We start from the raw sequence: 64,574 nt of genomic DNA on the forward strand, positions 1-64,574 counted from the left end.
CACACTGCACCCCTGCCTGATACACTTTCCTCCAGACATCCCCACGGCTCCTACCCTCTCACCCTTTGGGTTTTTGCTGGAAACTTCCTTGACCACATTCAGTGCCCGGCTCGGGCACTACTAGAGCCCGTGCTCCGCAACAAGAGAAGCCACTGCACTGAGAAGCCCACACACCGCAACGAAGAGTAGCCCCCGCTCGCCACAACTAGAGAAAACCCGCGCACACCAACCAGGACCCAATGCAGCCATAAATAAATAAATAAAATAAATAACATTTTAAAAAAAAGTTATATATGTATAACTGAATCACTTTGCTGTACAGCAGAAATTAACACAACTTTGTAAATCAACTATACTTCAATAAAATAAATGTTTAAACAAAAAAGAAATCAGAAAAAAAAAAATCAGGCCACTACCCTCACACTCCTGAGTGGGGATGTGAGATGGACCAGTGGCTGTGGGAAAGTCTGGCAGATCCTCAGATAGTTACACAGAGTTACCATGTGACCCGGAAGTTCCACTCTGAGGTGCATACCCAGCAGAAATGAACACATATGCCCACACAAAAACTTGTACAGCGTTACAAAGCCAAAAGGTGGAACAACCCATCAATGGACAAATGGATAAACGCAATATGGTCCATTCATATAATAGGATATTACTCCGCATGAAAAGGAGAGAAGCACTGACTCACACTACAACGTGGATGAACCCTGAAGACGTGATGTTCAGTGAGAGACACCAGACGCAAGAGGCCACACAGTACATGATGTGAAACGTCTAGAACAGGCAAATCCACAAAGAGTGGATTCATGGTTGTCAGGGGCTGGGGGAGGGGGCTGGAGGAGACTGGTAATGGGGACAGGGGGTTACTTTTTGGGGTGCTGAATGATATAAGCCAGTCACAGAAAGTGAAGTACTGTCTGATTCCACTCATATGAGGTCCCTAGAGAAGTCAAATTCATAGAGACAGGAAGTAGACGGTGGGGGCCAGGGGCTGGGGGGTTGACTACAAATGCAGACGGGGTTTCTTTCTGGGGTGATGAGAATGTTCCAGAATTAGATAGTGGTGATGGTTCCACAATGTTGTGAATATACTAGAAATGACTTAATTGTACACTTTGGTTAAAATGGTGAATTTATGTTATGTGGATTTTAACTCAATTAAAAACATTTTTTTTTCTAAGAAGAAATCAGGCGCTGGTTCCGGAAAGGCCTCTGGTTGGTAAGCAACTCAGCGTCCCCACTGGGGGACACAGGCACTTTGGTCACCACAGGGGAGCCTCGCTGGAGCCTTGAGACTTCCCCAGGATTCCACTGCTCCTCTGTAAAGTGGGGAAAGTGTGGAAAAGCGGTGAAACCCAGGCACAAACCTCAGAGCAAGTGGGACCACAGTGGGCAGCTCATCCTGCCCAGTTCTGCTCTTATTTTAACTGGCCTGAAGTCAGGAATGGGCTGAGGCCTTGCTCCATCTCTCCCCCTCGGTGGGCTCCAAGGGGAGGGAAGGTCGCCCTGAGCTGTTTTTCTGGAAACCCTCAAGTAAATAGCAAGCCGGTGGCCATCTTCACGACAAAGTTTCAGATACCAGCTGAAGGGAAACTGGGAACAGCTGAGGCTTCCCAAGGGCCACTCAGACTCACCAGGGTGGCCTGACACCCAGTGCTGCCAGGGGGCGGAAGTGAGGAGGGGGTTTCCTGAGAAGTGAGGCACCCAGTTGAGATAATGGGAGCTCCCAGCCAAGAAACGACTTCAGAAGTCGCCGGCCCCTCGTGACCAGGCTGAGAGGGAGAAGCACGTGAAGGCTATTGGGCAAGGAAGGAATGTAGCAACCTGGTCCCGGGGATCCTGTCCCCTTTGCCACCAAACTCGGCCGTCTAAGCCCTGGGTTGGCCTGGGTTGGGGCAGAGGGAGGGGGCTCGTTTTCTCCCCCAAAGGACCCCAGCCCCGAAAGTCCTGCCCCCAAAGCCTCTGCAGAAACGTTCACCGGGAGGGTCCAAGAAGGAGAGAGAGAAGTTCACGGGCAGCACAACACCCTCCTGGCGGCAGGTCAACGTCCAGCTACGGCTGGGGGTGGGGGCAGCCAGGCCGGTGTGGAATTCTGTGACTCAGATCCCGAGAATGGGGTGGGTCTGGGCAGTGGCCAAACGCCTGAGCCTCGAGTGGAAATGAGCTTGGAACCAAGCCAGCGGGAGCCCCATCCCGAACCGCACGCTGTGTCACGTTGCAAATGACAACAGATCCCTCTGGGCTGGCGCTTTCCTTGCTAAGCACACACCTGCGCGTCCTCCAGGAGAAAGGGGGGCGGGACCACAGGGTAAATTGCTAACGGCCCTCCCCAGGGCTCACGTGTCACTTATACAAGCAGCTAAGGCGGCGGTGTCCAAGGGCGGCGACACTCGGCTCTGTGCTGACGGCGCACCCTGCAGCAGGGACGCCGCCGTCCGGGGCTGTCGCCTTAGGTGACCCCCAGGCCCTCGCAGCGACACCGCAGCCCGAGTGGGGGGTTCTCCGACAACCAGCGTGGTTTTATTTACATTAAAAACAAAAACCACGGGCTTCCCTGGTGGCGCAGTGGTTGAGAGTCCGCCTGCCGATGGAGGGGACACAGGTTCGTGCCCCGGTCTGGGATGATCCCACGTGCCGCGGAGCGGCTGGGCCCGTGAGCCATGGCCGCTGAGCCTGCGCGTCCGGAGCCTGTGCTCCGCAACGGGAGAGGCCACAACAGTGAGAGGCCCGCGTACCGCAAAAAAAAACCCCAAAAAACAGTTTTCAATGAGCTGGAGCGAGTTTTCTGAGAGTTCGAGCCAGCCCACCCACCCCTCCCCCCCCCGCCACGGGTTTCCAGTAGTATCTCAAGTTGTCGGGCATCCCTCAGTGCAGATAACTGTTCGCAAGCCTTCTCCGCACCGCTGGCGTCTACGTTGCCACCCGCCCGCCGATGAGCATGCGCAGTCACAGTGACGAAAACCGCCGTCGGGCCCCGGCCCCGCCCAGCCGCCCCCCCCCCGCCGCCCCCCTCCGCCAACACACCCCGGCCCCGTATTGGCTGGCGCCGGCACGCGTCTGCAGAGCCGACGCATCCAACCAATGAGGGCGCTGGAAGGCGTGGCCTAGGGCAGGGAGGCAAGGCGCGCCGGCGCGCGTCCATTGGTCGGCTCGGCGAGGGGAGGAGCGCTGCCTCCCGGGGAGCCCCCGCTGCCGCCGCGATGAGTTTCAACCGCCTGTGTCGTCTGCTGAAGCCGACGCTTCTTTGCGGGGCCCTGGCCGTGCCCGGCCTGGCCAGCACTATGGTGAGCGCGGCGCCACTGGCCGTTGGGCGGGCGCGCGGCCTGCCTTACGGCGCGCGGGGCCGCGGCGACCTTGGACGCGGGGCGCCGGCCTCGGGCGCGCGGACAGCGCTCGGCGCCCCGTCCGCGGCCGTCGGGGCCGTGGGTAGCGCGCGGGCCGGGATCACGGTCCGAGTCTCGGTGGGGGGCGGGGGCCGCGTCCGGGGGAGCCAGGGACAGGGCTGGGCGGTCGGGACCCCCGGGTGGGCGCCCCAGACGCACAGAAGCTGCAGCGTCGGGGCAGCTGGGGGAGGCGTCGTTGGCCACTGGAGCCCCGCCTGCGGCCCGGAGAGCGGGGGTGTCCGACGGGGTGGAAATCCGGGATCACGCGCCACGGGGCGTCACTGCCCCTCCCCCGCCCTGCGCGCCCCGGGGTCCCGCGCGGTGGCGTCACAGAGGAGCGGCCCAGCGCCCTTGGCTACCGGCCCTTTGTCCCCTGGGCGCGGCGCTCGGTGGGCACAGGTGCGGCCGGAGACGGGCGGGCATGGGCCGCGCAGCCGCCCGCTCCCCGGGTCGTCGCAGGCAGCGGCGCCGGTTGCTGGCCGGGCGGCGGCGCCGAGCCCCCCGGAGGCGGAGGGCTCGAGCGTGCTGTCGCAGGAGGGCGCGCCCCCGGCTTCCACCGACTTCCAAGAGCCCTGGACAGGTGGGGCCCGCGGCCGGGGAAAGAGGTTGCGGCAGCGAGTCCCCAGACGCGGTGCGCGCGGGGCCCCCACACCCGCGGGCGGCGTCCCCACCCGCTGGCGTACCTGGCGGGGTTCCGAACACTTCCTGGGTCTCAGTGTCTACGGTCAAATGTGCCCTGCTGTGAAGGGGAGCGTGCGCCTTCGAGGAGATGGAGCCTCCCCTTTTACTTGCCCCAGGACTCCGGTTTTCCTCCCTCGGCGAGCTGGGCGAGCGGGCTGGGCGAGCGGGCCGGGCGGCCGCGGGCTCCAGGCCCCGAGGTCCGCCGGCCACTCGTCATGCCCTTGCCTTGCAGTGCGCGTCCCGCGACGACTGGCGCAGTGCTCGCTCCATGCACGAATTCTCAGCTAAGGACATCGACGGGCACATGGTTAACCTGGACAAGTACCGGTGGGTACCTGCCCACTTGGTGGAGGGAGCAGGGGGAAGGTCGCGGCCATGACCTGACCGCCTTGTCCTGCCTCCAGGGGCTACGTGTGCATCATCACCAATGTGGCCTCGCAATGAGGCAAGACGGAGGTAAACTACACTCAGCTGGTCGACCTGCACGCCCGATTCGCTGAGCGTGGTTTACGGATCCTGGCCTTCCCTTGCAACCAGTTCGGGAAGCAGGTGCGTCATGGCTGGCCCTGGATGTCCCTGTGTCCCTGTGTGCAGGCGTGGGAGCCAAAGGGGTACAGGCTCCTCCCTACTCACCCCAGCACCCCTGTCTGCACAGGAGCCAGGGAGTAACGCCGAGATCAAAGAGTTCGCTGCTGGCCATAACGTCAAATTCGACATGTTCAGCAAGATCTGTGTGAATGGGGATGATGCCCACCCACTGTGGAAGTGGATGAAAGTCCAGCCCAATGGGAGGGGCATGCTGGGAAAGTGAGTTGGGGGCCGAGGCGGGGAGTGGGGGGGGGGTCAGGATGGCTCCCCCGGGGCAATGGGGGGTCTGCAGCTGCCACGGGATTCCTCACGATCTCACGCTTCTTTTCTAGTGCCATCAAATGGAACTTCACCAAGGTAAGGCATGCTGGGGGCCTGGGGGACGGGGACAGACCCAGCCACAGCTGGGCTGCTTCGAGGGTCCCTGGCCCTGACCTAAATGGGGCGGTGCATGGGGACTGCTGGCTCGCCCCAGCCCCATGGTGGCCTCGGGTCCTGACACGGCCTCCCCCGCAGTTCCTCATTGACAAGAACGGCTGTGTGGTGAAGCGGTACGGTCCCATGGAAGAGCCCCTGGTAGGTGTCTGTTGGGGAGCCTGCCCGGGAGGGCCCTGGGAAGAGCTGCCCCTGACCCCCTTTCCCCCGCAGGTGATAGAGAAGGACCTGCCGTGCTACCTCTAGCTCCACAAGTGTGCTCCCCCGACCCGAGCCTGCCGCCTGTGCCCCTCGGAGCCTTCCACCCGGCGTCCATGATGGTCTGCCTGAAAACCAGCCCCTGGTGGGGCAGACCCGAGAACCCGGCGTGCACCCTTGCCGGAGGAAGGTTCCTCGGCCCGGCTCACGGCTCGGCAACCCCACCCCCTGCTGCCTTGTGGGAATAAAACACACAATACAAACTGACTTGCTTGTTGCTTTTGCTTACTTGCGGGGTGGGGGGTGTCTTGTCCCAGGCCCCTCTGGGCTCAGGTGCAGGTGTAGTCAGCTCCCCAGGCTGGGGAGCGGGGGATGTGGGAGGTGGAGTTCCCTCGGGGTTCAGAGGGCTGCACCTGCCCTGCTGCCCCAGCTGCTAATCTCCTCAGCCCAGCCAGGGCAGAGCTGATCCTGGCAGAGATGCCGCCTCCTGACTGGCCCGCTGCTCTAGGCCCGCGGGGGGGCCTTGGTCTCCTCCAGTGTACCCAGGTGGGAGGGTCAGGCGACCTGGGCCTTGTGGGCCTGCCTACTGGAGGCCCATTGCACCTGAGCTGGGCGTCGGGCCCAGCTGGGCACCAAGCCCGCCTCGCGGTGAGGACGCGGAGTCTGCACCAGGCCTGCCCACGGGCTTCACCTGGCAGAGGGAGCCCCCCCAGGAGGGCTGGTGGGCACAGCCTGCCTGCCTGCACCTCAGGAGAGCCATCCTGGTGAGAGTTGGGGGGGGGGCACAGCTGTAGAGTGGCTGAGCTGCTCTACCAGGGCCTGCTTCTACCAGGGCCTCCCGACTCCCACCCACCAGTCCGCCTCCTGGCTGGGGGCAGCCCCCTCCCACTTCCGGGCCAGAGGCCGGGCATGCTCCCGACAGCTTCCAGGAAGGGCCTGGCGTCCAGTCCTGCCTTCTCGACTGGGCCCAGCTCTTGGGCTCTCCTGTCCCTAGGCTGCCCTGCCTGCCTCAACCAACAAACACCCCGAGGAAGACCTGGAAAGAAACCAAGGCAGAGCCCGCAGTCCTGAACATGGGGTTCTGAACGAGCCCAGGCGGCTCACGTCTCGGTGGGCAGGAGGCAGCAGTGTCTGCTCCAAGACGCCTGGGGCCTGGTACGGCCAGTGCAGAGGCAGCTGGCCTGCTACCCTGGTGCCAGGACCATGCAGTGGACAAACAGCCTCCTGGGGCGGGTGTCTCCCCGAGCCTGGCCCCGGTCATCCAGAAGGCCAGGCGCTGTGGGTGGGGTGAGGCAGCAGAGGGAGCGCCAGCAGCCTCCCCGGACCACCGTACGGCCCCTCCCCGCCGTCCCTGCAGGCCAGAGCAGCAGACAGCCTGGGAAGTAGTGAAAAGGCACATATATTTAAAAAAGATCTCTTTACATATATACACTTGAATTCATTATAAATACACATAGAAACCAGGGGGCCACCCACCAGCTCCGCAGGAGATTCCAGGCCCTGGGAGAGGTGGCTGGGCAATAATTTAGGGCACAGAGAGCAGGGAGGGGGTTGCATATATTAATAGAAGATCTGCCCCACGGAGCCCCCCAGAGGCGGTGGGGCCCTGAGCACCTGGGGTTTCCTGAGTTTCCAGCTCTTGGGGCCACCCAGTTTTGTGGATTTCAGGGCTGACCGGGCCTGGTAAGGTGGGTGGGGTGGGAGCCCCAACCCCGGCCTGGAAGGGGGCAGCAGAGGACAGAGGCACAGAGGAGGCCCCCCACCCCCAGGCCCTGCCTGGCCCCTGAGTGTCCTGAGTGGGGCCTGCGCATGGCCACTGCCCACCAGGCAGGGCTTGGAGGGCACCCCCAGGGCCGGCAGCGTCTCGAGCGTCTGCCCAGGCACCGGTGGGAAGGCACTGCAGTGGAGGCCTCGGGAGGCCGGACGAAGGGCCCCTGTCCCGGCCTCGAAGGGCTCCTGGCCCCGCCTGCTCCTCTCAGTAGTCCGCAGGGCTGTTGGCCCTGCTCACCACCCGCTTCCCCGGTGTAGACAGGGCGCCTATTATAGATAAATAAGTTTCGTGCGGGAAGGATGCCCCGGGGCCTAGGAGTTGGGGAAGGGGGGGCTGAACTGGATGACGCTCTGCCGCTCGGGGCCCCCGCTGCCCTCCGGCGCGCCTGCTGCCCCCCCGCCGGCGCCCAGCAGGCCGGGGGGCTCAGGGGGCGGCGCGGCGTTGAGGGAGCGCAGCATATCCTCCAGCACCTCCTTGAAGTTGATGTCGCAACCCTGGTGCAGGAGCGCCGCGGGGTCAGCCGGGGCGTCGGGAACACCCAGCAGCAGGCCGCCGGGGCCGGGGGCCGGGGCCGGGAAGGCGAAGGGCGAGGGCGGCGGGAAGGCCTGGGCCGGCGGACTGTACGTGAGGTCCAGGACCTCGCCGGGGCCGCAGGGCAGCGCGAGCGGGCGTGGGGCGGGCGGCAGCGCGGGGAGACCCCGGGCACGTGCCTGCTTGCGCTTCACATCGGCGTCCATGAGCTGCAGCTCCTGCAGGACGCGGCGCACGCAGGCCTCAGGGATCTTGATGCCTGCGGGGTGGGGGCGGGGCCGGCGGTCAGGGCCCGAGGGGCGGGGCGCCCCCCTCCCGGCGGGACACCGCCCTCCCCCACCCCTCCTGCGCCCACTGCTCACCAACTTGCTTCTTCTTGTCCTTGGTCTTGAGGCGCACGATCTGCAGGTAGCTGCTGCTGGTGACGTCGGCCATGACGGCGGCGATGCGACCCCACACGCGCAGCAGGGCCCCGCACAGCATGTAGTGGTGTCGCAGCCTCAGGCCCTGCGCGCAGTCCTTGCCCTCCTGCACCAGCCGGCAGTGCCGGTTCCTGCGCGGGGACCACGGCTCAGACCAGCTGCGGCACGGGGCGTGGGCGAGCCCCTCCCAACACCCCCCCCCACTCCCCCCGGGCTGCCCTGGGCCCTCACCATGTGGTGTGGCTGCAGTGAGTCAGAGAGAAGGTGTAGCTGCTCTCCCAGTGCTCTCTGGCCTCCTCCGCTGTCACCTGTGGACACAGCCGGTTGAGCCCCTGGACCGCGGCCTGTCCATGCTCCCCAGCGCGCAGGTGGGGAACAGGAGGTCCGAAGGCCCCAGGCCCGCTCATCCTGCGCCTGGCGGCCAGGGCAGCGGAGCATGGAGGTGGAGGGCCAGCCTGGGGGCTGCAGAGGACGGGCGCGCCAGGGGCACAGTGGGGGCGCACTGCGGGGCCGTCGGGGCCTACCCGGTGAAACCTCCGGCACAGGCTGTCTAAGGTCTCCAGCTGGCTCTGCCGCCCGATGTTGGGCTTGTACACGGTGAAGAGCTTGCCGCGGTTCTGCTGGGCCAGCAGGCAGCTGGGCTTGTTGCCGCGGACCTGGGTGGGGGCGTGCGTGAGGCTGGGGCTGCGCCGCACGTGCTGGGCAGGGGTCCCCACGGTGTGCGGGCCCGTGCAGCCCGCTGCCCTCCCCTCCCGGCCCACCAGCCAGGGTCCTGCCCGTGGGGGTGCGCCGGAGGCTTGCTGGGGGGCCCACCTTGTAGGAGAGGTAGAAGCCATCGTGGGTGCCCATCAGCTCCAGCGACCGGGCATAGGCCTCCTCCCACTTCAGGCCGCGGTCCACGCTGATCTGCGGACACGCAGGCATCAGGGGGGGTGGGGGTAAGGGGAGGGGGCGGGGCGGGCGGGTGCAGCCGCTCACCTTGTAGAAGACCACCTGCCCATCCTGCGGGTGGCCGGGGGCCAGGAACACCTGCTGGCTCTCCTCGTAGATCTCGTCAATGCCAGGGGCCAGGTCTGGGGAGGGCAAGCGGGGTCAGCGGCGGGTCTGGGGGCCCGGGCCCGGGGGGAAGGGCATCCCCAGCGGGGCTCACCCAGGATGCCCATGTCGTATTTGCCCTCCTTCTTGTCGGCGGCGATGAGGTGGTCGAAGGTGTCGGAGAAGTACTGGAAGAGCGTGTTCTGCTTGTGCACCTCCAGCCCCAGGATGCGGTTGAGGAACTTGCTGATGGAGCAGTCTGCTGGCGACAGGGGGCCTCAGGCTGCGTCCAGCCGGCCCTCCCTGTCCACCCACCCAGGAGGTGCGGGGCCGGGGGCGTGGGACTCACCCTTCTCCACGTCCAGGCAGCCGGACCGGGACTCGCGCCCGCCGATGCCGACGGACAGCAGCCCCTGCTTCATGTCTGTGGGGAGGGAGAGTCTCGCACGCCTGCCCGCCCCAGCCCACGGGGGCTCCCCCTCGTGACCCGTGTCCCCCTGGGGTGTGTGGGGAGGGTCCACCAACTCACCACGGAAGAAGGCGGCGTCCCCTCCAGGGTAGCCCTGGGGCAGCGGCACCTTGCTCTCTGTCTGGCTTAGGATGGTGGTGAGGACGCAGCTGAGCGCCCGGGCGCCGTACTGTGGGGAGGGGTGAGGGCCGCGGGCCGCGTCAGAGGCTGGGGCACCCCAGGTCTCGGGGTCCTGGCACCCCGAGGACCCTCCTCTCCTGGGCTCTCCCACCTCGGGTACCTTGTTCTCAAAGTTGTACTTGCTCAGGTCACGGGACTCGGTGGCTCGGCGGTCCCCGTGGGTCAGAGCCCCCTGCCCGGGATGGGGGAAGCGGTCACACGTTGCCCACGTGGTGCTCCTCCCTGCGCCCTCCGCCCTCCCCAGGGAGCCTCCCCGCCCAGTCCCACACCCAGCCCGCCCCTCCGCCCACAGGCTCACCAGGCTCTCCAGCCTCTTGGCCACGATGGAGGCAAACCTGCGCTCCCCGGCCAGCTCTGAGATGAGGAAGATGTACTCAGGCGCGGAAACCTGGTTGGAGCGGTGGGTCCGGCCTGGAGGCAGAGAGGGCTTTTAGGGACCAGGCAGGCCCCGGGGTGGGGCGGCCTGGGGCGGGGCGGGGCTCACCAAACTGCTGGATGGCCCGGTCGGCGCTCCAGGGCAGCTCCAGTGTCATGTGCACCCGGCGCCGCTGGTTCGGTACCCGGCGGTCGGCTTGGAGGGAGATGCCGGAGCTGGAGGCCTCTGAGATGATGGCCACGAGCTAGAGGGACGTGGACGGGGACAGGTCTGTGGGGCGGCAGGGCGGGCAGCCTGCTCCTCCTCGCCCCGCACCCTGCGTGCCCTGGCTCAACCGGCTGCACCTGGGGGGACCCACACAGGAAGTTCAGACGTGTGTGTCCGTGAAGGTGTCTCCGAAGGCTTAGAATGGAATCTGGACCATCCCGGGTCACCCCTGGAGGGTCTGCCTGCCCTGTGGACATCAGCTCCCACGGGGCAGCCCAGAGAAGCGGTGGGCCAGGCACCAACACAGGGCGCGTGGGACTCGGGCTGAAGGCGGGGCTGGCCGGGGGGCGCTGTGAGGGCCCCACACAGGCACAGGAGCACAGCACACACACCCCCACACAGCTGGTGGTCCTCCAGCCAGCCGCTCGGGACCCCTGTGCCTCCCAGCCCATGCGCAGGTGCACAGGGGTGCCCTCCAGGCACAGCCCCGCACCCCACCTTCTCTCCGCTCATGAAGCGCTCCTTCTCCCTGAGGTTCACGTGGTCGATGGAGAGGCCCTGCTCCGCCCGGGACTCGAAGGCCACCGTCCCGTCGGACCTGGACACCACGCGGCCCTTCCTGCCGGTCATCTGTGGCCGTGGTGGGGGCGAGGGGACAGGCTGTCAGCCGCTGTGGTCGCCCAGGGGCTGGTCCCCGTGGGCCTCAGTTTCCCTGTCCCCCCACCTGGGACCCTGGGGCTCTTGGGTGTGTGTGGCAGGGGGCTGCCAGGACCCGGCCTCTTGCCAGGCTCGGGTGCCCACGGGGCCATCAGCAGGAATGGTAACTGCCATCTTCCTAAGTTTTTTTATGGCAACCCAGCCGCCTGAGCCAAGATGAAACTGAGGTGGCACCAGAGGGACGTCCCAGGGAAGAGCACAGGAGCACAGGGGGAAAGAAGGACGGGAGCGGGGACAGGGAGGGGGACGGGGTCGGGGATCAGGCCTGGGAGCCCTGGCCCAGGGGGGCGTGCGGGGGAGGTGGGCGTGGAGCTGGGCGGCAGTGGCTGAAGGGGTAGTGCAGGACACGGGACGCTGGACCCAGCAGCCGCAGCACCGCCGCCCCCCTCCCCCCTCCCCCCCACGCCCCCACCCCCACCCCCGGCTCCGCCGCCACCGCCAAGCTGGCCACCAGGGAGCACCAGAGCTCACCTCCGCCACGCACTCTGGACCCCCGAGCTGGTCAATGAGCTCGTCCAGGGTGTTGACGGGCAGCTCCCGGCCCAGCGCCTGCACCTTGGCCAGCAGGTCCTGCTTCAGCCGCTCCACCCGCTCCAGGACACCGGGGCCGTGCAGGTCCCGCGGTGGGGGACACAGGGGGCCTGTGGGGCCAGAGGGTCAAGGGGGACTGTCCAGGCCGCCTGCCCACGGCCCTGTTCCCAGCCCTGGCCCTTGAGGATGACGGGGGTCTCTGGGGAGCGGGGCTGAGCCAGGGGTCCAGAACCTTCTCCCTAAGCCCCACCAGCCCTTGCCAGCCGCGCGCCCCAACGCCCGCACTCGGAGCCTGAGAAGCAGGGACGTGGGGGGAGGACCTGGGGGGAGGGCGTGGGGGTGGCCACGGCCCTCACCGCGGTCGTCGGCCGGGAGCCCGATGGCGTCCACGATGACCACGTCATCGTCCATCAGGGACTCGGGGGAGGAGTGGAAGTCGCTGTCCAGGCCGCCGTCCGACTCTGTGCTGCTGTCGTCACTGACGCGGATCACGCCCGCTGCGTCACACGCCAGCCTGGGCACCTTGGCCCCACGGCCCCGTGGCCGCCCTGCAGGGGAGCAGCCAGGGGTCACTGCCGCCTGGCCCCACGCCTTTGTCCTGGCGGCACGGTCTGGGGACAGGCCCGGGTGCCAGGATGGTCAGGGCTCAGGGCCAGAGCCCCCTGCTCCATCCACCTTTGGCAGGTCTGGGCTCTGCTGGTGGCCAGGGCACAGCGTAAAGGGGCACCTCTAACATCCCTGCCAGACTTCCTGACACGGCAGTGTGTCCTCGGGTGGTGCCTGGGGAGGCCACACGCCCACCCTCACAGGGCGGCCCTGGGTGGGTCGGCCAGAGGATGAGCCCAGGCCCTGATGGGGTGATGGTCCAGGGGCCTACGTAACTAAGCTACCATCCAGGACACCCGGGAGGCCGGTCCCAGGAAGTGGGAGGAGCAGGACTGGGCCCCCAAGGCTGGCCGTGTACCCTCAGGTAAGCTGCTTGGCCTCTCTGAGCCCTACTTCCCCCCTGGGCGAGGATGCTCAGCCTTTGCCTAGAGCAGCAGGCAGTGCATGCCAGAAGGCGCTATGAGGCCACTGCCCCATCCCGGGGTGCTTTGAAGGGCTCCATCCTAGTCCCTGGACCAGTGTGGTTCTGGCCTCCGGCTCACTTTCACCTGGAGAGCGCGAGGCCCCGCCTTCTGGGGGTGAGGCTAGAGGCCGTGGGGATGCGCTAGCCACACCCCCATCCTGCAGCGCTGGGGTTTTTAGCTGACTGAGCAAGCTGCCCTGGAGGGTTGGGGAGGGCATCAGGGGTCAGGCCACGTGGCTGTGCAGCCAGCAGCAGAGGGGGCAGCGGGAGTGACAGCCTGACCCAGATCAAGGCTCAGAAAGGAGGGAGGCCGGAGGGAGGCGGCAGGAGCAAGGGAGGAGGCCACAAGGCGCCCGAGGTCCAGGCGGGCGGCAGGGCTTACTTTTTCGCTTATTGCCCGGTCCTCTCTCTCGCTTCCTCTTGGTTGAAGGAAAGTGCTTCTGAATTAGCGACAGAAAGACGCCTCTGAAAGTGAGAAGCAGAGTTTATTTTCGCTGGGAGACCTGGAGGGGTTGGGTCCCGTGTGCGGGTTTGCTCTGGTGGGGACACCCAGCGCCAGGGGGCCCCACGGGTGGGTCTGGGTGCAGGGGCTCAGAGAAGGCGCGTGGGAGGGGAAAGGAGCTGCAAGGACAGGGGGGCGGGGGTCCCACGTGGTGGGCAATGGACGGAGCGTGGGTGGGAAGATGGATGGGGCTCCCGCCGTCAAAGGGCCCACAGCTCTGCCCACACGCGCTGACTGGCCGAGGGGGAGGCTCCCAGGATGGGGTCCCAGGGGAAGGGAGGTGATGCTGGGCTGAGGGGGAGAGGCCAGGATGAGGTGAGCCAGGCAAGGGGCCTCGTGCTGGGACCCTCACCCAGGGTGGGAAGGGAGGCCAGGGGCTTTGGGGACCAGCAAGGCCAGTCCCTAAAATCAGTGTCGTCCTTGAAACGGCACGGTTCCCACGTTGGGGGGTGGGTGCAGGCACCGGGAAGCCTCATTCTAAAGCCCTGGGACCCTCGGCCAGCGCCCTCCGAGTCCTGGGGTCCCCACGGTTACCCTTTCTGGCTTTACGATGCGAGATGGGCCTAAGGTCACTCAGGACCGGGGCCGCTCCCTAGGCTGGGAATACAGGCAGGGCCAGGCCACAGGTCGGCCCCAGGGTGGGTCGCAGAGGGAGGGGTCCCCGGCGTAGCCCCCACCCTCCCCACCGGGCCGCAGGCATCACTCACTCGGCAGCGGACACGAAGCCATCAAGCTGGCCCTCCTTCTCGCCCAGCACCTCCCGGGTACGCGCCTCACCCGTGGACTGCAGCCCGATAACCACGCACTGCGGGGGTGGGTGGTGGTGAGCAGAGGCCTGCCCACCAGCCCCGGAGTGCGGGCCCCAGAGGGGCCCCCAGGGAAGCACCAGGCCCCACACTGGCCCTGTCCCAGCAGCCAAAACCCAGGGCGGGCCTCAGTCTCTCCCTCCTCCCACCCCCGTGTCCCTCGGGCTGCCAGGCCCCGACAAGCCCAGATCCACCTGGAAAGTCCACCTGGCAGCCCACAGCCAGCCTCAGCTCCCGGACCCCCACCCCCATCCTCTGCCTTGTTCTTTCTTGGGACTCGCCAGCCCAGCCTGCACACGGGTAGCCTGGGGCAAGGCGGGACCAGAACCTTCCGGGTCTCAGCATCGCCCTCACCAGCCCCATCCTTGCGGGTTCGGCCCAGCCACACGCAGGCTCCTTTGCGATCGTGAGGCTGACACGGCGTGCCGGGTTCTGCCCACTCGCCCCTGACACAGGGATGCAGGGGGCCCGGCACAGCCCAGCTCACCTTGTCCCTGGCCAGCTCCTCCCGGGCCAGCTCCACCAGCCGGCGCACCTTGGCGGCAACACATAGGTACTTGAAGAAGCGCTGGTGGGCCGACCAGAACTGGCCCCACAGGGACTTGCGTGACTCCAGGCCGATCCAGTCGGCTGCCTGCTGGAACACGCCCAGGGCCTCGGCCCACTGAAATGACACGCCTGGCTGAGCTCACTACCACCGTCTCTGCCCGGACCCTGGCTGCCCCCGCCCCGTGGAAATGTGGGCCAGGGAAGGGGGGCTGTAAGTAGAGCAACAAGGAGGCCCTGGCGATAGCTGGACGGTCGGAAATGTTAAGAAACAACAAGTGTGATGCTGGTGAGACCGTGGTGGAATGGTGCTCGTGCAGCCCAGGGGCGGGTGGACACCGCCTCCCGAGGCAGCGGGGATACCCTCCCTGCCAGCTCCCTGCCAGCGGCCTCTGACTCTCCACACTTCAGACCAGGGTCTCGCTGGGGTGGTCCTGCCCCCAGGGGACACCGGGCCATGTCTGGGGCATCTGCGGCTGTCACACTGGGGGGATCCAGGCATCGAGCAGGTGGGTCCAGGGAGGGGCTCCCACCCCACAGCGCCCAGGACGGCCCCATGGAGAGAGACAGAAAACAGCCACCAGCTCTGGGTTCTGTCCTGGGGGCAACGTGCTCAGGAAATCATGGGGAGGGGAGGCGGGGATGCGGGCATACAGTCCGTACAGAATCCCCAACTTGAACAGGATCAAGATGCTGGGCTCCTGCCAAAGACCGAGGCGGGCGGGCCAGGTGCTCCCTTCTGTCCAGTCTGACTAATCCCTGTGGTGTCTTAAGGGCAGACGCTGAAGGTGACGGGGGCGTAACTCCAAGGGGACATGCAGGCTGTCCACTCAGTCAGAGGCTCACCAGCAGGGCCGCCCGGTTGTAGATGTGCTCGAAGGACGGGGCCAGCGGGATCTCTTCGATGCGGAAGGTGACGCCAGAGAAGCTGAGCTGGCGTGCGATGTACATGCCGCTGACCTTCATGTCCATGGCCACGATCTCCATGGCGCCCACACCCCTGCAGGTGAACACAGGCTGCCTGGGCAACGGCCTGGGACCACATGCTAGGTCCCACCCAGGGGCAGAGCAACCTGGGGAGGGGCTGTCACCCAGCACTGAGCCCTGGAGAGCGAGGAAGGGCCAGGTGCATGGAGCAGAGAGCACTTGCAAAGGCCCTGTGGTCACCAAGGGCCTGGTGGGCCTTGGAAACACACAGAAGGTAGTCTGCCTGGACCAAGGAGGGGCCTGCACGGGAGCAGGAAAAGTGGGGAGGAGGCCCTTTCGCCCTGAGACCGATGGGAAGTACTAGGCAGAGGAAGGATAGGATTTGCATTTTAAGATCTCTCTGGCTGCCAGAGGAGCATGGGCAGGGGTGAGCGTGACACCTGGCCCCCGCTCCCATCATGTGGGGGATGGGCACGGGGTAAAGAGCACACCTCTTCTCGATGGCATGCAGAAATTCCTCGAAGGTCCGGAACGGTGTGCCCTCGCCCCAGATACCCAGGCGGCTCATGTAGATCATGTTCCGGGGCTCAGAGGCACCTGGGGGAAGGGGGAGCCACCGTCAGCTCCTCCGACCTGGGAAGGTTGGGGGCCTCAGGTGTGGCCCCAGAAATGGCACGAGGGCCAGGAATGGGGACCTGAGGCTCTCGGGAAAGTGCCCATGGCCAGCTGGCAGAAGGGAGGCCCCTGACAGGGGTTGGTGTCTGAGAACAGGGCCTGGCAGGAGCTGGGCTGCAGACCAGACGCCCCCCCCACAACTCTCTCCCACACACAGCTGCGCCAGGGCAGGCATCGCTCGCTCATCGATGACCAGGCCCCTCACCTGTGGCGCTGGCGTAGACCACCCTGGCCAGGGGCAGCTTGTTCTGCAGGTCCAGCACGGCCTTGCCCATCTTGGTGGAGCTGGCGTTCTTGGCTTTGTGGCACTCGTCAAACACAATCTGGGGTGGGCGTGGGTTAAGGACTGTGCTGGAAGGCGGGCCACCCCACAGACCCACCACGACACCCTGGGTGGTCCCTTCCTGGTTGGGGGGAACTCTGGAAGGTGCCTGGGGGGATCTGGCCACGGGGTGTGGTCCTTGGGGCGTGTGAGGCCACCAAAGCCAGAGGGAAACAGCCTCTAGGCCCCGAACAACGTGGACAGGAATTGAAAGACACAGAAAGTTCTTAATATTTTCAGGGGAAAAAGCGCAAGTTACAGACAAGTATGTCTGTCACGAACCTACCTGAAAGGCAAGGTGTGAGTGCCACACGCACGCGCACGTGTCCACACGTATGTACAGGGGTTCGACGGAGGATCAGCGGAAACGCGAGTGAGGTTAGCCCGATGCCATGTGGCCGCCCCCGAGGTGTGAGGTTAACATTGCTGTTTTTTTATGCTGCTGTTGCTGAGCTGAGCTGTCACCTGACACCGGGCGCCCAGAAGCATCAGTAACCCTGCTGCTTCTTCTGGCTCATGGGAGCTCTAAACAGACTATGCCTCGTGAACAGAGGGCCCACAGGCCTTGTCTCATCGGAGGGAGCGAGGGGAGCTTCGGGAAAGTGCACTCACCCCACTTCTGAGAACAAGGGTGAATCCCAGGGAGATAGAGCCCGAGGGTCCTCTAAGGGCCCCTGCAGAACTCCGCAGGGGAAGCTGTGGCCCCTCTGTGTGTGTGTGTGTGTGTGTGTGTGTGTGTGTGTGTGTGTGTGTGTGTGTGTGTGTGTGTGTGTGTGGAGGGGGGGAGCAGCTGGGGAGAAGGCCGAGGGGGGTTGGCCTGAAGGCTGTTACTGGTAAGAGGAATGTGTGAAACGAGAAAACGTTAACACCAGATACACATCAGACTCTAGCTTATAGTCCCCTAAACTTCTTCTTCCTACAGCTTGATGGACATTCCTTTTTTTTTTTTGGCCACACCAGGCAGCTTGCGGAATCTCAGTTCCCCGACCAGGTATCAAACCCGTGCCCCCTGCATCGGAAGCAGGGAGTCCTAACCACTGGACCACCAGGGCAGTCCCTGGTGGACTTTCCTATGCTTTGTTTCCTACAGTTCGGTGGGAGCAAAAAGAAAGTGATCTCAGGCTGAAAAGCAAAGGAGGGAGACGCCTGGGGCTTCGGCCCAGTCAGGAAGGGCCTGGGACCCACAGCAGCCGGCAGAGCTAGAGCAGCGGGGCCTCTGGCCTAGCTGTGCTCTGGCTCTCCTGGACTGCCTCCCGCCCCGCCCCGATGGAGCCTGGGTGGGACCAGCTTGGGGGCCGGACAAGGACGGGGGAGGAAGTGCTCTGCGCCCCCAGACCTCCGGCCCCGCCGCCCGCGGTGTCGCAGCAAACACCACCCCGACCCTGTGGTTACGGGTCTGGCCAGCTGGAGCCAGGAGGCTGAGCCAGACGGCCAAGGGCGGGTAACAGCTGTCCCTGAGGGCGAGCCTGCGCCACCAGGCCCTCCCTTCCGGGAATTCCTCCCGCGCTTCCGCACCCTCCCGCACCGGCCAGGACCAAGGCCTCCCGGCCCCCTGCACTCGGCTCCGCCCCTCCCGGCCCCCTGCGCTCGGCCCCGCCCCCGCATCACGGCCAGGATACCACGCCATCGAAGGCCTCCCCACACCACTCCAGGATCTGCCGGATGCGCGTGCGGTGCTGCCCGCCTGCCTGGCTCTCCCCGATCAGGGCGGAGTAGGTGGCAAAGAGGACGCCCTCTGAGGTAGTGTTGTCGCCGTACTTGATCTGGGGAGAGGGCCAGGCATCGGTGCGCGCCGGGGCATAGCCACGCCCGCGCTCCGGGACCCCCACCCCTACCAGGCGAGGGGCTGCAGGCCACCCACCTTGCTCAGCGCGTGCACCGCGATGCCAGGGGCGGCGATGTCCCGAAGGTCGCGCTCCGCATCGTACTTGAGATCATTGGAGACGCTGAACCTGCGGGTGCGGGCCAGTAGGCTTCAGGAACCCCCTGCCCACCTGCCGGCCCACCCCATGCCCAGGGAGGGACAGCTCACCACAAGGCCTTCTTTCTGCCCCGCAGGTAGTTCTCCAGGATGATGCCGGCCACCGTGCGGCCCTTGCCCACGCCCGCGCCATCGCCGATAAGGAAGCCCGCGCGCTGCCCACCGGGGAGCAGGACCTCGTGTTGCTGCGGGAGAGGGGGAGGAGACGGGGGTCAGCGTGCGGCAGGGTCAGGGTGGGCACTGAGACCCCCCCACGCCGGACGCAGACCTGCCTGGAGACCCTGGGATCACCTGGCAGGCGTAGGTGATGGCCTCTAGCTGCAAGGCGGAAAGGGCTCCGCTGTCGGAGGAGGCCAGGGCGAGGGTGTAGGTGATGTCCGGCGGCGGAACGCTGGACAGAGTGCTGGTCTCCACCACGCGGTCTGGGTGCTGCTTCCCAAGCTTGGCTAGAGGGGCATGGGGTGGGAGGGGGAGGTAGGTCAGGGGCGTGGTCTGGACAGGGTTGGGGGTGTGGCCCATCGATGCAGAGCAGGAAGGCGGCTGACCTCTCCACTGCCCCCTCCGCCTATGTGCCGAGTGAGGAGCACAACCCCGATTACAGAACCGCCCCTCCGGAGCCCGCCCACAGCTCCCACACCTGCCTTGGCAGTTTAAGGGGCCCTGGGACCTTCAGGGACCCCGGGGATGGGCGCTCCTGGCCGGAGGACGCAGACCCCGTGAGGCTGTGCAGCCCGGTGGTCGCTGCTGGGGGTCTTTTCCCACAGCACACTCACACTTGGATGGCACGTAGTCGGCGTAGGTCTCCGCGTGGCCCAGCTCCTCTGCCTCATCCTCCTCAGCTTCGTCGTCCTCCTCGGGGTGACTCTGAGACTGAGGGCAAGGTGCTGTCATGCTGGGGACAGTACTGTCCCCTGCACCACGCCAGCCTCCCTGCCCGGATCAGGAGCCTGGTCCACCAGCCAGCCCAGTGACTTGGGGCAATAGGGAGAGGTCCCCCCTCCTAGCATGGTGCCTCCCTGGGACCTCAGTTTCCCCATCTGTATAATGGTCAGACCATGCTTCTAAGCCGGCCCAGGGCCCGCATACAGCAGATGCCTGAGTGAGTGGCCCTCCCTGGTCCCCAGGAGGGATGGGCAGGGGTAGGGAAGGGGCCTGGCTCACCTGGTAGCTGACGAGAAGTGGGGTGCTGGAGAGAGAGGACACAGGGTCCTCAAGGCCTGTAAATGGCCCGCTGGGCAGGAACAGCTGGAGGGGAGAGGCAGGGAGAGTAGGCATGAGACTGCAGGCCACAGGTGGGGAGGAAGTGCCTCTATGGGCCCCCCGGCCTCCAGGGGGGCTCGCCTTGTGGTCCTCAAGCCCCTCAGCTGGCCACCAGCCTCCTTCCTGTTGCCCGCCCACCTAGATTTGATAGATACATAAGTACTTGGGATACATAAAGTACTAGATAAATAGGTACTAGGAATGCGACGTACAACACGATAAATAGAATTTACACTGCTGTATGTTATATATGAAAGTTCTTAAAGTAAACCCTAGGGGTTCTCGGCACAAAGAAAAAATACGGTTTTTACTTCTTTAATTTTTTTTTTTTTTTTTTTTTTTTGGGCACACTGTGTGGCTTGTGGGATCTTAGTTCCCTGACCAGGGACTGAATTCATGCCCTCAGCAGTGAAAGTGCCGAGTCCTAACCACTGGACCGCCAGGGAATTCCCTCTATTTTTTTAATTCTGTATCTATATGAGACTATGGATGTTCACTGACTTGTCATCATTTCATGATGTATGCAAGTCAAATCACCATTCTGTATGTACACTTTAAACTTACTGCTGTCTGTCAATCACATCTCAATAAAACTGAAAGGAAAAAAAACACAAAGTTTTTTTGAAATGAAAATAAAATGGAAATGAGGCACAGGGAGGTCTGAAACCTACTCTCAATTCCCTCTCCCTTTTTTTTTTTGAATTAACGAAAACAAACAAACAGCTGCAGACGCAGGTTCCTGGAAGGCTGACTCAGGTTCCCGCAGGCAGGGCTGGCCGCAGCAGCAGTGGGTGTGGCGTTTCAGCTGCCCGCCTGGGCCTCAGGTTCCTGGGAGGCTGGGAACCGGTAGGAGGGCCCTGGCGAGGCGAGGACGGGCCTGGGTCGCCTGCTGCACCTACTCTGGGCACTTCGTATCCCCCTGCCAGCCCCAGACTGGGCCCAGACGCTTCCCGAGGGCCCGGGGGTTTCATGGGCACTGAACCCGTCAGGGCATCTAGGCATATGCCCACCAGTGTCCACTAGTGTATGCCGGGCTCCCCGGAGCCCCTCTTCCCCCTGGGGAGCCCCTGCATCTTCTGGCCTACATGGGAGACATGAGCACCCTCGAGCCACACCCTCCTCCGTGTCTGTTCGGCCGAGGATGGGGCACACTGACCTTGTCGTGGGTGGAGGGGCCAGTGCTCACGTCCCAGATGGTGGGCACCTGGCTGAGGCTGTCGGCGGGCAGGAAGTCAGGTGTGTCTGCGATGTCTGAGAGGGAGTCCACGGACGAGGAGAAGATGGAGGCATTGGAGAGGTCATCGAGGTACGAGGAGTCCTGCAAGACAGGCCGGGTGAGGGCAGCTGTGAGGCCCAGCCACACGGTGGATGCTGCTCTGCCACAGAAAGGGGTGACGTACTGACACTCGCTACAGCGTGGATGGACCCTGAGAACACGACGCCCCGTGACAGAAGCCAGACACAGAAGGACACACGGTGTGTGATTCCACTGATGGGAAACGTCCAGAACAGGCAGATCCAAAGGGACAGAGAGGGGGTTCCTGGTTGTCAGGGACTGGGGAGGGTGTGGGGTGACTGCTGATGGGGACGGGGCTTCTCTTTGGGGCCATGAGAATGTTCTGGAACTAAACAGAGGTGATGGTTGCCCGACTCTGTGAATGCACTGGAAACACTGAATTATGCAATTCAAATGGGTCAGTTTTACAATATGTGAACTGTATCAATAAAGCTGTTTGAAAAGAAAAAAGGAAAAAGGCAAGTGGAGGTGAGAGAAACCAGATCCCACAGGCGCTGCGCTGGACTCTACTCAGAGGACACCGGGAGAAGGTGACGGACACCCCGTGCCTGCCCTGGCCCATCCCCATGGAGGAGGTGACACCGGTGTAGGGATGCCAGGACGCACGGACCGCCACAGCTTCAGGAGACATCTGCTGCTGTGGAGGCTGCAGTTTCTAAACCTAAATTTAAAGGGAATCGGGGGACTTCCCTGGTGGTCCAGTGGTAAACAATCCGCCTTCCAATGCAGGGGACGGGGATTCGATCCCTGGGTGGGGAACTGAGCCCGCACGCCACAACTACTGAGCTTGTGCACCTTAACTAGAGAGCCCGCATGCCGCAAACTACAGAGCCCACGCGCCCTGGAGCCCGCACACCACAACTAGAGAGAGAAAACCAGCACATCACAACTAGAGAGAAGCCTGCGTGCCGCAACGAAGACCCAACGCAGCCAAAATAAATAAATAAAAATAAATAAACAAAGGGAATCAGGTGCAGCGCAGGGGGGTCCCATACCGGCCCCCCTCCCTCCCAGCCCTGGTCACAGGCATGGAGCTCCTGAGTGTGCCTGGCCTGTGCTGGACGTGGGGACATGCAGAGACAGCCCCTTGGGGCTTCTGGACCAGGGTCCCCTGCGGTGCCCCGCTGGGTCACGGTGCCCACACCGCCTGCCACCTGGGGAGGGCAGTGCAGCACAGCTCCCCATGCCCAGAGCTGGGGAAGGTGCAGGCCCCCCACCTCCCTCAGCCCCTCCAGGCTCAGATGCGGGGCAGCCCTCAGCCGAGCCCAGCAGGGAGGGAACCCCCCACCCCCGCCTGCCTGCCATGGGTGGAGCCAGGTGGGCTGTGGCCTCAGCGTGCCCATCAACGGGAGCGTTTCCCAAGCAGGGCAGGGGCCAAGGAGGAGGGAGAGCGGCCCTCTGGGAGCCCCCAGCCCCGTGTACTGTTCACACATCTCGGCCCATCAGGGCTGTTGGAAGGCCGCGGCCGGGCGGGCTGGGACAGAGGGTGTGGTGTCCCACTAAACAGTGAGAGAAGGCCAGGAGGGTGGGCAGGGCTGACCAGTGGGGGTCTCGGGGCCCCAGGGGCTCAGATCAGTGGACTCTGGGGAGGAAGGGTGGGCCTGGGCCTAGGGTCCACCCGATGTGACCAGCTCGGGCCTGGAGGCCACAGCTGAGCTGGCTTCTGGGGGTGGAGGGCAGGTCTCCGCAGTCCCAGGTCACCGAGAACAGGCCCCTGATCTCAGCCAGTTCCCAGTCCTGCCCCACGGCCCCTCAAGGGCCGTGTTTCTGGGGCTCCCCTCCGACTGATCTGCATGGGAATCAGCCCCCCACACCCTGGGGTGCAGGGACCTCCAGGCAACACTGTCCAGCTTCCCCAGGACCCCGTGCTCAGATGCTGGTGCGTGCACAGCCCCCAACAGGCAGGCTTGAGAGCACTGTGCGAAAAGGACAGCGGGCCTGGCAGGAAGGGGTGGGGCCCGCTCAGCTGGTATAAGGCTGGGGGCCCCCTGTGGACGCCTCCCACTGCCCGGGGTGCCCTGGCTCCGGCGGTTTGCAAGGAGGGCTGGTCCCACGGAAGGGGGGCAGACCCCAACCTCCCCCCACCGCCTGCAGCTGCAGGACCTGGCGACTGGGCAAGTCCAGGCGAGGAGATGGGGGCGTGGCAGACAGTGCCTAGCAGGACCAGCTCAGCAGCCTGGGAAGAAGCAGGAGGGGGATGCCAACCCCAGAGCAGGGAACAGGTGCTCCATGATGCTCCTTGGGGCACGCTGCACCCCCATGCGAGAGCCTGGCGACTCAACAGGCCAGAGCATCCATCTCGGGGGACACTGAGGCGGCGGCAGTGGGTCTGGCTCTGCTGCCCCTGAGGCCTGCTCCCTACCACACCCCCGGTCAGCTGGGATCAGAGGTGGCACATCCCGAGTCTGGTGGACAATGCCAGGGAAGGGTGGGCTGCAGAACCTGGCCGCCCGGACCCCATGAAGTGACATGGGGTAGTGACCCCCAGAGACTCCGAAGGCTGGCTGGGGTGGGGTCCGCGTACAGTCGGGGAAAGCTGTCTTTGCTAAAGTCCCTCTGGGACCAGCGTGGCCCTCCCAGCGAGCGCCGCCGAGCCTGGTCAGGGTGACGATGACCCTGGAGCCCTGAGAGGTGGGCCTGCTTCCCAAAGGTGAAACAGTCACTGGGCAGTCGGCAGGGAGCCAGGCGGGACCTCAGGGGCCAGCCCCGAAGATGGCAGAGGCAGGGGCTGAAAGGGGCACTCGGGGGCCACCCTGTGTGAGGGCTGAGCACGGAGACCCTTCCCAGGAGGACAGCGTGCAGGTGAAGAAGCCCCCCGTGGAGGAGCCAGGAGGTCAGGTCAAGTTCAGCAGCAGAGACCCCTGGGGTGATGGTTGGGAAGGGCACCTCCCCTCTGAGTTCTCCCCCGGGGAACCCATGGCCCCAGTGCAACCATGAGAAAACACCAGACAAACCCAAACTGGGGACGTCCTTCAGGAGTCCCAGGCCGGGCTCCCCACGACTGCCCAGGGCCCCAGCCCACCCCAGGAGAGCGGGCGACACCGGCACAGCCTGGGGGTCCTGGTGCCACAGTGTTACTGGGGCAGAGGCGACGTGGGGAAGCGTGGACTCTGGGGCCCTGAGGACGACGTATGAACACGGGCCCATCAGCTGGGACGTGGGCGGCGCCAAGGGGCTGGTCGTGGGCACACAGGGTCCCTCTGAACTGATTCACAGTCTCTCTGTAAATCTAAACCTGCTCTAAAAAATATAATTTATTAAGAAAGTGGGTGCTCTCTCCCCAGTCTGTGGACACCGTCTCCACCAGATGCCCTGATGGGCAGCTGGCATTGTCTGGGGGCCCCTGGATCCTTGGGGGCAAAGGGAGGTGGGCCTCACTTGGGTCCCCAGGGAGTGGGGGTGGGGCTCCCGAGGTCCCTCCCCCTCCCCGCCGTGGAGGGCGGGTGGCTGGATGGAAGTGAGAGTGGACCCCCCTGGTGGGCTGCCTGCCAGTGTTGGGACCTGACTCCCAGCAGCCACAGGAGACCTCCAAGATGACCCAAACCCAGAATCACCTTCCCTGGGTCCCCAGGGCCCAGTCAGGGCAGGGCCGCAGCTCCCAGGCCCTCACCAGAGCCCCCAACCCGGCAGCCTGTGTCCACCCGTCCCCGGGCTCACCTCCCGACCTGCGTCCCCACCTGGAACTCCTCCGGGATCCCAGGCCCCCCTGCCCCCGCTCTTCCCACTGCAGGCCCCAATGCGGGGGAGCTGGCTGGTTACCCCGACAGTTCTGGGGGGCCAGGAGGGCACAGGGTTGCCCACTGTGCTTACTGCCTCTCAGCATGTCGGGGACCCTGGACCAGCGAGGAGCTGCCCATGCAGTGACCCCCCCCCACCTCATCTCTGCCACCGCCCAGCAGGCTGGGACAGGATGGCCCCCAGACTGGACCCGGCTCTGGGTCTGCTCAGCACCCCCTCCCAGCCAGGAAAGTGACCCCAGAAACATTCTTCGGACACAGGTCCTCTCACTGGTCCTGGGCAGGGGCCCTGAGGAGGGACAGCGGGACAGAGAGACGGAGGGATGGGGACCGATCCTACCTGTCCAATCAGAGCCCGTCTCAAACCATGCCCCACAGAGCCACTGCCACCATCCCAGGACACGGAGCGCCCACAAGACTCCAGGTGGGACGGCTTCAGCCCCCTGCAGCCCCCTGCCCTCCCTGGCTGCCCCCACATTCCACGTGGCTCTGCTCAGAAAACTCCAGCAGGGTCATCCTCGCTGCCAAAAACAGACAGACGGAGCAGGCTGGGGGAGCCCTCCCCCCCGCCCCCAGCCCGGCTGTTCGGGGCGGTTCCCATGGGCCCTCCCAGCCCGGCCCCCCTCGCAAGGCAGGAGCCCAGGGTTACCTTGCCGAGGGCTGCAAACTGAAGCCAGAAGCGCAGCTGGGACATGGTGGCCGCCGGGTCCCGAGAAAGCGGTGGGAGCAGCTGCCTCATGACCACGGGCGGCTCAGCCCGCCGGCCCTCAGCCCTCAGCCCGCCCGGCCGCATTTGCATGTTGGTTTAGTCACCGCCTGCGCCTACTTCCCCTAAGGCCGGCTGACTTTCAGGAAATGATGCCTGCCTGGTAAGTCAGGACGATTACTGGCAAAGCGCGGAGAATTACTGAACGGGGCGGAATCTACCACAGATGGCTGTCAACAACGCCCGCGGGCTGCCACTGGCTCGCCCCCTGCCTGCCCCGGGCGCTCTCCTGGCCCCGGCCTCAGTTTCCCCCAGACCACTGTCCCCCCAGAGCATGTGCCCAGCTGGGCCTGGCAGGGACCACGGCTGTCCCTGGGATGCCCACAGCAGTGACTCGAGGTTCAGAGGCCCCTGCATCGCAGGGAGGAAACCTAGGCTGGCTGCCCCTTCCGTGCCCCCCACGCCCTCCTGGGTCTGCCCTCAGCTCCTCAGCCTGGACCTTCACTGTCCCAGAGCCCGCCTCCAGTGCCTCACAGGGCCCGCCCCAGGGCCTTTGCCTGTGCTGTGGCCACACCTGGAGGGCTGTCCCCATGGGGCCCCAGGCCCCGCCCTGCTCTTCCTCCTCCAGCCTTGGCAAGCGGCCTGGCTGTGCCCAAAACGCTGCTCTTCCCTGTTGCGTCAGCCCCTGCAACCCGCAGCCCAGAACAGAGGGCAGGACGCAGACAGGGCCAGTGGCGGGGGGCACAAAGCCCTGAGGCCTGGTGCCCGTCCTGCTTGTTTCTTTCCATCACCCCCATTCCAGGACGGTTCTGTGCGGATCCGCGGCCGAGAGGAGCAAGCGGGCCCATGGGCCTCCCTGCGGTTGCCCAGCACCCCAGAGCTCTGACTGGGGAGGGTCCCTGGGGTCAGGGAGACCTCGGCCCAATGCTGCAGCCCTCACCTGTCTCCAGCCCACAGCCGGCGGAGGAAGTGGGGGGAACATGGCCAGCGGCCACTGCCGCAGGTGAGGAATGTATACAAATGGCAACAAGGGGAGGAAGGACACTCAAACTGTCAGGCAACGGGGAAACGCAACCCGAAACCAGCGGGACACACTTAACACCCGCCCGGACGGCTGGACCCACAAAGCCAGCAGGGACCAGTGTGGGGAGGAGCTGGAGAAATCAGAGCCCCTACACGGCCGGTGGGGGCGTGAAACGGGGCAGCATCCTCGGAAAACAGTCATAGTCACCCCATGACCCTGATTCCACTGCCAGGTGCCCACCAGAGGCAATGGAGACGCACGTCCACAGCAGCCAAAGGTGGATACAACCTAAGTGTCCACCAGCGGATAACGGATAAACACCACATGGTCCCTCCACACACAGGAGCATCACTCGGCCACGTAAAGGGGTGAAGCCTGGACACTCACTACAACATGGATGGACCCTGAGAACACGATGCTCAGTGAGAGAAGCCAGACACAGGATACACAGTGTGTGATTCCACTGATGGGAAACGTCCAGGACAGGCAGATCCACAGACACAGAGAGTGGGTTCCTGGTTGTCAGGGGCTGGGAAGGAGGTGAGGGAGTGACTGCTGATGGGGATGGGGCTTCCTTTTGGGGTGATGGAACGTTCTGGAATTACATAAAGGTGGTGGTTGTAAAACTCTGTGAATACACATTAGAAGGATGAATTTTAAGATGTGTGATTTTGTCTCAATTTTAAAAAGAATTACTAGGAAACGGGCATGAAAAGAAAACCCACAAAGGACAAGCACAAACTTTTTGTGATTGGGTTTCAGCAGCAGGAAACTGGTCAGGTTGCCAGCAGTTTCTAAACTCGGACTCTCTGCCCCCTGTATCTCATCACCAGATGGCTGGTCGGCCCTGTCTGGCCAGCGCGTCCGATCCGTGGGGCTGCCCGGCCAACAGGACGCTCGCTGGTCCCTAGGCTGCCCCCGGGCTGGCCACAGAGGGGTGGGCGCGGCCCATGTCGGGACCTCCTTTGGAAATGGGGTCACTGCAGATGTAGTCGGCTAAGATGTGGTCGCACTGGAGCAGGGCGGGCCCTAAGCCGACGGCCGGTGCCCTTACAAGAGGGAGGTCTGGACACAGACAGAGAGGAGAAGACCACGTGGAGACAGAGGAAGAGGTGGGGTGACACAGCCACAAGCCCAGGATGCCTGGGGCCCCAGGAGCTGTGAGAAGCATGATGGACCCTCCCCTGGAGCCTGCGGAGGGAGTGCGGGCCCCAGGGCGGGGGACCTTGGCCGTGGCCCCGTGTGACCCAGGGGCTTCCCATGGGAAGCGGCCCCCCATCGCGCCCTGCCAGCGCCAGAAATCGCCAGGAGCCTGCTGGCGGGGTAGGCCAAGCCTCTGACCCTGTGGAAATCTGTTTGCGGAGCAGAGGATGTCGCCGACCCCTCTCCGTGTGGGGAGCTGCCCAGAGTTTGCAAAGCACTTTTCTGAGCTGTGACCTCATCCTGCTTCCCAGAAGCCTGGGCTGGCAGACAGAAAGTGTCCTTATCGGGTGGACGCGGGGCCCACCTGAGATGCCTGGAGGGACCCTCAGGGCGCACGCCTGCCCTGCCAACTGCGACTGTGCGAGGGGGTCTCAGCCCACCAGAAAGAGCCCTCCCCCTCCCCGGGGCCCGGCTGAGACGTGAGGGTCCAGGGGGCCTTGGGAGGAGGGGTCAGGGCAGCACCTGATCCCGGGGGCTGCAGCGGGGCTCGGCACTGGGGGGCAGTGAAGGAGGGCGGGGCAGCCACCCCTGCAGCCAGGACCCCAGAGAAACCAGGGTGGGGAGAACCCAGGGGAAGGCCTGGAGGGGCAGAGGCAGCAAGAGCTGGAGGCACAAGGCCTCGGGGGGCATTTGGAAGGCTGGGCACCCCCCCAACCCCGACTCCAACAAGGCCCCAAACAGCCCTCCTAGCGAGAGTCAGCCACACCTGGAGCACACGCTCACACTGAAGTCTACACGCACGTCCACACCAGCATGATTTACGGCAGCCGAGAGGTGGAAACGACCCAAATGTCCATCGATGGACAAACACATACACACACGTGTCCCCCAACACACGGGGACGTCCCTCAGCCACGTAAAGGGGTGAAGCCCTGACACTCGCTACCACGTGGACGGACCCTGAGAACACGATGCTCAGTGAGAGAAGCCAGACACAGAAGCACACACGGTGTGCGATTCCACTGACGGGAAACGTCCAGAACAGGCAGATCCACAGACACAGAGAGGGGACTCGTGGTGTCGGGATGGGGGAGGGGGAAGGGTGACTGCTAAGGGGGATGGGGTTTCTTTTGGGGGATGGAAGGTTCTGGACTTTGGACAAAGGTGATGTCTGCACAACACTGTGAATGCACAAAAGCTGCTGAACCGTATGAAATGCAAGTCACATTCCAATTAAGAAATAAAAGCCACACGTCCACACCCCCCAACACGTACCATACCCTGCAGTGGGAGACCCCAGGTGGGGCCCCTCAAGGTGTAAGGGGTATAAGGGCCTGAGCAACTCTGTGTCAACCTGAGGGCGGGAAGGACAGTGCACAGTGGGGGGACCCAGAGGAAGCTGCCTCACCAGGGGTCAAGGTCAACCCATCAGCAACGAAACGCATCGACAAGGCCTTGAAGACAACGTGCCGTGTTTGTGGGCCTCCTGCCAGGGACGCAGACCCCCTCCCAGTGTGGGGCACCCTACAGACACCTGGCCGGTTCTTTCGGCGCCTCAGCACACCCATGGGTGTACATGGGTGTGGTCACCAGTGTTGCACCAGGGCTAATTTCTGCCCTGTGACGCTGGCCTCAGCTACGTAAGATGCTACGTATAATGTGTAGGCAAGAGCGTCAGAGCTGAAATTTTCAGGTAATCCCTGGGGGCACTTCCCCTCCCACACTTGCAACCCAGGGCCCTGGCTCTGGGGGCTCAATGGGTGCCAGGTCTGATGGCCAGGACTGTCCAGTGAAGCAGAGCTGCCCCAGAGCAGGGACCGGACTGGCTTCCCGCTTTCCCCAGGGCAGAGTCCCTCTGGCTAGAGGGACCCCACACAGAGGCCAGCTCGACCCTCACCAAAGGTCCTGGCCTGGGCTGGCTCGTGTGCAGCCCCCAGGGAACTGCTCCCGGCCCAAAACGGAAGTCGGGGAGAAGCTTTCTCCTGCTAGGCAGCAAGAGTCACACAACCCATCTCCTTTCTCTTTTTGCTTTGGCTGCTAGGAAACTCAGGGCTCAAGTTTAGTAACCAGGAGGTGTGTTAAGGCCTGTGGGCTTCTATTCACTTCCTGCCCCCAGCCCAGGTCTGGATTCCCCATTCCAACTCCTTCTAATGTACAAACAGGAGTGAACGCTTCAACGGTGTGCCATGGGCCTCATGAAGGCTTCACATGGTGAAGCGGCTTAAAACAACACACGTTTATTACTTTATGGTTCTGGAGGTCAGAAGTCTGAGATGGGTTGTCAGAGTCGGTTCCTACCAGAGGCTCCAGGGCAGCAGCGGTTCCCACCTTTTCCAGCTTCTAGAGGCGCCGCATCCCTGGCTCGCGGCCCCTCCTGCATCCTGACAGCCAGCAGCGCAGCATCTCCCATCTCTCTCTGCCTCTGACCCTCCCGCCTCCCTCTCATAAAGACCTTATGGACTTCTGTGGTGGCGCAGTGGTTAAGTATCCACCTGCCAATGCAGGGGACACGGGTTCAAGCCCTGGTCCGGGAAGATCCCACATGCTGCGGAGCAACTAAGCCTGTGCACCACAGCTACTGAGCCTGAACTCTAGAGCCCATGAGCCACAACTACTGAGCCCACATGCCACAACTACTGAAGCCCGCACACCTAGAGCCCGTGCTCTGCAAAAAGAGAAGCCACCGCAATGAGAAGCCTGCGCACCGCAACGAAGAGTAGCCCCCACTTGCCGCAGCTAGAGAAAGCCTACGCGCAGCAACGAAGACCCAACGCAGCCAAACGTACATTAATTAATTGAAAAAAATATATATATATTTTTAAAAAAAAGACCCTGTGATGACACTGGGCCCCCCAGGGAATCCAGGGTCACCCCCATCTCAGGGGCCTTAATTTAATCCCACCTGCAAAGTCACCTCTGCCCCATGAGGCAACAGATCCACAGGTCCCGGGACCAGGACAGGGACGTCTTTGGGGCTGTCCCTGTGCCGGCCCCCGTGCGACGTCACTCAGTCTGAACCAGGAGCAGAGGTGGCTGTGGTGGACCCACCGGGCCAGGGCTGAGCTGGGAAGGGCCTTGAATGCCAGGCTCGCTCTGGACTCCATCCTGGCTTGGCCCACAGGCCCAGGGTCCCGGGGGAGGTGGAGGAGGCTGACCACAGGGCCTCAGACCCTCAGCCTGGCTGAACTGTGGTCTCACATCTGTCTGACCCCATGGTTGGCAGTGAGGTGAGATTGTGTTTGAAGAAGGTTTCACTGCTCTAAAGGGAGATCTGGGTCCAAGTCGCCCCCAGCAAGGGCAGCTGGAGAGAGGGTGGGCTGCGGCCGCTCTCAGCGAGCATCTGTCAGGTGGATGAGCAACCTCCAACACGGGGCGCGCTTCCCCACCTGCAGCAAGGAGCGGACGCGGCGCCCCGGGGGCTGCTGGGCTCGGAAGCCGCGTGGATCCCTCGCAGAGCTGGGGCAGCAGCGGGAGCGGGCGAGTGGGGGGCGGAGCGAGGCCAGGAGGGTGGCCGCAGGGGCCGGGACACCCCCAAAGGCTTCATCCTCCCAGCAGGGACGCCCCAGCAGGGGACTAAGTCTGGACGCGGAGCGGTGCCCAGGACACGGTGGACAGGAGGCCCGTCAGCCGCCAGCCCGCAGATGAGCCAGAGACATGGGGCCGTAGTGGGTGGGGAGAAGGTCCTGGGCCGTCGGCCGGGCGCCCTGGATGCTGAACCCACTGGCCCTTCCTCTCCTGGAGGCCAAGGGTCTCCTCACGGGCTGGCGGCGGGCAGAGGAAACCACGTATAGCCTCTGTAAAGGCAGGGAGGCTGCGTCCACGGGCCTCCTGTTCCTGCCCCACGGCCCTCGCCCTCACCCTGGGGTACTTGGGGCTCCCAAGGGGCAGGCTCTGCTCCCGTCGCCACGAGGCCCAGCCGTGTTGTTTCCTGGGTGGCCACAGAGGGTCACTGACAGGGCAGCTCAGGGCAGACGTCCAGGGTACGGTGTGGCAGGGCTGTGCCCCCCAGGCTCCGGGGTCCCCCACCTCCCCAGCGCCTGAGCTCCACCTCCCCGGCCACGTGCCTGCCCCCGACCCCGGCCCCCGCAGCTGTATCTCCACAGGGACCCCAGAGGGTTTAGGGCCACCCTAACTGGGAGGACCTCAGCTCCGTCTACCTAATCACACCCGCAAACACCTGACTGCCAAGTAGGGTCTTGTCCTGAGGTCTCGGGAGGACCTGGATTTGGGGGGATGCTGTCACCGCAGCACACACCCTTCGGTCTGGTTCTCTGCCCGGCCCTGCTGCTGCCCCAGTGAGTGTGGGCCAGTCTGAACGGCCCTGGCCTTGGTCCAAGTGAGTCCAGCAGGTCTGCACCGGCCCGTGTGTGCCGTGGCCTCCCTCGGCCTGTCACCTGGTGGGGCCCATGAGCCCCCACTTTACAGAAGGAAACTGAGGCTCAGGGGAGCTGAGCACCTGACACCCCACTCCCTGGCGGGCCCACGTGGATGCTTCCCTAACTGAGCGCCGAGGCAGCCCAGACCCAGAGGCCAGCACGGAAGCTGCCAACGGTTTCAGCTTCCCAAGGGAAACTCGGCGCCACCTGGCCCCTGTTGGGGTCACCCCACGACACTGCTGGGCTCCTTCCCGCAAACCCCCTCTGAGGCTCTCAGGTTCGACAGCTGCCGTGCGGGACAGAGGTGTGGGACCCACTTGTGAACCCCGTGGACAAGGCTACAAGGCAGGGTCCGCCTGACTCCCTGGGGGCTGAGCTGCCTGGCGTCCCCCAAAAGATCGAGGTCAGACGTCCTCCCTTCCTCCAACTCGAGGGGCTCACGTTCGTCAAGCGGCTACCGTTTCGGGGACATAAATGCTCACTATGCTGTTTCGACCTGATGGGGCGTCACTCCGGCCTGGGGGGGCGCCGGGAACGTGGACCCCGCCAAGGCGCTAGGGCACCCAGATGGAGCAAGTGGGCGAGGAAATCGGACGCTCGAGATGTGGCCCCATAACCCGCAGACGAGCAGAAGCGCAGCTGGGCCCCCAGCCTCGGTTTCGTGACCTCCAACCCGGCACCCCCGTCTGCTGCGGGGAAGTCACACCAGCCCGTCCCCCAAACAAGCCCAGTCCCCCAGCACTGACACCCCACGCGGGGCACAGCCCAGCCGAGGTCTCCTACCTGAGGAAAGTCGCTGCTCTTTGGCGGGAAGCTGGGGGTGGCGGCTGCAGGACCATAGCTGGTGTCCACGCAGGGCTGGCCCACAATGAAGGAGGAGTTCATGAACTGGCTGGAGGCGGAGAAGGAAGCTGAGCCAGCAGGCGTGATGGGGGTGCTGCCTGCCCACCCCAGGTGCAGGACAGGCCAGCAGGAACAACTCTGGCGCCTCAGAAACTCCGCTCAGGAGGGGCCCACGCACCCATGTCTCGGGACATGGCGCCCCAGAAGAACCTCGAGGCTCTGGCTACATGTGCTTCCGTGCCCTTTGCATGGGCCATTCCTTGGCCTGGTACCCGGCGTGCTCTCTTGGCAAACTCCTACTTACCCTTCAAAACCCAGCTTGCTGATGCCCTCCATGGGGAAGCTGTCCTCCCAGCTCCTTTCACCCCTGAAGTTTCTCACCACCACCTGGTGTGCCCCCCACAGTATAGCCCTTCCTGGCCCCCTCGTCCCCACTACCTCTGCCCTCTTCCCTGGAGAGTTCTCGCTAGACAGACCACAGCAGGTCAGTCTCAGCTCTCCCCATGTGGCCAGGGCCGGGCCCACAGCCCCCGTGACTGAGAGCTCTAGTTTTCTTTAGCCCATGACTGCCGGATGAGGAGGCATAGCGAAGCGCCTGCGAGGGGGGATCCCCCAGCAGGACACAGTGGGGCTGGGCACTTACTGGCTCTCGCTGGAGAAGGCTGGGTATGGCGTGGGCGAGAAGCTGCTCCACCAGGGATAATGCAGCATGGCATTCTGAGACAGAGTGGCAGGCGTCAGGGGAGAGGACAGGAGGGCAGGGTCCCTGGCCCTCCTCCCCCCCCATCCCCCCCCCCCCCCCCACTGCACTGCCCTGGGGCAGGCTCCAGAGAGCACTGAGCCCGCCTGCCCAGGAGCTGCCCCGTGTGCACAGAAGAACCCACCCAGAGGGCTGTGGTGAAGAGGAAGGCTTTGGTCAGTACACAAGCAGGTCTGGGGACCAGCCGGGGAGGGGATGGCGGGCATGGCTGTGACTCTGGTCTGGCAGGGCCCCCAGAATCCCTGCAGGGCCTGGGGAGCCCAGGCTGGACGCCTGCATTCTAGAAAGTGGAGGAGGGGACCCTGTGTAAAGCAAGACAGTAAGAGTCCCTCGTGAGCCAGCACCCATAAGCAAGACGCGCAGCCTGCCAGCGGGTGGGTGGGGGAGAGGGGCAGGGGACTTCTCAGAGGGGCGGGGGCTGAGGTCAGGGTGAAGGGCTCCCACCAGCACCGTGGACGGCCCTGTCCCAGCCAGACTCTCGCAGCCCAACCACTCCAGGCAGGTCTGAAGCCCAGCCTTCTCAGAGCTCCCAGAGGCCAAGCCCGTGTGGCCCAAGAGTGAGGCACAGGCAGGGGTTCTGGAGAACCCGCTTTAGGAAACACCAAGGGGAGGGAGGATGGCTGGAAGGTGAGCCTGAGGTCAGCAGGGGCAGCATGTGCCGGGACTGGCTTGAGGGGTAGGGCTGTGGACACTCACACCCTCTGTAGAATCGGGGTGCTGTGTCCCTGCCCTAAACGGGCCGCTGGCCACGTGAAGCTCCATCAGGGAGGCCCGCTGGCTGCAGCTGCCGTGCCCGCTTGTGCCAGCCCTGGCCACACAAGGCCCACCCCTCGGGACTCACTGACCTAGTACCGGCCCAGAACCAGCCTGCGGGGCCGGGACCGCCCCTCTCTACCAAGGGGATTGCCAGCCCCACTTTCCATCACTGTGCCCCCAGCCCTGGGCTGCCCACAGGGCCCCGCCTGCTTCCCCATGGTGCAGCTCAGAGAAGAGGCATGAAGGAGATGTGGTGAGATGGTATCAACTGGTAGATGCCCCTTGGCCTCCAAACTAGAGGCCAGTCCAGGATGTAGTTTGGGTCCAGAAGGGGGCAGCCAGGGAGAAGGGGTCCAAGGGGCCCCTTGCTCACCAACCTTCTCCACCTGCACCCAGACTGGGCCTGGGGCGGTCCCTGTGGAGCTCCCAGACCAGGGGACCCCCAGGTCCTTGAGGAGTTTGAGGCCTCAAGCTGGGGAGGCCTCAGGCTGGGGAGGGTCCCTTATGACTTTGTCTACCCAGCACCCCAACCTCCTCCCCCAGCACGTTGCTCTGGCAAGGCTGCCAACCAAGGACATCCAGCCCCATCTCACAGGGGTGGTACAGCATGGCCAGCCAATCAGAGCCTTCCTCGGGATTTTACACTTGCAGCCAGAGGGGTGACTCCACCTTCAGAGGGCAGGCCTGTGGGACCAGATTGGTCCAAAGATGGGCCCTTACCCCAGCTAGCCAATCAGAGCCTGCCTGGAGACAGAGAGGCTGGCCCTCTTCTGGGAAGGAGCAGGCCCTGGGAGATTAGCCAGAAGCTTACTAGGCCATGTGCAAACTGATGAAGGAAGATGACATTCCTGCTAGGGCAGCAAGGGCGGCAGATAACATAGGGCTGCCAGACAAAAAAACAGGAATTGGAATTTCTGATAAACAAAAGATAATTTTTAGTGTAAATACTGTATGGAACACCCACATACTAAAATTTTATTTGTGTTTATGTGAAACTTAAATTTCACCAGGCTCTGTATTTTTATTTGCTAAATCTGGCCACCTTAGGGACACTGACAGTCCTGGGGGCATGTTCCTGCCAGGCAGTCCTGGGCCAGCTCCACTCCCTGCCTGCTCCACCCTGGGATCCTCCTTACAAGCTTGGTTCGGCCAGGACACATGAGAGAAGTAAGGAGCACAGTGCCAACACTGATGCCCCCAGCCTACACGGGCTGCCCGGGCTTCTGGTCACTCTTGGGCCAGGCCCAGTGTGGTCTGAGGGGCAACCCCCACATTCGGTGGCCCAAGAGGAACAGGCTCTGTGCACAGCCTGAGCCCTGGAGGGCACTGGGGAGCCTGCCCTGCTGGCTCTGACTGCCCGGAGTGGGGCTCGGAGCCAAGGTCGGGCTCCATGCGGCACCTCCCTTGTAAAAGGGAGTATCTGAGCCCCTCTGGTCCACACGGGCTGTCCAGACAGAGCTCATGTGCTGGCCCTCAGTCAGCTTCCTGGGTCAACACCACGGGACGTGGCAGGAGCCCATTCCCTGTGGAACAGCTCCATCCTCTGCAAACCCGCCCAAGCTGGGGCTCGCTCTGACCCAGGAATTCTATTCCAGAAACACACCCCCAGGGACTCATCCAGGAGGGGGAAGGAAAACGCAGTGGCGCTATTTATAGCAGCAGAAAAAACTGGAGTCACCCCAAAGGCCCAACAACAGGAAAATAATTAGGCAAATGATGGGATGCTGAGGAGAAGGAACCCTGAGGCGTTATAAGAATGACAGGCGCGGGCTTCCCTGGTGGTGCAGTGGTTGAGAGTCCACCTGCCGATGCAGGGGACGCGGGTTCGTGCCCCAGTCCGGGAAGATCCCACATGCTGTGGAGCAGCTGGGCCTGTGAGCCATGGCCGCTGAGCCTGCACGTCCAGAGCCTGTGCTCTGCAACGCAAGAGGCCACAGCAGTGAGAGGCCCGCGTACCGCAAAAAAAAAAAAAACCAAGACAAGAATGACAGGCGCGTGCTCCGAGCCTGCAGAACAGGGCGACATAGCACCCAAGGAAGGAGCACGCTTTGTGCCGCGTGTGGGATGGCACCGGGGCATCCGAGAGCCTCAGGGTGGGCGCGGGCGGCCAGAGGCTTGGAGGGAGGTGGGGGCTGAGGAGGGCAGGGGCCCCGTGGGTACAGCTGGCCTGGCACACGTGTCCCCGGGGCCCTGGTTGGAGGCTCTGGCCATCAGCCGAGGCTTGGAAGCTGCGGGTGGGTCTGCAGCTGTGACCCGTTTTTGCTCCCTCCCTGCTGACTGGCAAGGCCCGCTCAATGTGGCTTGGCACTGTGCTCTGCCCTGTTAGGGTGCCTTGTGGGCACAGCCAGGCACGGAGTGAGTCCTGGGTTCGCGCGCACCTCCCAGCCCCATCTGATGCTACACTCTGGGGTCTGGGATGCCTCATGACAGCTCTGGACCCTCAACTTGGAGCTCCACTTGGGTCCCGAGGCCCAGGGCCCGGCTTCTCCCAACCCCAAGCTGGATCCTTGCTCTCTCTCCCCACGCAGGTGTGCGCATCACTGCCGCAGCCCACGCGGCCCCCTGGTGCCCGCACCCCATCTGGTCTCCCCACCCGGCAGCTCGAGTCTCCACACAGAGAAACTCGGCTTCTTTTCTTTTCTGCAGGGAAAGAGCCCCTGTTTGGCTCTAGGCCTGACTCGCTGGAGGACTCTGGACACTTCTCTTCACGAGGCCTCTTGTACCTTTTGTGATATGAGGAGGCCTGGCCCCTAGGGTCGTTTTACCACTCGCGGTACTTTTATTGCAGTCATCAGAGCTCGGAAGCAAGCGAGATGTCCCTCAGTGGGTGGAAGCAACCATGGGACATGCGGACGATGGAAAGTTGTTTAGTGCTAAAAAGAAATGGGCTGTGAAGCCAGGAAAAGTCTCGGAGGAACCTTAAATACACATCGCTAAGCGGAAGAAGCAGATCTGAAAAGGCTACACACTGTGATTCCAACTCTGGGACATTCTGGAAAAGGCAGGTCTCTGGAGCCAGGGGAAGGATCAGCAATGCGGGGGTTGGGGGGAGGAGGGATGGACAGGTGGGGACCAGAGGGGTTTTAGGGCAGTGAAACTACGCTGTGTGACGCCGTAATGGTGGATGCGGGTCATCTTGACATCTGTCAAAACCCACAAAACATCCAACACCAAGAGTGAACCGAACGTCACCGTGGCCCTCAGGTAACGATGCTGGGTCAGCACCGGCTCCCAGGTTGGAACACAGCACACCCACGAGTGTGAGAATGTTAACAGTGGGGAAGTGGGGAGGGGAGAGGTGTACGGGAACTTGCTGTGCCATTTTCCTGTAAACCTAGAACTGCTTAAGAAATAAAGTCTCATAAAGTAAGAAGAAAGAAGTGATGAAGCAGAGCAGACGAGTGTGACCTGCCACAGTGGTCCAAGCCCTCGACGTCCCGCAGGTGAGGGCAGCCGCCTGGGCCGAGCGTCCCGAGGGCCAGCCGAGGCCTTGGCAGGAGAAATCTCACGGCTAACACGTGAGGGACTTGGGGGTGACGGGAGCCCCTGGAGGGTCCCACCTGCAAACCTGGGGGCTGGGATATGGGCTTGAGGCACCAGAGAAGCGCCGAGGGGCCGGGAGGAGACCCTGAGGGCTGGGGCTCACCTGGACGCTGGGCCCGCACAGTGGGGTCTGCAGGGGCGGCGGGCTATACAGGACGCTGCCGGCTGGTGGAGGCTCGTGCGGAGGGAACTCCCCATCCATGGTGGGCCCCACTGCCAGCATCGGGGGGCTCCACACGCCGGGCCGCAGGGGCATCTATCTGGGCTTCTTGCTCCGTGGTGGTGGCATCATGACCTGGGGAAAGACACGCATGTCCTGAGGTTGCCCTCTGATCCCGACAGGGGAGGGCGCCCTCCAGGGACAGGGTCAGCAGGCTAGGGGGTGGCGGGACCCCCAGGGGACCCCGTAGATGTCCCCCCAGCCCCTCTGACTGCCCCATCCACGCAGGGGGCAAGCTGATGCTCCCAGCACTGCAGTGCTGCCGGGGTGGCCCTCCTGCTGTCTGGCCACCCCCTCCTGGGGACCCGGGCTGGGACCTCCAGGGTGAGGGCAACCCCTTCCGGGTGGCCAGGCCCCTGAATAATGCTGGCCGGGGGCTGCTCCCTCCACCCACAAAGTGGGCCTCGAGCCCTGGGAGCCCAGCGAGCCCAGCATGAGCCGCAGGGGGGCGCACCCCTGGCTCTCTGTACCTAGCACGTCTGGCAGAGAGGAAGCCCGACCAGCCAGCAGCTCTGAGCTGGGGGGCCCACTGGGGCTGGGAAGCCCCATACCTCTGCAACCAGGTCAGGCTTGCCGAGGGTCTCCGGGTGGTTGGGGCCAAGCTGAGTGGGGAAGAGCCCCCAGACCCAGATGGGGCTAACGTCGCACAGGGTCCCCACTGAAAAGGAGGGCAGACACCCAGCCGGGAAAAGCTGCAGGGGCCAACCTAGCCCCACGCGATACCCCGATTCGCACCCGCCTGTGGCCTGGGACCCCAGGCCCCAGGCCCCATCGCCCGCCTCGGATAGCAGGAACCCCAGGCTGGCGGAGCACACCTTGGGAAGCAGCCCCAGGACGTTAATCACCCAGGGAGGCAGGAAGGGGAGGCGGCTGGCACTCCCGGCCAAGCCCAGAGTGAAGAAATCCTCGGGACTTCCAGTAATCACTGCCGCACACAGGCAGCTTGTGCAATCCCGTGGGGGCGGGGAGGGCCGCCTGCACCGGCTGGGCGGCCCGTGCGCGCCTCGCCCTGCGACCCAGAAGGAAAGGGGCCCGGGGGCCGGACCACAGCCCACAGCTGCGTCCAGCCCTTCAGGAAGGGAGCGGAGGCCGGGCCGCCCCGCTCTGCTCAGGCCTTGGGCTCCAGCTGCTGGCCGGCCGCCAGTGCCACGGCCCCCAGCCTCCTGCAGGCCAGACCCGGCGGGAGGAGGAGGAATGCGAGGCTGCTCTGGGACCCACGGTCTCGGTCAGGAGGACGGTCAAAGCCCAGCTCCGCGTCTAAGGGTCGGAGAACCTCCCACAACTCGGGGCGCCTGGGCTCCTCTGAGCTTTGGTTTGGTCATCGGGAGGATGGGCTGCTCGGGCATGAGCACAAGGCTCACCTGGCGCGCAGTGGAGCCCAGAGCCTCCGCGACCCCAAGCCACTCCAGTGACCGCTGCCTCCGCGGAGGCCCCGGGAAGCTCCTCGATTCATGGGACCCCTCAGCGGACCCACCTGGGATGGAAGGCGGGCTGGCTCGCTGTGTCCCTTGGGTCACTTGTCTGCAGCAAGTGCAGGGCATGTGTCTCTGCCTGAGACCCCCACTAACCCCACTGACACCCCTGCTGCCACAGCGTCCCTCTCTCGGCAGCCACACCCCGAGCACCACCGACCCCGTCCCACTCGCAGGCACTTCCAGGCTCTGCGGCCGCGGAGGGCGGGGCTGCTTTCTTGGGAAGCACCATCCAGAGCCCACGGCCAAAAAGCATGGGAGGGGGACCCCGGGCCGTCCCCAGGGTGCGCTGCGCCCGAGGAACACCCCCGGCTGCAGGCCAGGCTTGCGCGCCCCCATGGCCCCTGTTCTGAGTAGCAGCCTCAGCAGGCTCAGGCCCCACGCCGTCACCTGCCATCCAGGGCATCACGTTCCCCCAGCAAGAGGTCTGTCCCCGCAGCGAGGGCTCCATGACTGGGTGGGAGTTCCTGTAACGGAGCCTGTACATCCTGTCCTCTCGAAGACACGGGGCAGGGGGCATGCCTTGGGGACCCCGCCAAGCAGGGGGTTCAGACCAGGACCCGGAGGGGGGTGTGGGGAGGGGAGCGATGTGCCTGCGAGTCAAGGCGTCTGCTGGGCACCATTATCCGGGATGGGGCAGGGGGGACGTGATGGGTGGGAATGAACGTGGTGCCACCTGGGGGTCGGCAGCTCCTCACACGGTTAAACGGTCACCGTGGCAGCCAAAACGTGGACACAGCCCAAGTACCCACCAGCAGATGATGGATAAACACCACGTGGTCCCTCCACACACGGGGGCATCACGCAGCCACGCAAAGGGGTGAAGCCCTGACACTTGCTACCACGTGGACGGACCCTGAGAACGTGATGCTCAGTGAGAGAAGCCAGACACAGAAGGACCCACAGGGTGTGATTCCACTGATGGGAAACGTCCAGAACAGGCAGATCCACAGACAGAGAGCAGTTGTCAGGGGCTGGGGAGGGGTCGACACTGTGCCCACCGCCATCCCCATGCCCCCGGGGCCACCCCTATGGTGTCCCTGTCTTTCGATGCCCAGGCCCAAGGTCATCTCCCTGCCCCCACGTCCACAGTCTTGGCTTCCTGCTCCCCTGTCCCACCAGTGCTGGCACTGGGGCAGCCCCCAAACACAGTCCCCCCACCCATCCCCTCACTTTCTGACCTCTGCTAAGCAGCCCCACCAGCCCCGCCCCGGGCTCAAGACCCTGTCGCCAGCCCCAGAGCTGCAGAGGGTGACCTCACCACGTCCCTGGGGGGCTTCCAGCCGCCTAGGATTGACCCCACCAGGCGGGGCCTTGGGGCTGAAGGAGGCCGGGTCAGAGTGTATTTTTAGACGTGAGCCCCATGCCACGTGCCACGTGGGTGCCCACAAGGTGCTCTCAGGGAAGGGCCCACGCTTCACCCAGCTTTGAGTTGCAGGATTTCCTTTTGAGATCAGGTTTCGAATGAGTCATTGTAAAAGAGAAAGATCAAAGAATTGGTGGCCCAGACCAGACGACGGCGGGGTGGGGGTGGGGGGGCGGAATGTGGGAAGAGGCGAGATCTGGGACAGCCGGACCCCTAGGATGTGCCCAGCTGGCAGGTGACCACGGCCACCCCTGCCTCTTGCCTGAGCCCACTTCACCCCATCACCCTGGCCAGACCTCACCGCGGGGCCGGTGTCCCCAGGGCAGGCCGCTGGGTCTCACCCACGATGCGTGCTACTGGCTCAGCCCCCCAAGCACCCTCAAAACCGGCCGCCTGGACCCCCTGCCGGGTGGTGCCTGGCCCCGCTGGCCACTTGTTATCCGGCCCCCCAGGAACTGCGTCTCCAGGCATCAGGGACCTGCCGGCCTCCTCCAGGCCACAGGACGGCAGCCCTCTGGCCACCCCTCCACTGGGGTCTGAGCAACAGCCCTGGGATCCTGGGACGGGGGGAAGAGTTGGGGGCGCGTGGGGACAGAGGCCCTGGTGGAATCAGGAGGCCTGGCCGGGCCCCGACTGGGCTGAACGGGGTATCTGGGGGAGGGCCGGGGTGGGGAGCTCCCTCCTCGCCCTGCTGATCAGAGCCAGCCTGGGGTCAGTCCCCAGTGGGGGCGCCCGGAGAGGCTCCGTGCTGAAGTCGGAGGGATGGAGGGACAGGGATGCTCGGGCAAGGGGATGGGGCCCTGTCCTGCGGGCACCGGCCATGCTCTGAGGTCCCACCTGGGCTGGCTGGCACCACTCAGCTGTGTCAGGACCCCCAGGAGGGCACGTGCCCCTGGACAGTCACCTCCATGGACAAGCCGGAAAGGGAGGGAAGCCTCAGGGGCCTCCCCACCAACTGACTGGGCCCGGTACTCGGGTGGGACGCATGGGGACACAGGGTCAGCTGGTGAGCGATGGGGGTATGGGGATTTGGTGGACAGAACCCAGTGTGCAGGAGGGAGGTGGTGGGACAGAGGAGGTGTGCTGGAGAGACTGGTGTCCCCCAAGTTCATGTCCACCAGGAACCTGGGAATAGGCCCTCATTTAGAAACAGGGTCTTCACAGATGAAATCAGTTAAGATGGGGTCGTACTGCAGTAGGGTGGTCCTAACGCAAAGACTGTGCCTTTATAAGAGGGAAATTTGGACACAGAGACACAGGGAGAAGCCACAGGAAGACAGAGGCAGAGGCCGGGGTGATGCAGCCACAGGCCTAGGATACCTGGAGCCCCAGGAGCTGGAAGAGGCAGGAAGGATCCCCACCCCCCAGCCGCCCCCCACCCCAGCCTCTGGAGGGAGCACAGCCCTGCCGCACCTTGATCTCAGATGGCTGGCCTCCAGAGCCAGGAGAGGATAAATCTCTGGTTTAAGCCAAGTGTGTGGTCAGCTGTTACGGCCACCCCCGGACACTCGGACAGGACGGGGGGGGCTTCCTTCGGCCGCTTCATTCAGCAGAGCCAAGGAGCCACCCTGACACTGGGCTCTAATTCCTGCCACCCGGGGCTGGGCGCACCGCTGACCAGGGCGAGGCTGGCACCAAGCGTGCGACCCAGGACCTCCACGGGTTCCCAGGAGGCCTGTGGAACACAGCAGCCCTAGGATGCCAGCGGTGGGGAGGGCCCAGCCCCTGAGCACACGCCCATTGGGCGGGACGGGGAGCCCCATGGTCTGGAACAAGGAGGACGAGGTGGGCCCGCGGAGAAGGCCAGGGGTCCAACTTCCAGTTCTGCTGCCAGTGGGGGGAGGACCTGCAGGCTCCCCAGCTCCCACACTTCACTGCCAGCAGGTGGCTGAAGTGACAAGCAGTCTCTTGCAAAACCTCCCGGCCTACTGGGACACAGACCACCCCCCGCCGGCCCCCACCCCCATCATGGGGCCACAGCATCAGAGCCTCGGTTCCGGCCTGGTACAGTCAACACCAGGCCGCACGGAGGAGGCCCTGGGGGGAGGGCAACCACAGCAGAGCCAGACCACATGGGCGCCGGCCACAGGGCACATGCACGGTGACCCCGGACACCAACTCAGGGACGGTGCCGCTACCCCAGGAGCCACCACGGGGGCAGGCACATGCCTGAGGACAGGCCCCGGCCAGAAAAGCAGGTGGCGGGTGTCAGGGCTCCCCCCACGCGTCTCGGACAGACCAGAGGCCAGGAGGGCAAGGCCAGCCATTAGGAGAAACTGCACCCTGGGATGCAGAACCGACCCCAGATCCAGGTGACAGAGCGATATTTGCTGAATGTTTATGCAGAAAAGGAGACCCTCAGGCTGAGTCCCAGAGGCACCAACCCGGGCTCACCTGCACTGGCTGTGTCCGCGCCCACAGACCCATCCGCGTGTGGGCACAGAAGAGCCGGCCTGGGGTGCTCTGATGGCCCACGGCAGGGCGGGTGCTTCACAAAGCAACTCACACACCCAGAGCGGCCGCCCCGCATCCATAAGGGCCTGTCGTTGCCTTACAGCCCTCAGAAGGACAGTCAGCGCCCCCGCCAGCCCTCAGGGCACAGCTTGGAGGCACGTAGCCCTTTGTATCCACCCGAGGGCCAAGTGGGGAATGGGGTTGAAGACCGGGAGCTTCCTTAGTCACAGCTGGGGACACTGTGCCTGGGTCTTGGGGCCCCGACCCCTGGTCCCCACTCCCAGGTGTGGTCCAGCCTTACCAGGGGAGAGCCCACAGGATGAAGCTCCAGCTGTGGTGCCTACTGGCCCACCGTTGCTGGTGGCAGACCTTCCAACCTACGTCCACATGGACATGTGTGGAGCGGCTGCCCACAGCGGCAGGGCATCTTCATGCGGGCTTCCTCCACTGGGAAGCGCGTGCTCAGGGCCTGTGATTACTCGTGGTCTTTAAAAGGCTTTAGAGGGGGCTTCTCTGGTGGTGCAGTGGTTGAGAGTCCGCCTGCCGGTGCAGGGGACACAGGTTCGTGCCCCGGTCCGGGAAGATCCCACATGCCACGGAGCGGCTGGGCCCGTGAGCCATGGCCGCTGAGCCTGCGCGTCCGGAGCCTGTGCTCCGCGACGGGAGAGGCCACAACAGTGAGAGGCCCGCATACCGCAAAAAAAAAAAAAAAAAAAAAAAAAGGCTTTAGAAGGACTTCCCTGGTGGCACAGTGGTTGGGAATCCACCTGCCAATGCAGGGAACACGGGTTCGATCCCTGGTCTGGGAAGACACCACATGCCACGGAGCAGCTAAGCCCATGCGCCACAACTACTGAGCCTGTACTCTAGAGACCGCGAGCCACAATTACTGAAGCCCGCACGCCTAGAGCCCGTGCTCCGCAAGAGAAGCCACTGCGACGAGAAGCCCGCGCACCGCAACGAAGAGTAGCCCCCACTCACCGCAACTAGAGAAAGCCCGCACACAGCAACGGAAGACCCAACACAGCCAAAAATAAAAAGTAATTAAAATAAAAGGCTTTAGACACACTGAGCTTGTGGTCTCCTCTGACCCCCAGGTCTTCTTCCCCTGAGTGGATGTTAAAGCCAAATCTCAGCAGGCCCAACTTCCTAGTCCTTTGACACTGACGTGCCCCAGTCTGTCCAAGCTCTGTGGGGAGAAGGGTTTGTCCCTCCTGTCGCTTGCTGCTTGATGACAGGAGTGTCTCAGGCCAGCTGGCATGCCAGGTCTCTCTACCCAGCTCCTCAGAGAGTCCGGAGCGAGACAGTGGCTGGTGCTGCCCACAGCCAAGTCGCACTAGTCCCAGGCGAGTGGTCAGACCTGTCAGTACCCTCCTTGGGCTCCTTAGGTCCAGCCTGGTGCCAAGAACATCCTAAGAGACCTTTGCCCAAGCCAAAGGGCACCCGCCCCCAAATCACAGCAGATGGAGCCTACGTCCCCTTCTCCTGTCGAGATGAAGGACCACAAACTCAGGCCCTCTCCCAGGCCTGCAGGTCAGAAGCCCAGGCGAGCTCGCTGGCCCTCGCCTCTGGGTCTCCGGAGGCCCGGCTTGGTGCTGATCCTGTCGGCAAGGTGGGGCTGCGGCCCAGCTTCAGCAGCAGCATATGGAGGCCCCTTGAGCTCCGACTCAGTCCCCTTCAGCCTCCATGGAGAAAGTCCTCTGCTTATAAGGACTGTGTGATGACACTGGGCCCCCCAGGGAATCCAGGGTCCTTCCCATCTCAGGGCCCCTAATTTAATCCCACCAGCAAAGTGCCTTTGTGTGTGGGGTGACACGTCTGCAGGTCCCGGGGCCAGGACGGGGGCATCTCTGGGGCCGTTACTGAGCAGACTCCTGAACCCAGCTAGGACACAGCCCACGAGTGGACAGGCAGCCTGGTTGGGACTGGCCTGACCCTGTGCATAGTACCACCCCACGCCGCCAGGGAACCTCCTCAGGGCCACAAAGGGGCTGCGGGGCCTCCTCTGCGCAGGGATGCGGCCCGGGGCTTCCAGATGGGCTGGTTTTGCAAGGGGAGTGGCAGGTCTGGATTTTGGGGTGCAGTCCCAGCATGGGGTGCCTTCCTCCTGGTGCCCACGGTGCTGGGGGCAGAGCTGCCAGACTCTCCAGTTACAACCCAGCTCCCCCCCAACCCAGGGTCCTCCTGAGCGCCGCCCGACGCCCACCTGCAGGCTCACTTACCCTGAGCCCGGCGCCCAGGACGGTGGCTGGGCCTCTGGAGGGCCTGAATCTCACGGAACTGCCCCCAAATGCCCCGGCCCACAGACATACCCCAGGCAACACCAGGAGGGCCCCCACGCCCTGTGGCACCATGGCCGGCCAAGGAGTGGGTGGTGGGGAGGGTCTCACGCCCCCACTGTGAAGCTTCCAGGGCCGAGCCCCGCCCCCAAGCCGTGCAGGCCATGCAGAGCTTTGCAGACACTCTGAGCGGCTCTGCTGGCGGCCCCTGCCGAGCTCCGAGCCCCCCAACGCCGCAGGGCTGCGTCGTCCGGTCCGCGAGAGGTGAGGGCTGAGGGCTGAGGGGCCAATCCCTCAGGCTCGCCCTGCCCCCACCACTGTCCCAGCTCCTGCGCCAGCCTTTCCTCACCGTACCTCAGGTTCTGGGGGACACCCGCTCCTGGCGCCTCCCGGCCAACTCCACGCAGGATTCTCGCCCCATCTCCATCCGGCGATGAGTCACAGCCATACAGGCTCACTGCGCCAGCAGCCCCAGGACGCTCCCTCCTCCCGTCCTCCTCCATCCCGCTTCCTGTGTCAGCCTCTGACCCGGGGGCTGCAACTCCCACCCCGGCTCCCGGGAAATGCCAGGCGCCGGCCTTCCGGAATGTGGCCCGGCTCCCGCGCCAGCTGCGGACCTGGCAGCGAGGCCGGCGAGACCTCTTTCGGTTTCACTTGGGGACTGGCTGCAATGGGGACGGAGGCCAACCCGGAGGGAGGTACCTGCCCGCAGAGAGAGGGCGCAGCCCGGGGGCGAGGCCAGCGGGGGAAGGCGCCAGCGGGGAAGGCGGGGCGGTCGCCTGCCTGGAGGGAGCGGGTGCCTGAGGACCCAGGGAGGCGCGGGGTGACCGCTGCCCCCACTCCCGCCCCCGGCACACAGCGGGGCCAAGTTCAATGCCTTCCCTGGTGGTGTCCCTGCCTGCCGTGCGGGGGACACCCTTTCTGCCCCGTGGGCTGCACGGGGGGAGCGCCGAGCCGACCTGGGAGGGGACAAGTCACCTAACGGGTGAATGCAGGGGCGGGGGGGGGGGTGTCCTTGCCAATCAGGGGAACCTACAGGAGGGCCTGCTACCTCCTACAGGGCCGGGCTTCAGGGAGGGGCTCCCAGGCCTCCCACCACAGCCCAGGCACCAAGGCCCAGACACCAGAGCCCACGTCCCCGCAAGACCGCTTCCTGCCGGTGGCAGTCAGGGCAGAGCTGGGGCTTGGGGGCTCCCAGGGGAGCCTCGTTCACCCACCATAAGATGGGCAGATGGCACCTCCCCTGCCCTCCTTGTGGGGCTGGGAGAAGACAGACCTCCATGCTCTGGGCCGGCTGATGCCCGCTCACCCCAGGCCGCAGCACTGGGCATCTGAAGGCTCAGTCAGGCCCTGCTATCTCTCTTTTTTTTTTAACACTTCTTTATTTTATGGAGACGCGATTCATACGCCATACCTTCACCAATTTAAAGTGAACAATTCAGTGGCCTTTAGTACATCCAGACTTCTGCAACCACCACCTCCATCCAGTTTCAGAACATTCCGTCACCCCAAAAAGAAACCTCACTCCCATCAGCGGTCACCCCCACCCCCTCCCCAGCCCCTGACAACCACTAACCCTGTCTCTCTGGATTGGATGTTTCCCACCAATGGAATCACACAGTGTGTCCTTCCGTGTGTGGCTTCTCTCACTGAGCATCTTGTTCTCAAAGTCAGTCCCTGTCGCTGTACATAAACGACAGTCCTTAGCTCTGCCCCCCACCCCAGGGGGCTGGCAAGCCCAGAGCCTCAGAAATCGCCCTCACCTGAGTCACCTGCCTGAGGGCAGGGCGGCCCCACCTCCCAGTGAGGAAGCTGGTGGCTGTCACCATGGCAGGAAGATGAAGGAAGTTTGCTGTCCTCCCCAGCCCAGCTCAGGTCACCCATGTGGGACTGACCTGCCAGCAGCAGAGGAGAGGGTAGTTCCAAGGGACGGGGACTGGGGTTCCACTCAGGGGAGAGGGGGCCCACGGACACCAGGCCGCACCCAAGCTGGGCAGATGGGGAGATGGTGGGTGAGCAGGGCTGGCCAGGCCTGGACCGGGCCTGAGTGACCTCACTCTCGGCTACTCCAGGCAGCCTTCCGTAACCAGCCCTCCCCGCATCTGAACACAGGGCCCTTGGCTGTGCAAAAGTGGCTGGAGATGCTCCAAGCCTGCCCACTGACGGATTGCACATACTCAAGACACACACACACACACACACACACACACACGTATGCACACGTGCAACACGCATGCACACGTGCGCACGTGGCACTCACACGTGACGCGTGCACACTCTGGCATGTATGTGCACTGCTGCACACGAATCTGCACACATGCACTCGCACACGCGCACAGACACACACGCACCCCCTGGAACTGTGCTGACACCCCGGGGGCCTGCCTCCCCACTCTGTGTGTCAGCCTCCAGATGCCTCTTTTTGATGACAAGACCCCCCTGCACGGAGAACAAGCAGATCCCCGCCCCCAGCAGCCTCTGTAAAAGCCTCAAGGGTGGAGGCCGTCCTGGGAGGGAGGCCGCCTCTGGGGACTGGGCACAGTTGCCTCTTTATTCCCAGCCCAGCTGTTCACGTGGCCAGAGCCCTGTGCTGGGTCAGCGTTTCCGGCCCGGCCCCTGCTGGAGGGGTGTCTGAGACTTTGCTAGAACCAAGCTGGGCCAGCTGGGCTGGTCATGTTCCCAGTGGGGGCCAGCTCCGTTCCCCCACCCCACCCAGGTCGAGGTGGTCAGGCAGCCGGAGAGCACTGGCCCTGGGCTGCACACCTGAGGCCCACCCCACCTGGACTTCAAAGCCAACTGCCTCTTCTGTGCTGTGCCGCGAGGCTCCCCTGGAAATCAGGCCCCTCATCTGGGCCCCGGGGCCCACCATCCTGCCGCCAAAGTGTAAACACCTCCCCAGTGTGTGCGTGCACGTGCGCGCGCGCACACACACACACACACACACACACACACACACACACAGGGTGGGTCCGGCTCCAGGCAGGTGTGAGTAGACATCTCACAGAGTTAAACAAAGGGCCCTCCAGCCCTCCAAAATCCCAGAGAGCCTTCCCCTGGGTCCCCATTGGCTGTCCCTGGGGACAGTGTCTCACACTCGCCAGGCTCCCCAGGGTCTGTCAGGCGCCTGCCTGAATCTCCCCGGCCCTGGGGTGTCCCAGGACCACCCTTCCCCAGACCACCCACCCAGGGTCCAAGCAGACAGCCCTGAACAGCCATTACCCATCTGTGGGGACTCCCCTGGGAAAATCCAGGGTGCTTGGAAGAAAAGGTGCAGCTGGGCTGGCGGTGGCTTCTCCAGACTGCCCAAGAGCCCCAGGTCTCAGCCCCAAGGACAGGAGCCCGCAGCTTCTCCTCTGTTCACAAGGGCAGAGCTCCCCACACAGCCAAGCACGAAGAGCCCAGGGCAGGGACCGGAAACACAGGGTCAGGTCCAGCCCTGGCCGCCCAGCCTGGAGGAAGGGCGGGCCTCACATCCACTGACTTGTCTGGAGTCTCACGCCTCTGACAGGTGGCCTTTCTTCCCTCCGGGCTCTCCAGCCCCTGGGGACCAGCCCCAGATCCCTCGAACCTTTCATACGGGGACAGACCCACCGTGGTGGGCTCGGGGCTGGATCACCTGGCCCGGCAGCAGGTAGGCAGGTTCCCACCTAAAGTCCATCCGACACCAGCCCCCTCGCCACACGTGGAACACTCACTCGCACCCCCCCACCCCCACCCCGCGACTGCCAGCAGCTCCATCCCAGGCCACATCCAGGCCTGCCCCTCGTGCAAACAGATGGCAACAAACCTGGCCGGGCCAGGCAGTGGACAGGCAGAAAGGATGTCCAGGGCAGGCGGGACCAAGGCGCATTCCGGGAAGCAGAAGCCGAGGGGGGGCAGACACACTTCACACGCTCGGTTCTTTTTCCTTTTCCAGGACGTTAACAACACGATGCTATGAGACACTCCTGCCTGGCTGTCCACGCCTCTGCTCCCCCACCCCGGCCTCTCCCGGCCAGTGCTGGGGTGCTGGGAAGGGGCCTCACTGTCCCCATCCACCGTCACAGGCTGCTCCTCCACCCACTCCAAGCCCCGGCAGCCCTCTGCCCACCACCTCCCCCGGCACATCCTTGGGGGCTGTTCCCAGTGCCAGCTCCAGGAGACACTCCCACCCAACACGCTCTGCCAGCTCAGCTAATACCAGCAAGGCCCCCATCCCAAGGCCACAGGATCCCACCCGTGGAAACACAGGGAACAACAGCCCCAGGGTGGAGAAGCCAGGACAGGAGGGGTACTGGGAGAGGGGACACTGAGGAGGAAGGGCAGGAATCTGCAAGCAGCCTGGGGTCAGGGGTCACCCAGAAAAGGGGGGCTAAGGTAATGGAGCTGGAGAGTCACAAGAAGAGAGGGATCGGGGAATGACGGAGGAGCAGTCAGGAGGGGGTCACCAACTGCAGGAGAGTCACAGAGAAGTGCGGGGTGAAGGGTCACCAAAGTAAAGTCCGGGGATCACCAAGACGGGAGGGGTCAGGGAATCGCCGAGGAGGGCGAGAGGAAAAGGCTGGGGAGTCGGCTGGGTTCAGGGTTCACGCCAAGGCGAGTGTCGGGCGGGGGTCACGGAGCAGCGCAAGGTCGAGGGTCGCCGAGGAGGACGCGGTTAGAGAGAGTTCACGACGGACGACGCCGTCGCAGGATCGCGGCGGAGGACGTTGTCGGGGGTCGCCCAGGAGGGCGGGGACACGCCACCGCGCTCCCCGCGCCCGCTGCCCTGGAACCCCGGAACCCCCGGCACGGGGCGCTGGCGGCCGCGGGGTGCCAGGTCCCGCGCAGGCCGGGGAGCGCGGCTCAGCCGGGCGGGGACGGCGGGGACGGGCCGGGGGGTGGGGCCGGGCGCGCCTCACCTCGGACCCGGGTCCGGCCTGGGCGCGGAGCCCGCGGCGCCTCCGTTCCTCCGAGCTTCGCCGCGGCCCCGCTCACTTCCGGGTTTCGGGCGCCATCTTGGGGGCCCCGCGCACTTCCGGTCATGCCGTGGGGCGGAGCCTCTGGTGGGCGTGGTTGTGGGCGGGGTCGTGGGCGGGGCCATCTCGCGACGGCCCCTGAGGCCCTTGAGGCCCTTCCGCCTTAGGGAGAGGCTCGGACTACATGGGTCCTGGATTTGAATCCCGTCCTGTTACTGGCTACCCTCGCGAGCCTCAGTTTCCTCCTCTGTAGCATGAGGAATCACCCCCACCTGCAGGCCTTTGCACGGCTGTGCCCTCCCCTGGTGCACTCCGACCCTGACCTGTCAGCCATTGGGGCTCTTGGACAACCCAGATCTTGGCCTCGAAACCATCTGAAAGGGCCCTGGGTCCCCCAGTCATGCCCCCTCCCTTTATTGCCTCCCCACCGAAAGTAGTCTGCTCATGAATCTGTCTCCACCCCAGAATAGGAGTCCTGGGACCACCCCCCACCCCAACGGGGAGCCTGACACAAGGCGTCTGATAAGCCCCAGGGGCCACCAGGAGAAAAAGCAGGATCCTCTCAGGCAGGGCCACGGGGTCTGGGTGGCTCCCCTCCTGGCTTCCTCCCTGTTAGGGCTTCTAGGGGCCTGATGCAGATGATGCTGGGATTTGCCTTACTGCCAGGAACAGGGTGGGACTCAGCCCTGGCACAGACAAGCTGTGTTCCTGCAACTAGAGCCCACTGGGCCCACCACGGGGTGGGCCTGGTGGTTCAGGCAGAGCCAGGGCAGGAGGCACCATCCCCTCCCCAGCAGGATGTGCAGGAATGAAGACACCACCATATCCCTGGACCCACCTCACCACCAGCCAGAGGCCTCCTGTACCCCTTGAATTTAGAGATCACCTCTCCACTTGCTTATCTATTCAGTGAATTCTTATGGATGCTGCTATGTGCCTGGAGACAAATCCGGGGCCCCAGAGAGGACTCAGTTCTCAACCCCGCCCTCAGGAAGCCCCCAGGCTAGGGGAAATAGGACCAGGACCAGACACTTCCATCTGCAAGATCAAGCCTAGAGCCCAGGGAGGAGTACAGTGTCTGCCTAGGGCATCATGGAAGGAGGGGTTGAGGGGGTGTTGAAGCTGGGGCTTTGAAGTTCAAGTAGGAGTTTGCCAGGCAGCTAAACTTAGGAAATGATTATTATTATTATTTTGGCCACACTGTGCAGCATGTGGGATCTTAGTTCCCCAACCAGGGATCAAACCCGCACCCGCCGCATTGGAAGCACGAGCCTTAACCACTGGACCACCAGGGAAGTCCCAAGAAGGGCAAATTATAAGCTGTTCAAAGGCCTGGTCTGTTTAAAATCTGTTTGCCCTAAAAAATTCAGGCCAAGGACCCCTATGCCCAAACCCACAAGCACAAGGGAGGAGATGGGGAAACTGAGACCCAGAGAGAAGTGATTTATCCAGAGCAAGCTTCACTTTGGCATGTGTAGTTTTTGGCAATTGGGTTATAACCTTGACTTTGGAACTATTTTTTACAGCTAATGAGAAGAAATCAAATTGAGCAACAGACACTTAAGCTTTGAAAGGGTGAATAAACTGATTTACAGGGTATCTGGTGGCATTTTCCTGTTTCCACTTACACAGCACCAGCCACGCAATTTGCAGGACCCAGTGAAACGTGAAAACGCAGGACCCCTTGTTCAAAAAGTATTAAGAACTTCAAGTTGGAGACCGCAGAGCATTCAACTGAGCAGAGCACCACCGCCACCGCCCCAGCGCCAGGCCTGGGCGAGGTCCTGAGTCACACACCCCCAAAGCGGGCCCTGTTCCCACTGTGGCCCTCTGGGGTCGGGACCGGTATTACCTACGTTTTGCTGGTGGGGAAAGTGAGGCACAGAAGTGTTTCGCAGCTGGCCCAGGTCAGGGAGCAAGCTGAAGGGAGGCGTGGACTCGACCTCCACCACGTCCACCTCGGGTAAACACAGGGTCTCTATGGGTAACTCTGCCTGAAATGGGGGCAGTTTGCCCAGGCCGGGGTGGGTCCAGCCATCTCAGCATGGAGGAAACTGCCAAGTCTGGGGATGTCTAGGGAATTAGTCAGATTTGGGGATTTCCAGGGAATCGCAAGAGGAGGCCTGGGAGAGCAGAAAGGATGCAGCTCTGGAACTCGAGGCATGGCTCTGGGCTGGGTGCTGTGTGACCCCTGAAAAGTGAGTTAACCTCTCTGTGTCTCCGTTTCCCACGGATAATAGTATCTATCTCCAAGGCTGTTCAGACAGCTAAATGAAGCCATTATGAATATTTCTAGGTGAACATCTGGATCTGGTCACCTAAGTGAACACTCAATAGTCAGAAATGCCCAAGGCTCCTCGTCCGGTGAGAACAGGGCTCACAGAAGGCCACAGGTCTGTCTGGTGAAGCGCTGTTTGAGGTCAAAGAGCCTCCTCTTCAAGCCCTCCCTCTGCCCCCGCCCCACGCAGGGGCCCCCTAACTGTACCCCAGGCACGTTGACCCCAGGCTCGAGGAAGTAGGGTCGCCAGATAAAATGCAGGACACCCACTTAAATGTGAATTTCAGGTACACGGAGAATAATTTTTTACTGCAAGTATATCCCAGGCAATATTTGGGATATACTTATACTAAAGAAGTAGCCTCCATGTATCTGAAATTCACATCTAACTGGTTTGGGAGTCCAGTGTTTTTATCAGTGAAATTAAGGGACCCGACATGGGGAGACCACAGAGAGAAATGGGGCCCATGAGCCAAGCCAGGAGGGGGCCGGGCGAGCAGCTCCCTCTCTCCGAGCCTTGGTGTTTCCGCCTGCTAAATTGGCGAGATGCTAGCACCAACATACAGGCAAGCTTACTGTGCAGGTCATTATTTTAAAGAGCAGAAAACTTCAGATTGACAGAGGTCAGATCCCTGGGGGCTTCCTTGTGAGTCAGGAGATTCTTGGGCTAACCCTCAGTTAGGAGAAACCCCCCCACCCACCCGCCAGCCTCTGTTTCCCTCCTGGGAAGGACTCCTGGGCCAGGCCCATCCAGGGAGGAGGAACCCTGGGGGATCGGGCAGGTGAGGCGGGGCAGGTGGGCCCTGCCTGGCCCATCCAGCCAGCGGGGGCAGAGACTAGCCACTTCCTGTTTCTCCACGTTCTGGAAAGCCCCGGCGTTCCCGGGCCACGGAGCACCTCCTCCCTCCCTGTTCCTCAGGGCCTGGGTCCCTCACCACTTCTCCTTTCCACACCCACTTCCCCCCGGCTCAGCGGGTTGGGTTCTCACCTACCCCACCCCTCCCCTCTCCCCCTCCTCCCCATCTTTTCCCATCCCTTCTCCCACTCCCCTCTTTTCTCTCCTTCTCAAGTCCCAGTTAGGCCTCCCCAGGATGTGGAAGAGGAAACTGAGGCAGAGGCAGCAAGGTCCCACAAGCCACGTCTGTGCCCTCCCCGGCCTCTGTCTCTGGTCACTTTCCTTCTTTTCTGCCGCCTCTCTCTCTGTCTTTCTGTCTGTCTCTGTCGCTGTCCCCACCTCTATCTCCGGCTCTCACTAGCCCTCCAGCCTGGAGCCTATTCTGTCCAGTCCAGCCACCACGCCCTCCCTGTACCCGGCCCACCTGCCACTTGCCCGGAGATGTCCTCAGGTGGCGCCGGCTGGCGATTTTCAGGGCCCTACGGCTCCCTCCTGCCTGGCCTGAGCCCAGAGCGGGATCCTGCCAGGCCTGGGCAGGGCTGCCTCTGAGCCAGAGCCACTTCAGGGAACAGCAAACCTGTCTAACGGGTTTGAGATCCGCCCCAGACAGGCCTTCCTGCCTCTGCACGGAGCCTGGGACACAAGGGCAGCAGGGGTTAAATGTGACACCTGACTAGGAACCCCCCCCCGGGGGGGGCGGGGGACAGGCAGCGAGGCTGGGAAGGGAGAGGTGGCATGGTGGGGGGCGTGGAAAGCTAGGGCGAGGCCTTTATCCTGGGGACACTAGGGAGCTATTGAAGGTTATGGAGCAATGGCGTGGTATGGTCAGGGTGGGGCTGGAGGTCACTCCATCTGCCACATATGTTGGACAGGGCGGCACAGAGGGGCCACCTCTCCAAAGCTCATCTGGTGGAAAGATGGAGACTGGAGGAGGTGCAGCTGCTCTCCCAAAGCCAAAGGAGCCAAACTTTGAATTTCTTTTTATCAAAGGCCAGCAGTGAGCTAGGCCTGAGCTGGAGAGAGGTGAGGACCCTCAGGATGTGCTCTCACCCCCAACCCCACTTCAGAGGGGGACTCGGCTTGGCTTTATCCCCAGGGCAGTAGGAAAATAGGAGGATTTAGAGCACCAGCAGAAAGGCAGCTAGGGCAAGGGTGGACATAGGAGGGGGAGAGGGCCGCGGGAGGGAGGTGGGTGGGCTGCCGCAGGGCACAGAGACGAGGCTGACCGCAAGTTTGAGGCCACATGTTCATCCATTAAACATTTATCATCCTGGGCCAGGCACAAGGGATGGAACAGAGAGCAGGGCACACCCGTTATGCTCCTGGGTCACAAGGGAACAGGACACCCTTGCAGCACAGGGCACGGCTATGCTGGCTTTTCCCGGCAAGTCCCTGCAACACAAGGGCCAGAGGAGGGTCTGAGCAGGTGGACCAAACCTCTCCTTGCCCCGGCCCGTCCTCTCGGGTGTAGACCACAGCCAGCCCTGCACACTGATGTCACCTGCGCTGGAACTTTCTGAACCTTCACCTTGGATCTGCCCGGACCCACGGGGAAATTCCAAACCAGCCGGGGCCAAGCTGACTCACGTCCAGGCCCCAGTGGCACGTGAGTGGCCAGGCTGCTGAGGGGCACTGGGGGCATTTGTAAAACTTTGTGGAATCCCACCCTCCTGCATCCCCTAAGTTGAGGGAGAAGCCAGACTCCCCAGCCCTGGGTCAGGTGTCCCCATCAGAATCTGCAGGGTGAGGCCAGGAATCTGGGTTCCAATGGGTGAGAATTTGGGGGTGGCTATTGGAGCTGGTCTGGGGTGTTTGTCCTTCTCTGATGGTCGTGTCATGTCCCCAGGGCTGCAAAAATGACCAGCAGAATGGAGTGGAGGTCCAGCAGCAGACCATGAGGTTAACACTTCCTGGGTTCAAATCCAGCTCTGCCAGTGGCTGGGTCACCCCAGGCAGGTTACTTAATCTCTACATGCTTCGGTTTCCCCACCTATAAAATGGGAAAAATCATGGTACCTCCCTTGGAGGGTTTTTGTGAGAATTTGTCATGAACCAGTATGAGCTTGGGGACTTTATGGTAAAAATTGTTTAAAAAAACAAATTCACAGCAACACGATTCATCACAGCCAAGAAGTGGAAACAAACCCAATGTACTTCAGCTGATGAATGGATACACATGATGTGTCCCTCCACACACGGGACCATCACTCAGCCCTGAAAAGGGGTGAAGCCCCGACACTTGCTACAACGTGGACGGACCGTGAGAACACGATGCTCAGAGAGAGAAGCCAGGCACAGAAGGACACACAGGGTGTGATTCCATTGACGGGAAACGTCCAGAACAGGCAGATCCACAGACACAGAGAGTGGGTTCGTGGTTTTCGGGGCTGGGAAGGCGGGTGGGGGGGAGTGCTATTGGGTACTCGATGTTTTTAGGGAGTGATGACAATATTTTGAAACTAGAGAGAGATGGTGATTGTACAAGGTGAATGTGCTAAAAGCCACTGTCCTGTACACTTTATTTTTTATTTATTTATTTTTAAAAATTTATTTATTTATTTCTGGCTGTGTTGGGTCTTCATTGCTGTGTGCGGGCTTTCCTCTAGTTGGGGCGAGCAGCGGCTACTCTTTTTTGCAGTGCGCGGGTTTCTCATTGCACTGGCTTCCCTTGTTTTGGAGCACGGGCTCTAGGTATGCAGGCTTCAGTAGTTGTGGCACGAAGCCTCAGTAGTTGTGGTCCGCGGGCTGTAGAGTGCAGGCTCAGTAGTTGCGGTGCAGGGGCTTAGTTGCTCCGCGGCACGTGGGATCTTCCCGGACTAGGGCTCGAACCCATGTCCATGGGGCTTTCCTGGTGGCGCAGTGGTTAAGAATCCGCCTGCCAATGCAGGCGACACGGGTTTGAGCCCTGGTCCGGGAAGATCCCACATGCCACAGAGCAACTAAACCCGTGTGCTGCAACTACTGAGCCTGCACTCTAGAGCCCACGAGCCACAACTACTGAGCCCGCGTGCCACAACTACTGAAGGCCAGGTGCCTAGAGCCTATGCTCCACAGCAAGAGAAGCCACCGCAACGAGAAGCCTGTGCACTGCAAAGAAGAGTAGCCCCTGCTCGCTGCAGCTAGAGAAAGCCCGTGCCCATCAATGAGGACTCAACGCAGCTAAAAATAAATAAATTAAATAAATAAATAAATAACATTAAAAAAAAACCCTTCATTGTATGTCATGCGAATTTCACCAAAATTAAAAAAAAAGGAGAAGCAGCAAAAGGCAATCAAAGGGGTGATAGATGTCACGGCCAGGTGGTCATCAAATCCTAAACTAAAGTTGCATTCAAATCCCAGTAAGGCCTCCAAAAAAACAAAAAAAATAGTTGCAAACACACTCAAGAAGTTCCGTGGCCCCTGACTGTGATCATCGGTGTGGACAGCATGGACCCTTGAAGTGATGGCATCAGAAGCCCCCTCCCCTCTATGGTCTTCCTCCCCAAGCCCATCATTCCGGTTGAACCCTGAGAACAACACCAGACAAACCCCTTCCAAAGTTGTCCAGTCATCAAAAACAAGGGAAGTCTGAGAAACTGTCACAGCCCAGAGGGGCCTAAGGAGATGTGACAACTAAATGTCATGTGGGATCCTGATGGAGTCTTGGGGACAAAAAAGGGACATTAGGGAAGAACTAAAGAAATCTGAAAAAAAAACGAGGACTTTAGTTGATAACAATGTATCAATGACAAATGTCATTGTCACTCGTGGAAGATGTTAACGGCAGGACAAAGTGGGTGCCAGGATACAGGAACTCCCTGTACCATCTTTGCAACTTTTCTATGAATCTAAAATAAGCCTATTAAAAATAATGAAAGTGTAAGGACTGACCTGTCCTCCCACCCCACCCTGTGGAATGAAACCCAGCCAGGCTGGCCACCGTAGCTTCCATATCCAAAACCCCCTGCATGAGTCTTAACTCCAGTTTGATTAGAATCTTTTGGTTGCAAGTGACAGAAACTGCAACTGAAACTGGCACTTTTTTCTTTCAAATGAGAAATTTTGCTCATGGAACTGAAAGGTCCAGGGATAGATTTAACTCAGAGTTCTCCCCCTCAGCACTGCTGACATTTGGGTCCAGATGGCTCTTTGTGTTTTGCAGCTATCCTGGGCACTGTGGGGTGTGGAGCAGCCTCCTTGCCCCCCATCCACTTAATGCCAGGAGCCCCACAGTCTTGACAACCACAGACGCCCCAGGTGTTGCTCAGTGTCCCCTGGGGGCAGGACCGTCCCTGGTCCAGCCAGTTTCAGGCTCAGCTGGATCCAGGACCCTCAAACAGTGTCGCAAAGATTTGTCTACCTCTCCATCTCTCAGTTCTGCCATCCTCTTTCTTGGCTTTTTTCCTCAACAGTCTCCCCCTTTGAGGGGACAAAGATGGTGCCGGCAGCCCCAGACCAAATCCCCCCGTCAGCCTAACAGCCCCAGAAGAAGGTCAGCACTTCTTCCTCAAGAAAAGCAGCAAAAGTCACAGGGAAGGTTTTGATTGGCCCAAGTTTAGTCACATGTCCTTGTTGAGCCAATCTCTGGGGCCCAACTTTAGTCACATGTCCTTGTTGAACCAATCTCTGTGGCCAGGTAAGGGAAAGCCTTGATTGGCCGAGCTGGGATCACATGGTTGTATGGAGTCAGTCAATGGGGTAAGAACTCCATGATGTCAGCTAGTGGGGTGTATAAATTCAGCCAGTGGGATAAGGACCCTCTGGACTGGATTGGAAACAGGAGGAGTAGCCCTGGGCAGCAGAGACCCCTGCTGGGCAAGGTTGGCCAGTCATCCTGCTCTGGGCTTGGGGGGGGCAGCATCAATAAATGAATGAGTGGTATACAGTAGTGCTCAATAAATACATGCTGGATGTAAAGTAATGAATGGACTGACAAGTGGTGGAAGCTGGGATGGTCCCCACATATAGCTTGTATTAGTTAGCTGCTGCTGCATAACAAATTTCTCCAAACACAGAGGCTTAAAACAACACACGCATTGATTATCTCACAGTTTCCAAGGCTGGTGGAGCTGGGTCCTCTGCTCAGGCTGCATCACTGGTGTTGGCCAGGGCTGGGGGCTGATCGGGAGGCTCCACCATGGAGGGGGCTGCTTTCCAGCCCACTCACGTTGCTGCAGGATTTATTTCCTTGCTGTTTTAAGACTGAGGGTCCTGTTTCTTGCTAGCTGTTGGCTGGAGGCTGCCCTCGGCTGCACGTGGGCTTCTCCAACTCAGCTTCTCACTTTGTCAAACCCACAGGGAGGGGATGTAGGTCTGGTCGTGTATGATGTCACCTCGTCCACAGCCTGTTTGTCCCGCCCACCTCAAGGAGAGTGGACGACACCAAGGCATGACCAGCAGGAGGTGGAATCACAGGCCACTTAAGGGCCTGTCCTCCACACAGCCTCCAGCCTTAGCAAAGAAGGACCACCGTCTTGCAGCTCAGTGCTTGAGTGCAATAGAGTGAGGTTGCCTGAAGGAATCTGCAGACTCTGGTCTGCAGGCCTGGTCCAGCCACCGTCCGTCTGTATGAGGACTCTATCACCCTAAGAGTGATGTTTACATTTTGAAACGGGTGAAAAAAATCAGAAGACTTCTCTTGTGACACACGAAAATGACATGAAATGCACATTTTACTGTCCACGAACAAAGTTTCACTGGCACGGACACATACCTTCCATTAAGCATCATCTGTGGCCACTTCGGTGACACAACGGACCGAGCTGAGCAGTTACGAGAGTTCATCCAGCCGCAAAGCTGAAAATGTTTGTTCTCTGGCCCTTGACACAAAGGATTGGCTGAGCCCTGCTCTACATGGATGTACGTCCCTGGGCAAGGATGCAGGGACCTCTCTGAGCCCAGGAGTCCCCTCTGTCAAAAGGGGTTGGTGAGGGCTTCCCTGGTGGCGCAGTGGTTGAGAGTCCGCCTGCCGATGCAAGGGACACGGGTTCGTGCCCCGGTCTGGGAAGATCCCACATGCTGCGGAGCGGCTAGGCCCATGAGCCATGGCCGCTGAGCCTGCGCGTCCGGAACCTGTGCTCCGCAACGGGAGAGGCCACAACAGTGAGAGGCCCACGTACCGGGAAAAAAAAAAAAAAAAGGGGTTGGTGAGAGGGAGGAAGGATCTTGGCCTCCAAGCCAGCAAGAGGTGAACTCCGGGTCAGCACTATGATGATAACTGTCACTCTTTAGGTGGCCTGGGGCATGAGGCCTCCAGCTTTCCCAGGCAGCAGGTGGGAGAAGAAGCCACACCTGAATCCTGTGCACCTACACATGCTTGTGCCTTAGAACCACAGCACAACCTTGTGAGATCATGTCGAATAGGGCAACAGGATCCTGCAGCCTGAGTTGATGGGGGCAGCGTGTGTGTGTGTGTGTGTGTGTGTGTGTGTGTGTGTCAGGGTGGGGGCTTAGCCAGGAGGGTCAGGGGACCTGAAGCCACAACCTGAATGAGTGAAGGAGGGAGTTGTGTGGACACTTGTGGGAAAAGCAATTGCAAAGGCCCTGGGGTAAGACAGAAGCTGCTCTGGTGACTGGAGATGAAAGGACAATGTGACTGGAACAAAATGACCCCTAGCCAAAGCCACATGCCCCAGACCACCAGGCACACTGGGCTGGTGGGTCCCTCATCCACCCCCAATCCAGCCTTCCCCTCCCAAGCCTCATTTTCCCCAACTGTAGAATGGGGGCTAGTACCCAATGATGTCCCGGAATTTCAGGTCTGTGCTGGCCTGGCTGTGTGTCAAGCCGGCCACCACATCTCTGGCTCCCAAAGCCCAACAATGGGCTGATGGGCTAATGGTCCCGGGAGGGAGGGTAATACTGACAGATGTCTCTCCCACCCCACAGGTGTCCGATTCTAGTAAGTGCTGCCCCCAAGCCCCAACCCTGCCATTAAGGCCAAGAAGGATCAATGTGAGGGTGCGGTTGTCAGGGAGAGCAGAGCCCTGGGCACAGTGGGGACAGATACCCTAGGGACCCTCCTCTGCCAGGACCCTGCTCCCACAGGGCTGGCCATCGGCCTTGCCCCTTCCTTGGCGTTTCCCTGGCCACCCAGGGATCCTGGATCTGAATGAGAAGCTTATCTCAGAGGTGGGCCCAGAGGCTCAAGGTAGGTCTGGAAACCCAGAGCTGGGGCTGGGAACCTGGAGTCCTAAGCAAGCTGGAGTGGTCATGGGCAGGCTTTCTCCTCCTTCATCACCCCAGTTGCTCACTCATTCGCTCACTCACTCACTCATTCATTCGCTCACTCCATTCACGCACTCACTCATTTATTCACTCACTCCTCATTCATTCATTCGCTCACTCATTCATTCATTCACTCACTCCTTCCTTCCTTCACTCACTCATTCATTCACTCACTCCTTCCTTCCTTCCTTCACTCACTCATTCATTCACTCACTCCTTGCTTCCTTCCTTCATTCACTCACTCCATTCATTTGCTCACTCATTTATTCATTCACTCCATTCACCCATTCATTCATTCACTCACTCATTCTTTTGCTCAAGGTTTTTGGTGCCCACAGCATCTCAGCAGATGCTGGCCCTGGTGACCCAGTCCAACCTGGTCATTTCATGCCTATCGATGGATAAACAAATAAACAAAATGTAGCTGATGCCGCTCACGTCTTAATTTATAGCTTCACCTCCCCCCCCTTTTTTTCTGTGGTTTGGTGGGTTTTTTTGTTCTTTGTGCTTTTATGCATGAAACCCGGTTGTTTTTCCTGTTAAGTTTCCCACAGTCTAGAACTTGCTGATTTGTTTCCCTGTGATGATTTAAGTTTTTGAATAGGTAGTTCATTCCCTTGTTTCAAAATTCAAGAGTCAAAAGGACATCCAGAGGGCAGCTGCTGTGGGAGAGTCTGTGGCTCCCCAAAAAGTTGAACAGAATTGCCACCTGACCCACCAGCTCTTCTACCAGGTGTGAACTAGAAGACCTGCAAGCAGAGACCCAAACAGGTACCTGCCTGTGTGTGAATGTTCACAGTAGCGGATTCACAATGGCCAAAGGTGCAAGCAACCCAAGTGTCCATCGACAGATGAGGGATAAACACACATGATCCATCCACACAGTGGAATATTGCTCAGCCTTAAAAAGGAAGGAGACTTCCTGCTTCACTGTGGATGAACCTTGAGGACATGATGCTCAGTGAAATACGTCAGACACAGAAGGGCAAATACTGTCTGATTCCATTCACATGACGTCCCCAGAGGAGTCACATCCGCAGAGACAGGAAGTAGATGGTGGGGGCCAGGGGCTGGCGGAGGGGTGGGGAGTCAGGGTTTCATGGGGACAGAGTTTCAATTTAGGAAGATGAGAAAGTTCTAGAGATGGATGGTGGGGATGGTTGCCCAACAGTGTGAAGGTGCTCGATGCCACTGAGCTGTCAGCTTAAAAATGGGGAAGATGGTTAATTTTATATTATGTGTATTTTACCACAAAAAGGTGTGCCCAGATGAACATCCCCCTCCCACGGTGCCCTGGGTGTCCTTCCAGAGGAATCTCAGCCAGACAATACCCTGACCTAGCCCCCTGGGGTTGCCAGGGGCAGCCACGTGGTCCCGACTCCTCCACGTGGGCAAGTGAACCAGGGAGCAAGCCCTGGCAGCTGTCTGTCATTTCAGAAGATGTGGCCTCACTGCCCTTGGGGGGACCATTTGGTCCCACCAGCGAAGACCAGAGACTGTTTCCTGGACCTCCAAATTTTTAGAGAACGTAATGTAACGTACGTTTAGGGGTAACGTAACATAAAATAGCATAACACATAACATAAATTTCACTATCTTAACCGTAAGGACCTCCTATGAGTGGAATCACACACTGTGTGTCCTTCTATGCCTTGCTTCACTTACTCAGCATTTGTGTTCTCAAGGTCCATCCACGTGGTAACGAGTATCAGTGCTTCTCCCCTTTTCATGGCTGAGGATGACCATGGATGGACCACGTGGTGTGGATGGACCACACTGTGTTTATCCATCATATTTCGATGGACACTAGGGTTGCTTTCACCTTTCAGCTCTTGTGAATCATGCTGCTGTGAACACGGATGTGCAAATACCTCTTCGAGTCCCTGCTTTAAATTCTTTTGGGTATGTACGCTGGAGTGGGATTGCTGGGTCATATGGTGATTCTATGTTTAATTTTTTGAGCAAACTCCAGGATGTTTTCCATGGCAGCTGCACCCTCTTACGTTCCCTCCAGCTGTCCACAAGGCTTCCAAAAATTTCTCTACATCCTCACCAAAGCCTGTTATTTCTGTTTTTTTTCCTTCATAGCCAACCTAAGGGGCGTGAGGTATGAGCCCCTAACTCTTTGTTATGGAGTATTTCAAACACACAGGAGAGGAGAAAGTAGATGGACACCCCCCGCCCCCCCGCATCCAGCCTCAACCAGTATCCACCCCCTGTTTTTTCTCCAGTTCACCCTTGGATGATTATTATTTCTTTTATAAATTTATTTATTTATTTTTGGCTGCGTTGGGTCTTCATTGCTGCGCGCAGAGTTTCTCGAGTTGCGGTGAGCGGGGGCTACTCTTCGTTGCGGTGCGCGGGCTTCTCATTGCGGTGGCTTCTCTTGTTGCAGAGCACAGGCTCTAGGCGCGCGGGCTTCAGTAGTTGTGGCACGCGGGCTCAGCAGTTGTGGCTCGCAGGCTCTGGAGCGCAGGCTCAGTAGTTGTGGCACACGGGCTTAGTTGCTCCACGACATATGCTATTTTCCCGTACCAGGGCTCGAACCCGTGTCCCCTGCATTGGCAGGAGGATTCTTAAGCACTGCGCCACCATGGAAGTCCCTTGGATTATTTCTTCCAACTTTTTATTATGAATATTTTCAAGTGTGGAGAAGAGTTGAAAGGATTTTGCGGTTAAAAACTCAAAACCTAGCTCCTACGATTAACATTCTACTATATTTATTTAGCACATAACTGAACCTCCATCCTTTCCTCTATGTGGCCACATTTTTGTGCATGCCTGTGTGTTAACGTGCCACCTATTTGAATGGCAAAACCAAAACCAAAAAAATTTAGACAAAACGAAGTGCTGGCAAGGATGCAGAACCACCAGAACCCTCAGATGTTGCCAGCGGGGATGCAGCCACTTTGGAAGACAGCTCAGCGGTTCCTCAAAATGTGAAATGCAGAATTGCCAGATGATCCAGCTGTTCCACTCCTGGGTGTTAACCCAAGGGAGATGAAGTCTTCTGTCCACAGAAAAAGCTGCACACACGTGTTCATAGTAGCATGACTTGTAATCACCAAAAACTGAAGACAACCCAAATGGTTCTCAACTGGTCAAAGGATGAGAAACAACCCTACAGGATGTCCGTACGAAGGAACATCATCCAGACCTAACAAGTAGTCAGTGCTCTCAAGAATGCTGATGCGGGCTTCCCTGGTGGCGCAGTGGTTGAGAGTCCGCCTGCCGAGGCAGGGGACGCGGGTTCGTGCCCTGGTCCGGGAAGATCCCACATGCCACGGAGTGGCTGGGCCCATGAGCCATGGTCGCTGGGCCTGCGCGTCCGGAGCCTGTGCTCCGCAACGGAGAGGCCACAACAGTGAGAGGCCCGCGTACCGCAAAAAAAAAAAAAGAATGCTGATGAATCGCAGGTGAATTATGTGAGGTGAAGGAGAGCAGGCTCCTACTGTCTGATTCCACCGCGTGACATCCCAGAGAAGATCAAAATAAGAGGCCAAAACTTGATCCGCACTTGAGAAGGGCTGGGGGAGGGATTTAACTACAGGGGGGGAACGGGGGCTTTTTTTTTTTTCTTATTTTGATAAACTTATTTATTTAATTTTGTCTGCGTTGGGTCTTCATTGCTGCACAGGGGCTTTCTCTAGTTGCGGCGAGC

At 61.7% G+C, this 64,574-nt stretch overlaps 2 protein-coding genes across 6 annotated transcripts; one reads left to right on the forward strand and one right to left on the reverse strand.

Annotated features, from left to right (window-relative positions):
• The first annotated feature begins 3,134 nt into the window (after positions 1 to 3,134).
• GPX4 (glutathione peroxidase 4) lies at positions 3,135 to 5,558 on the forward strand. Of its 3 annotated transcripts, none has more exons than XM_004285874.4 (7): positions 3,135 to 3,290; positions 4,303 to 4,397; positions 4,475 to 4,619; positions 4,726 to 4,877; positions 4,991 to 5,015; positions 5,175 to 5,234; positions 5,307 to 5,558. In XM_004285874.4, exons 1-7 carry the CDS (start codon positions 3,207 to 3,209, stop codon positions 5,337 to 5,339), a joined length of 594 nt encoding a protein of 197 aa, XP_004285922.2. In that variant the 5' UTR covers positions 3,135 to 3,206; the 3' UTR covers positions 5,340 to 5,558. The 3 variants fall into 3 exon arrangements, with proteins under 3 accessions (XP_004285922.2, XP_049564402.1, XP_033272680.1); XM_049708445.1 differs by lacking the exon at positions 3,135 to 3,290 and adding an exon at positions 3,319 to 4,062; XM_033416789.2 differs by lacking the exon at positions 3,135 to 3,290 and adding an exon at positions 3,322 to 3,969.
• Positions 5,559 to 6,674: 1,116 nt separating this feature from the next.
• On the reverse strand, positions 6,675 to 51,954 carry SBNO2 (strawberry notch homolog 2). 3 transcript variants are annotated; one of them, XM_049708440.1, is made up of 32 exons: positions 50,475 to 51,953; positions 37,907 to 38,098; positions 33,388 to 33,461; positions 32,685 to 32,793; positions 20,775 to 20,936; positions 19,520 to 19,603; positions 19,132 to 19,228; positions 18,650 to 18,804; positions 18,410 to 18,543; positions 18,239 to 18,329; positions 17,997 to 18,140; positions 16,261 to 16,378; positions 15,872 to 15,977; positions 15,300 to 15,453; positions 14,395 to 14,571; positions 13,809 to 13,906; positions 12,982 to 13,064; positions 11,887 to 12,078; positions 11,471 to 11,640; positions 10,781 to 10,912; positions 10,184 to 10,319; positions 9,998 to 10,110; positions 9,800 to 9,871; positions 9,580 to 9,688; positions 9,400 to 9,474; positions 9,166 to 9,312; positions 8,994 to 9,088; positions 8,829 to 8,921; positions 8,540 to 8,671; positions 8,247 to 8,323; positions 7,956 to 8,146; positions 6,675 to 7,852 (listed from the first exon to the last, which is right to left on the reverse strand). In XM_049708440.1, the coding sequence occupies exons 2-32, from the start codon at positions 38,057 to 38,059 to the stop codon at positions 7,374 to 7,376; spliced, it is 4,152 nt and encodes a 1,383-aa protein (XP_049564397.1). In that variant the 5' UTR covers positions 38,060 to 38,098; positions 50,475 to 51,953; the 3' UTR covers positions 6,675 to 7,373. The 3 variants fall into 3 exon arrangements, with proteins under 3 accessions (XP_049564397.1, XP_049564398.1, XP_049564399.1); XM_049708441.1 differs by having other exon boundaries at positions 9,166 to 9,309; positions 50,475 to 51,952; XM_049708442.1 differs by having other exon boundaries at positions 7,818 to 7,852; positions 8,829 to 8,916; positions 50,475 to 51,954.
• Positions 51,955 to 64,574: the final 12,620 nt, after the last annotated feature.

The sequence above is a fragment of the Orcinus orca genome, chromosome 3, assembly GCF_937001465.1.
Source record: "Orcinus orca chromosome 3, mOrcOrc1.1, whole genome shotgun sequence".
Lineage (NCBI taxonomy): Eukaryota > Metazoa > Chordata > Mammalia > Artiodactyla > Delphinidae > Orcinus > Orcinus orca.

Coding starts and splice junctions, on each gene's coding strand:
- SBNO2 (XM_049708440.1), bottom strand. CDS start 38,059: ATGCCCCTGCGGCCCGGCGTGTGGAGCCCCCCGATGCTGGCAGTGGGG. Junction 12,079..12,981: donor ACCGGGCAATAAGCGAAAAA/GTAAGCCCTGCC, acceptor GCTCCCCTGCAG/GGCGGCCACGGGGCCGTGGG. Junction 8,922..8,993: donor GGCAGGTGGTCTTCTACAAG/GTGAGCGGCTGC, acceptor GCGTGTCCGCAG/ATCAGCGTGGACCGCGGCCT.